The 72,089-nt window shown below is 40.5% G+C and overlaps 1 long non-coding RNA gene across 1 annotated transcript; it reads right to left on the bottom strand.

Moving 5' to 3' along the window:
• Positions 1 to 22,201: 22,201 nt before the first annotated feature.
• LOC122466640 lies at positions 22,202 to 43,491 on the bottom strand. Its single transcript, XR_006292315.1, has 2 exons — positions 43,157 to 43,491; positions 22,202 to 22,899 (listed from the first exon to the last, which is right to left on the bottom strand). It is a non-coding gene; the product is annotated as an uncharacterized LOC122466640 (long non-coding RNA).
• Between the last annotated feature and the right edge of the window lie 28,598 nt (positions 43,492 to 72,089).

The raw sequence follows: 72,089 nt of genomic DNA, 5'->3' as shown, positions 1-72,089 counted from the left end.
ACCCAAATCATGAAATCTTTAAGAACTGTTTGGTTATATACTAACAGCATCATATGCAGTAAAATGAATGCCTAATTCCTTTGGCTAAAAAGTAGTACATGCTTAATCCAACATTTACCCCTAGAATGGGCAACTCTTCATCCAACCTGATTATGAGGTCAATAGGCAGTAAATTAGTATTATATATCTTTCCCTCCCAAAGCGGGAACTCTATATTACTGTCTATCAATTTGCAAAGGAGAACAATGTAATTGTACTTGGAAAGTCTAACCTAAAAAATGCAATCAAATTTACTTGTTGATTTACTTCAAGTAAAATTCTAGCTGTGTGAGAGGTCCTTAAAAATCTACAGAGCTATTCCACGTCAAGCTAAATGTTAACAGAATACACTACATCGATTAGAGCCATTAAATATTAATGCCTGGATTGCCTCACATTGTGAAGATACCAATGGGATGGGTAGAAGTTTGGAAGTTTATTTGAATTATCCAAATTCAGACGGGTCACCCAAGGCTGCTGGGACAGATTTGGTTCTGAAGTGCTCTGTATTTAAGGAACCAGCCTCCCTGGTGTGGCTAGTTGCATAGCTGAAACAACTACAGAAAAAGTGTACTTGGAGTCAAAATAATTTCCCCACCTGACCCTTGTTCTATGTTGCATGGATAATGTCATGTCACTTCCACCACAGATTTTATGCTATGCTACAGTTCATTTTTCAAATCAAAAGCTAGTGAGAGGTGTGTTGGAATCACTTCCCTTGGATGATAAGAATGCCAATGCCAAGGGCTAACTCTCATTTCGGTGTTGCTGGAGGTTAAATTAAATCTTTCCCAAACAACAACAAAATCCACAAGGCATATCTGTGCTGTCCCTTGCATATGAAAGGGAAAGTATTATACATAAATGCTTTAAAATGCCACCTGCTTAATGTTTGGCAAACAAATATGGGCATGCAGTTTGGAATGAAGAACTCATTGAACCAAATTCACCTCTGGGGTAAACCTATTGCATTCAGTGGTGTTACTTCAGGGAGCAGTCTAGCTCCCTGTGGTTAGCTCAGTATGGTACTTAAGTTACCAAGCATGAAACATGCACATTGTATACAGTATAGCGGATGAAATACCAACAGACTGATGCCTATTTTCTGCCTTTCGGATAAAAACACTGTCACAAAGAACAACTTACAAGGCCACTAAAATGGATCTCTTTACTATAGCAACATTTATGCAATTTTGCATAGATGCAACCACTTGTGTCTGCAATGATTCACCATCATAGGCTGCCCCCCTTCATGCAGTTTCAGTCTATTATATTTTCATTTCTGCCATCTCCAGCCCATTTTAATTCAGAGCATAATAATAGACTCTACTCTTGTGGCAATTATAAACCATTAATGCTGTCTACCACAGTGAGGTCTGTTCAACATTAAACACGTCCTGGGGCAGCTCTGTTACAGAGGATGAGGCCAAAGCTGATCTACGTCTGGTTTTTATTGCTAGCAAGTTGAAATAATAAACAAGGACAGGAGAAAAGCAAAGAATAAATTTGTAAATGGTGCTTTTCGGTAATACGGCAGGTCAGTGCCAAACAGATAATGGATACCAGGCCCAGATGAGAACTGTACAAGGAGGTGGAAAAAACCCACACAGCAAAGAATGTGGACTTTGGAACATGTAGTAAGATATAATATTTATATTTAGTATATTATTGTGGCAGGCTATACAATGGTGTGCATGTGAGGAGAGTCAGCTCTGCACAGAGCCTGAAGATTGAGTGCAAGTACTGATCCAGGCAGCAATGCTAGTAGCAAAATATATGCATTATATATTATGGCTAAATTCTGGCTTTAAGCCATGGCCTGCTCTGTTTATGGAGAAGGTGTATGAAGGGGATACGATGCTGATGGAATCTGCAGAGGAACTCTGTCAACTCAGTCATAATTTGTCATATAGGAGAGAAGATGTGAGAGCAACAAACACTGCCATCCTTTGAACAGGTACAGAACATTTCTATTGGCTATGGTGACCCAGCTCCAATGGTTGAGGAAGAGGGGAGGTTACTTTCATCCTTGGGGTAGGTAATATTATTGCTGGGAGAAGTTCTTGCACTCAGATCCTTGGTGTCCCTCCAGAAGGTGAGAACTTCCTCTATCTTGCCCAGCTTTGCAGAGTGAGCCACAATCTCAGGCTTTGTTAATTTTGTCCTTTTTATGTCTCCCTTCACTTCCCCCCACCTTTTAAACATGCCAGTTTCTAAGAAACAATGATGTAAGTTGAATGGGCAGGGATTAGTGACACCCACAAGACTGCCATAAAAAGATTTCATTTAACAGTTGATGGTAATGAATACATATGGTGAGTGATATACCATAAATATGGTTTCAGATCTTCTACTTTATTTTATTACACTGTTTTCAGGAAAGACTACGCTCACTAGGAGTTGGATTTTCCTGATAGGATATTCATTATTAGCAACAGATATACCAGACATCCTGTGGTGTAAATACATGGCAGGAAACACACTATTCTACATATATAACCCTCATATTAGGGGCGCACCTCAGAGAAATTAATGCATGAAGGCTCTCAACAGCCCCATTTTATGGATGGGAAACTAAGGCTAAGAAAGAGTAAGTGATTTATATAACATTAAGTAGGACATTTGCGGCAGAGGCAAGAAGTGGACACAATTCCATGCTTTAACCTCCCTCCCCATTTTCAGGTCACCCACAAACATGCAAATTGAAGGCATGTGTCAGGAAGGATACAGCTGGTGATTTCAGTAACAAATGCCCAGAAACATTTTTAAAAGATGGTTTGTTATTAATATTAGATAATCAGAACAGAGGGAAAGGTATGATTTTATTACTCGCAGATTGGGAAGCTTCCACTTTTTCCACTGGATCAACTGAGGCCTCTACTAGTTAGCAATTGTACAGATGTCACTGTCACTATGACTGCGAACCAGATATTTTGTGATATGTCAGCAGTAGGAAGAATGCCAGTATGCTTAATGTCAACATTATCTACATATGACAGCTTCAACAATGGGATTCTAGCTAGGGAGGAAGGCACTTATATACTTCTGTTCTTCATTCTCACTGAACAAGAGGCCTCCGAATTTGTGACGAAACTCATCAACAATCTGAACTTATGAAACAAACATATCCTGGATTTCCAGACACTGTACCACTAATCATGCCTACCAGATGTAACTTAAGTTCCAGCCTACAGAAACAGAAAAGGTAGAGAAAGCTCCAACAACTTCTAATTAAATACCCATGTCTATGTTTCCATTTTAATTTTTGCCTCACAAATGCAGTATCATATAGTCTAATACTATATGCCTTGGCATACTTTGCCCATATGTCAAGTCTACCAGGAAAAATTTTACTGCTAAAATCAGTTCCCCCCAACCTCAGATATTTTGTTGTTCTTCCCTTTTTCAATATTAAAACCATCCAAATGTACATTGGGACATTTAATCACCACACTCTTATTCTCTTTCTCCAACAACTCTTTCCCCACCAACCTCTGCAGCTAATATTAATGTCCCACTATAATGGAACACTGACATGCACCAAAGTTGGGAAAGATAGTTCAAAGTACAGTATTCCACAGCAATCACAGCTAAGCTCCTTTGTCAATTTTTAGGATCCTCTCTCACCTATGGCAGGCTGTGTATTGCTAGAGGCATCAAAGCCTGGCTTTGGCACTCATTTCAAAACACAGGGAAAACAGATATCTGCTGAACCTGGCTTTTTAGTATCTATAAAGGTAGTTTATTGTCACAACAGGTGGTGTAAGATAAATGTGAGGAGTAGGCAGGTTTGGTGACCAAATTATTTGGCTATTTTATTTGACTGCTGTACTTTTTTGCACCCAGAGGCAGTGTGGTGGACGTGAATTACTGTCGTATTACCTTGTATCAGGAAAGCTAAGGGCATGGCCACACTTGCAGATGTAGCGTGCTTTGAGTTAAACCAGCCTTCGTAGAGTGCTGTAGGGAAAGCGCTGCAATCTGTTCACGCTGACAGCTACAAGCGCACTGGTGTGGCCACGTTAGCAGCTCTTGCAACGGCTACCGAGAGCAGTGCATTGTGGTAGCTATCCCAGCATACAAGTGGCTGCAACATGCTTTTTAAATGGGGGTGGGGTGGGGTGGAGTGTGACAGGGAGTGTGTTGTGTGTATGTGGGGGGAGAGAGAGTGGGTTTTTGGGGGTGCTGAGAGCATGTCAGCCTGCTGTCTTGTAAGTTCAGACAGCAGCAGACTCCCCCTCCCCATGCCTCTCTGTCTCTCTCTCTCTCACACACAGCATTCCACAGTAATGGTTGCTTTATCTCGGAGCAGATAAGCAGCCGGCTGTCAGAAACGGAGCTTTCAAAGGCCATATCCGTATTCCTGCAGCGATTCCTAAACAATGAGAAAAGTGGCCACTTGACTTAAGGAGTTTAATGGGACATTTCCAGAGGCTGATCACAGCACAGTAATGCAACACCTCATTCACACTGACACCCGGGTGTTTCAGCTGAGGCACAACAAGCATTAATTTTCTCGCCGAGGTGGAATACCAGGAGCCACCGTGCCTTGGAGTCAGAGTGCTCTACATGCCTGGCCAGTGTGGACGGATAGTGAGCTAGGGTGTCTGGGGCTGCTTTAATGCTCTCTAACTCGCAAGTGTAGCCAAGCCCTCAGCCACAAGAGTGGATTTGGCACTGAAGACATATATTTAGTCTTAAAACTTTTCTGGTAGCACATTCCAAAATTTTTCCTATTGCTGGGAAAACCCTCTCTTTTGTGCTAAGTCATCTCATTTTGATAGTATTGTCATTCCAAAGGAACTCAGCTGGTGGAGGTAGGGTCATCACAAAGACAGAGGTGCTTTCATTCAAGTATCTTGGGCCTATTCCATGGAGGGCCTGTAATTATAGGACCAAGACTTTAAATCTGTTCAGAGGTCTGGGTAATGTTTGTAGAACTAATGTAGCATGGATCTGCTAATGTCAGCTAAGACATGACAAGCCTGAACAAGTACTACGAAGAAGCCCCACAAATACAAAATGGGCAATAACTGGCTAGGGAGTACTGAAGAAAAGATCTGGGGGTTATAGGGTATCACTATATACAGGTCAATCTTCAACTATTTAAAGAGGATGTTATAAAGAGGAGGGTGATAAATTGTTCTCCTTAGCCACTGAGGACAGGACAAGAAGTAATGCACATAAATGGCAGCAAGAGAGATTTAGGTTAGACATTAGTAAAATCTTCCTAACTGTAAGGGTAGTTAACCACTGGAACAAATTACCTAGGGAGGTAATGGAATCTCTTTCATTGGATGTTTTGAAGAACAAGTTGGACAAACACCTGTCGGGGTGGTCTACCTCAGTGCAGGGGTCTGGACTAGATGGCCTATTTGATTGCTTACAGTCCTATATTTCTATGATTCTGAGTAATTGTTGAAACAGCTAACTCTTGAGAATATGTTTATAATAAACAAAATAGGCAGAAACAACCTGAATTGAAACTTGCCTTATGCTTTCTGCAAAGCGATTGGTCTTTACATGCAAGAATTATAGATGATAGTAGATAGGAGAGATGTATATAACCGTGGGGTGTCTGACATGAATTGGTATCACCCTGTATCAAAAGCCCTGAGTTTGGGCCTGGGTGGAATGGGCAAAGAGCTGTTACAAGCCTAATAAAGTAACCCAAGTGACAAGCTGGAGTCCAACTGAGGCTTCTGCAATCTGGACTGAGTGAAGCTTTCTATATTAAAAAAAAAAAAAAAGGCACAGTTCTTATACCTACATATGGCAAAATGCGGTATTCCAGCCTGGACATCACACAGTCATAGTGTAGTCACAGCCATGTTGGACAAGATGCAGTGCACTCTTCTGCACTATGTGCTATAGTCTGAGCATTCAGCAGTAGAAAGGAATCTAAAAAGACCTAGTGCATTCCCTCAGCACACACCTTCATCAGCCTCCTCTAGCAAAGCTCCTATGGAACCATTCCCAGGCAGCATGAGAAGCTGTGTAGAGCCAGCCAACATCCCAGGAGAGACTGCTGGTGTAAACATCACCTGGAGTATCTAGAGTGTGGACCAAAACTAAGCTGGCACCGTTGCTGTGTCCCAGAATGCCAGTGGGATGAATTTGAATATATTTTTAACATGAAATTTCTAAAGCAGTCTGTGCAGAACTGCAGTCCCATTGAGATTTAATCCCCTTCTGCTTTCCCCCAAACCTCCCCACTGTAGGAATATCACAGCTTGTTAAAGTTATCACAGTAGGCTAGCAGTTTGCCATTATGGTAGTTTTATGGCCTCCGATACGTGGGTTGACACACACAGCAGAACCTCATTCATTCACAATGACCTGGAAACTCATCATGACCTAATGAATTTTGCAAGTTAGCAAGTCAGTGAGTAAACAGACCAAAAAATCAAGTCTAACGCATCCTGAAATGTATTTGCATATTCATTATTACAATTATAGTGAAGTTTTGTATTACTTCATATATGATGGTTAGTTTACTGTAGTTTTTTTTTTTTAGTATTATGATGAATAATAAGCACTCTAACAGCACTTTGAGCCAATTCATTCTAATGAAAAGTGGGGAGAGACCATCTTTTTAATGTGCAGATTGAGATTTTAATGCTACCCTAACATCATGCTACATTCAAGCTACCTTTTCCAGTTGCTGTATCTGTTGGATATACATAGCAAAGGACTCTCTCTTGAAGAGGGAGTGCCAGGTTTGTGCAATCACAGATTGAAAAATCCATCAGGAGATTCCTTGCATACTTTCTGAGGGGTAATGCAGAGCTCTAATTAACAAATCACTTAATGTTCCTATTTTTGTAAAAATTCAACTACACCCTGATTAGTATTTAGAAGAGAATGTATTACATATATTCTCTTAAAATTTAAATTTAAAATCTACTGTAGATAGAAAACATTTAATTTTGATCTCATGTTGGAATTTGCATTAGTGAAAGGAAATATAATGTAGCTGAACTTAATCAGTGAACTGCTAATGAGGAAAATCAAAACTAAACAGCTCTCAGTAGGTATAATAATTTTTTGGCACTCTTTGGACAAAATACATATTTACAAAACTAGAGGTTTATTTTATTTTCAAATGAAAATGTACCAGCTACAAACATCTCTGTGCACTTATGCATCTTCTTATCACCAAACAAAAACTCCAACCCACAGTCAAATAAATACAATTCCCAGACCTTCTGCTCCATTCCCCACCCTCTCAGGCAGAAAGTTAGGGAAAGGAATAGGATTTGCAAATACTCTGAAATTCAACAGACTTGGGACTCGTGTCTGAATCATGACGGAAAGTGAATTCTAGACACAAGTGAACTCTGCTGAAATTGCCCTTGCCCAGCATTCAAAATCTAGGACTAATTTTTGAGTATATCAGCTGATCGAAGCTGTTATAACAATATAAGTAAGAAAGAGAGAGAATCTTTGAAGTCGCTAGATGCAAGCTACGCAGGACTTTGTTGAATTTTTTTTATTTTGATGATTTGGGAATCTATCTGAACATCTTATTAATTCTGTTTGATATGAAGTTATCATGAAATATTATTAAATCTACTGTATCATGATTGCCTCTCTGTATGTTTAACTACCATGTCTTACCAGACTGAAAAGCATGTCTTCGTGTGGCCTGCTCCACACCTAAAAAAGTTAGGTACCTAGCTACATCAGTCAGGAGTATGAAAAATGCACACACCCCAAAGAGAAATAGTTAAGCCCTCAATATAGACATTGCTAGGTTGACAAAAGAATTCTTTCATTGACCTAGCTACTGCCTCTTGAGGGTGTGGAATTATGACTGTGTAGGGAAAAACCCCTTCCATCACTGTAGCAAGTAGCTATGCCGCTCTAGTACTGTGGTGTATCTGCAGCTGTGCTGCTGTAGCAATTGTAGTGTAGACATGGCCTCTGACAAAGGACAATAGGAAGGTACTTAACTTTTAATGACAGTACTTTGGTCACAATAATATAGTAACAAGTAGCTGCATTCATGGAAAACCAATTTTATCTTACCTAGGGAGGTGGGCAGCAGCGTGAAAGTTACCATAAGCAAAACAGAGAAAAGACAGGTGCTGGAAGGGGGAGATAAAATTGCAAACCACACAGGAACAGAGCGGGGAAGACCGGTAAGGATAAAGGAAACAACCTGACATAGGGGAAGACATGTTCCAGCCCACAAGCCATGCACAGAAGCAGGACAATTCAAGGGACTCTGACCCTAGCCCAAAGAATGCCCTGAACTGGTAAGGAAACTGAGGCAGGGAAATGCATGTAGGATTTATTGCATTCTACATGATATATAGTCTTCCATGCTTTATATGGTCAAGTAAAAGAGAAAAACCTGTTAAGCCCTGGACAAAATGAATGAGCATGTTACCAGCTTCATGACTATCATGTGGCTCCAGAAACAGTTAAACTGTAAATCAGAAGCTTCATACTTTTAGGGTGGAGTTCTGGAAAAGGGTGGGCCCAAGAGCTAGGCAACTGGACAGTGGGTTCCAGCACTCAGGAGTAGTTTACCCACAGGTATTTTGGCCCATCTGTACATTAGAATTCTATCAGATAAAAAGGTATTGTTAGGTCCCTGAACAGTGATTACTAAAAATTAGTCTCTATACAATAACCGTTTCTTTTCAGAAACTTTTCTAGGAAACTGCATGTTTACTATACCTTTTGGCTGGTAGCAAATTCTATGTGCTTAGTAGAAGATTTGCCTTTGTGTTCAGTCTGCAGTGCAATGCACATGTATAGCTTTTCCAAGGTTGTCTCTGGAATCTATAAAGGCTATCAGTAATTTCTTTACCTTAAACCATCAAGATAAACTGCGTTCTTCCACAGATGGTGGCTGAGCCCCAACAGATCTGTATCTGCATGTTGTGTAACTATTTTTTAAGTGAACAATGAACCAACAGCAGGAGGACAAAGACAAAATGGTGAAGCAGACATTCTAAGTAGGTGAACAACAGCACAAAATCTCTATTCAGGTTTCAGAGTAGCAGCCGTGTTAGTCTGTATTCGCAAAAAGAAAACGAGTACTTGTGGCACCTTAGAGACTAACAAATTTGAGCATAAGCTTTTGTGAGCATTCAGTGCATCCGATGAAGTGAGCTGTAGCTCACGAAAGCTTATGCTCAAATAAATTGGTTAGTCTCTAAGGTGCCACAAGTACTCCTTTTCTTTTTGCGAATCTCTATTCAGTAATTGTTATTTCGCGAAGAAATGAACCATAAGAGCAGCAGGTGTATATGCTTAATAGAATGACTTTGTGCTTTAGTTAAGCAGTATTTCCCTACAGAGTAGTTACGTATGTTGTTTCCTCAACTTTTTTTAAAAGGCCACTAAAACCTTTGTAAATTCTTTCCATCCCAAGCTACACATAAAAGATCTTAAGAACTCTTTTTTTACATCTTAAAAGGAGTATACCTAGTAAGTACTATGCATATACGACAAATATCTGCTGGGTACAATTTCATTAGTTGATGGAGAAATATGTCTAGAGCCAGACTAATACCTGTACTCAAATTGAGTAGTACCTAGCTTCACAAGAAATGCCAGTGAATCCAATGGGAATACTAATGGCATAAAGAACTATTCAGTGTGACAGGTTTCAGAGTAGCAGCCGTGTTAGTCTGTATTCGCAAAAAGAAAAGGAGTACTTGTGGCACCTTAGAGACTAACCAATTTATTTGAGCATAAGCTTTCGTGAGCTACAGCTCACTTCATCAGATGCGTCCGATGAAGTGAGCTGTAGCTCACGAAAGCTTATGCTCAAATAAATTGGTTAGTCTCTAAGGTGCCACAAGTACTCCTTTTCTTTTTATTCAGTGTGAGTAAGGCTATCACAGTTTTGCCCATAAAAGTAAGCATAAAAATCCAACCCCCTTTTTTAACCTGAGGGAGGGGAGTGGTCTGCTGGCATTACACAGCTCTTTTTACAAATATCTAAAACAGCTCAGACAAAATGCATCAGTTATTTGTTCAACTGTATTCACAGATTTATATGCAAGCTTTACTTATGTATTTAGATGACTAATGGAATTGCATGGGAAATGTTCTAACAGAGTGATAATTCACCCAATAGACTGTAAATCTCTTTACATTTCAATTTATTCTCCTAAAATAAATGGTATCCAACTGAATTTAATCTTCACTTTGGAAATATAGTAATAGAAACCACAGACCATATTCAGACAGGTGGTGACTGTGGGTGCAACTCCATTGACTTCTCTTCTGGATGTTCTATTTGGAAAGCATTACAGGTTCCCCCGTGAAGAACATAAATTGTGCAAGGTTTTTCCTTTCAGAGAAGGAATTTATACCAATCTCTCAAAGAGGCACTGAAGCAAATTCTGGGGCAATGCCTAAAGTAATCCAAACTGGTGAGATTTTTTTTCTTAGTTTTTTTCACCACGTAAGATAATGCCAACAGACTTCCTTAACCATACCCTACCCATCTACCCTAAATCTGGCCCCATTACTTCCTGGGGAAGGGATTGCTCTGAAGACGGCAAGAGTGAAAGAATTTGATATCACACAGTTATTCTGCCTACTGAATAGTGGGACTCATTGGAAAGTTTGAGGACACTTTCTGGAAGTAAGTGTCTCCTTTTCTCTCTTATTTTTATAAGCATCACTCTTACTTATAAAAATTAAACATTTTTTTAAAGTTTGTCTTATTCACTGTTTGAGAGATTTGTAAGTTTCTATAAACTTTAGCATAATTTCCGACCACTTTTCAGAAAAGTAGTTTAGCACCTTTGAGAAACTTGGAGTATGTAAGACTCGAGAACTAAAAAAGAATATCTAACAAATATTGTAATATTCCACATACTGTCTTTTGTTACATTACTCACATCTTATGAAACCAAAATAGATTATTCAAGTTTGTTTCAGTACCAAACATGACAACCAGAAATTAGGACAGAAAACAAATTCATGAAGAAATTTCTTAGAAACAGGCAATTTGATTTTAGAAAATGCAGTTTTAAAAGTCATCTAGTTGGAATCAGCTTTGCATTCCAGCTTGTCCAAGACGTCTAAACAGCCAACAAGAGTAGTCAGCCTAAAACAGAAGAGATATCATTTTGGCAGGAATTGCCTACTAAGAGTCCTTCAGCAGCTACTTGAATGCCAGTCAACTTAAAGACTAACTTTAAGTGTATTACTCAATAGCTATTGTACAGCATGATTGGGAAGTATAAAGTACCTTATACTAATGATTGCCTGTGCTGTATTTCCTCTCTGTGTTAAGGCCCTATTTTTTGCTCCACTGAAGTCAGTGGGGCAGCATAAAACCAAAAAGGAGGATGTCTGTCCCTTGTGTCTCTCAATTAACATGGACGGAAAAATGGATCACTTTGGAGGCTGGTACTTTCAGACAAGCGCTAAGAATCATTGCATATTATTTAAAAGGGAGGATGGGTGGAAAATACCCCACAGCAAGCTTTCGCTAAAACATTTTTGGCCCAAGGGTGTAAGATAGAATATAAGTTAATCAGAAAAAAAATATGTATGACATGATAGTTCATTCCAGTTATTCATGTTATACTACCAACAAATCTATTCTGATGTTTCTCTCTTCTTCTTTTTGACATTTACTTTTATAATCAACTATTGATATTTTTTTTACCAACTATAGTTCGTCTAGACTTAGATTCAGGAGTTTTAAAAGTCCCATAAGTGCATTTATTGTGGATCTTTGAGTGACACTGAGACTAATTAGTTATTGCATGAAAAACCTGATATAATCAATCAACTGGAAGCCACGCAGAGTCTGAGAGCATTGATCATGATTTGTTTCTTATCAGTTCTCATGTAAAATACTAGAACAAGTAATGAATTATGCCTGACACCAATTATTGTTCAGCATATGCCTCATTCTGTCACCATTTTGTGCATCCTCAGGACATTGAGCAAGAGTTCAAAATTCAATAAAAACAGCCAGAGAACAATGCAATATTTTGGATACATTTTTCCCATATCTCTTCTAGCTATTGTGAAAATTCATTCTTTAATGTCCACGCAATATTTGATTTGGGATACTGATCCACACTCGGTAAAATACCACTTTATATTCCAAATCCACATTTTTTTGTTTAAAGATCCAGTTATGGTTTTTAAGCGCCAAACTGTATATTCAATAATGACATTTACAAAACCCCAAAACATTTAAAAAGGAAGGGAGGGGGTGGTTCCTGGTCCTGCTTGCAGATTATGGAGTTCTGTAGCAAAGTGTGTGATCTAGTAGCAGTTACTTTGCAGACAGACAGTCTGGAGTAAGATGGGGTGAGCTGTGCCTCTCTGATTTAGGAAGCCACAGGGGTTTGGGTCCTTGTGTGCTATGAATCTCAATTCAAAGAAATAAAGTACATAAGAACAGCCCTACTGGGTCAGACCAGAGGTCCTTCTAGCCCAGTATCCTGACTTCCGACAGTAGCCAGTGCTGGGTGCCCCAGAGGGAATGAACAGAACAGGGAATCTTCAAGTGATCCATCCCCTGTCGCTCATTCCCAGCTTCTGGCAAACAGAGGCTAGTGTTACATTGCAACCTTCCAGCAAGACTATTATCTTATTATCTAACTTCTCTGCCATAAAACAAACACTGGTGTCTCCAAATCTTTACACACCATGTAATGATGATTAGGGTAGAGGGGGTTTTTGTTCCTGTTAGTATTTTTAGAATCTTCTATTTATATAGAACATAGTGAAGAACTGATTATAGAAATATAAATTTGCTGAGTCCACAGACTCAGTCAAATATGCGACACATACATTTATTTTCATTTCAATTCTAAAAATCAACTCCACACCAAACTCACCTATCTGTGGCTTTAGACCCATTTGATGTGTATTCAAAATCATGATGCTATCGGAGTTACAACCAAACGGTTCAGTGGGACTACTCAAATGCTTAAAATTAAGTATGTGCCGCCAGTCTTCGCAGGAGTGGGGCCTAAATCTTCATTAAAGGAAAAGGTACTAGTATGGAGAAAATTACATACAGGTTGGTTGGATATAATTTTTGCCACATAACCGCGAAGTGTTAATTACGTACAGTCTAAATACGAGGCATGTGTCATTTTTTAGGTTGGGTGATTTTTCTGATTTACAAAATGATCCAGTTTTGAAACTAACCATGTGTCTATTAAATTAGGACTTCTCTATGCCTCTGCTATGATCATACAGGAAACAAGTAATTGCAATAAAGATGATGGCACTTCAGATATAGTCAGTTTTGATAAATAGTCTCCAGGTACAAAACATTTCCCCAAACAATTGAATTGTAGGTCAGCCTCATCTCATGTGATCAAAATTGCTTATGTTATCCTATTTCCTCTGAGAGAGTTGTGTTTTGTATGTGTCTGTGTTGGGCTTGATTAATAAACTGATGATTTTCAACTACCAGGACTGGCTACTGCCATGAATTTTCCTTAAGTGTAAGTCAGAAACATCACAATTAAAAATAATAATAATAATAATTTTGCTCTTTCATTTCTTCCTCACTTTGCACTAAATTTAATCACTTATTGCTTGTTGTCAGACAGCTGTGTCCTGCAGTTCTGACCTTTAGCTGTTGATGTAAATTTACATCTTCTGCATGCCAGTGTCTAAAATATAAGCGGTGGAAAATCTTTTAAAAGTTTTGTTAAACCTCCTGGAAACAAACAGGCAGCTGAGTAATGCCCACGAAGTAAAGAGATTAAAAGGGCAAAAGAGAGACTTGGTATCATATGTTAGGATATAGATATTCAGGCCTGTCTGTAAAGGCCTATACTCTAAGAATGTAGGTATATGTTTATCATTTAGCTAGTAATAGAGGTATACAAGAAAGAATCTGTGTAAGAGCCTTCTCTCACTGTGACAGTCTGAGGCCCTGTTCTTAGGCCAATGCCTTTGGCTGAGCAGCAGAGGCAGCCATAAGCTGGGAAGCGAAGGGTCACATCCTCACATTCCAAACTAGTCAATATGGGGCTGTTAGGAAGGTGATCCGATCTATCACCTCCAGAGAAAGGGAAGAGCCTAGAAGATGTAAAAGGAAATTTAGGTTGATAGTTTTCTGTCTGGTAAGAACTCACTTATCAATAGACACAGCTGGGAAACCCTTATGTCTTTATAGATGTAGTTGTGAAATTCTCACTTCTGTATTGTTTTGTCATTATAGTTCCCACTTTGCTATTGTTTATTGGCATGGTCTCTGTCTGGTTCTGTGATTGTTTCTGTCTGCTGTATAATTAATTTTGCTGGGTGTAAACTACTTAAGGCGCTGGGATATAAATGGTTAGCTAATCATGTTACAATATGTTAGGATTGGTTAGTTAAATTTCAGTAGAATGATTGGTTAAGGTATAGCTAAGAATATTACTATATAAATTAGGGGCAAACAGGAAGTAAGTTGGGATTCGAAAATAAGGAAAAAGGAACTTGGATTTAAGCTTGCTGGAAGTTCACCCCAAAAAACATCGAATTGTTTGCACCTTTGCACTTAGGGTGTTGTTGCTCTCTGTTCATGCGAGAAGGACCAGGGAAGTGGGAGAGTGAAGGAATAAGCTCTCTAACATCTTAGAGAGCAAAGTTGAAAAGAGAGCCAAATCCAACCAATGGAACATACCAGGAAGATCCATCTTATCAACTGAAAAGTGGCCGAGCTCCAGCAAAGCATTTAAACATGTGTGTAACTTTAAATATGTGAGGTGTCCCACTGAAGTCAGATGTTAAGTGCTGTGTGACCCAGATATTAATTCATTTAAAAATAGCTTTTTACTGAACAAAAAACTGTCCTGAAAAACTTTAGATAAATTTTAAATCTTATAAAGATGAATTTTTCCCATTCCTCTTAATAAAAGTTAAGTCAAAAATTACAAAGTGAAATGAAAGAGAGATAAGATCAAAATTATTCATGAAGAGATACTGAGCCTGTAATTTGAATGAAGCATTTCATTATTTTTCTGGAATTGCTTTTATTTCAAGTCAGTTTACATTTGTGTGAAGACTATGGAGTATGGAACTGCTTAGACAATATTTGGTTAATTCTAGGGAGGAAAGCAAATAACTTTTTAAATGTTAAAATACAGGGGAGTTTGGAGACCCATAGGTAGAGATTTGTCTATGTGACCTACAAAGTATATGACAGGAATAGAAGACCAACATTTAGAATGAAAATCATCCCTACAGAGAAGGACTGCAGAAGCCCCTGTGCATTACTGAAAGTCAACACTAGGATTTAAGGTGAATAAGACTTATTGCAGGCCCTCTGTATTGATGTGAATTTCACCTAGAAAGAATTTTAGGAAGCGTTCCAGACTATATCATTACTAAATTGGCAGAATTCATGTTTGCAAGCCCAAAGCACCAAATTTCCTTTCAGCTCTATACTTTAATGAGTTCCTTCTTTAATTTTCAACCCTGTTTTCTGTACAGTATATAATTCTATTCATTTCTCTGTGCTGTGCACAATACACAGTTCAGGATAACAAAGTGTTCATCCTCCAAACATTTCATTAAAAGAATATTAAGATAGTGGCACAAACCAATAAAAGTAATGAAGATCGCAGTTCATAGTGAAACATACCATATGTCCCCTAACATTTATCCGCAATAGGATACATTAAGAGGCTATGGTACTCAGTTATGCCAAGGTACTGAGGAATGTGGATGCATTAGAATAGATTGGAATGAATTCCAGTCTCTCTCTTTGGGGAAGCCTAGAGGTCAAAATACAGATCCTTCATATATTTGGTAGTGAGCTAATAACATGTATTAGGTGTATGAATAATATATGAGAATGTAAAATATTTGAACTAGTATAAAATCAGCCCCTTTTCCTAACATTTACATTTTACATGTTGTTAAGCAATGGATTTTCTAGACAATTCATCGCTCCTTTTATTGTAGAATTGTTTCCTTATTCCCTTCCCACTCACTCTCATTGCCTAGCCTTGATTTGCATCTTTAAACAAAGTATGTGTGCAGATGTTGCCAGTTTATGATTTGTTGAAGCCAAGGGGAGCGGAGGTTGGCATGGTCTCCTCAGAATCTAACTCTCACCTCTGACATGCTCTGCAGCTCTGGAAAATGCAAAAATTCAGGTTGCCTTCTGAATCTTTCATAAAACTGCTGCTGCCTTCATTGGGTTGGCCCAGTTATTGAAAACAACAACTTGTAGCTGTATTTCCTGCACACTTTGAAACCAAATGTTTATAGAACTTGGACTGTAGAGGAGATGACAAGTGTTTATGGTATCCTTAGGACAATAGTTAGCAAACCTGATCAAATTACGTATTGTGAATCAAATATGCAATGAATGTAGACCTCTTTACTGTAGGTTATTTGTGAGCTGATCTCAATTGACTTGAATGTATTTGTTATCCTTATCTTAAAGAACTCAATAAAAAGAGTTTGGATAAATAACATCCAACATATTTGTGTGTGATCCCATGTTATTGTTTCTGCTCCTTACAGAGCAGATTCAACCCCCAATTAAGTCAACAGAAAGAGTCCCATACACTTAAATAGTACAGGATTGGGGCCTAACTGAAAACTTTTTTAGGCAACTGACATTGAGGCCTTGGCAAGTGGAGGGACTGGAGTCACGGAATGGAACAGAACAACTCCAGCTGACTTCAACAAGCTTTGGAGCAGGCCTTAAAAAGGCTCAATCCTGTATACTGCTGATTACTTTCAGAAAAGGTCCTCAGTGAAGTCACGCTCAGCATGAGAATCCCTGGTAGAAAAAACAAGCAACACCATTACACCCAAGTAATCCAGGATCATCACAGTCCTCTCTATAGAAGAAACAGATTTGGAACGAAAGTTTTCAAAGTTAAGGGATATTTCTGATAATATAGACCATCAGTATTTAACTTAAAATAAAACTACAACTTCTGTAGTATATAAAATATGTAGATTAAAAGATTAGTGAGTTGTTACTGTAAATTTTGTAAAATATGATTATATAATAAAACAAGAGAACAATACCACACTCTTGCATAGCACTTTTCACTAGCAAATCTCAAAGCACTTCAGGAAGGAGGTCAGTATCTTTATTCCCCAAGGTCACAGCAGAGCAGTAGCAGAACCAGGAATAAAAATCAAGCTCTCCAGAGGCCCAGTCCAGTGCTCTATTCACAACGCCACACTGCCTCCCCCGTAAGTTATGCAGAGATAAACGTAATGTAAAAAAAGCTATAAGAAATCTCACTATGCTATTTTGTTGATAAAAGATAGAATTAAATCCAGTAAAGGAACATAAAATATTATGAGTATAAACAATATATTATCAATATATTTAACATATATGGATTTACTAAAATATAACTCAGATATGCACTACTTAAATTATACAAATTAAAAAATATATAAAACCTTTCAGTCTTGAACCTTTTATTTCATGTGTTCAGATTTTCCTTACAACACTAAGGGATCTGTATTCTATTCATGTGCTACTGAGACTATACCCTATTTATAATCTCTCAGTCAGTACTGAAAGATTGACACCTACCTCTGATGCCATCCTCCATTACCCATTTGTTAAATTTTCAGACACCTTTGTGCTTTCTCCCATACTGACACTGATGCTTGGGAGAAACTCCCTGTAAACAAACATCCTCCTCCATCATCTCTCTCCTTTGCCATGAAGCTTAAAACAGCCCTTGACAACATTTAAGCTGCTAGTGTGCTGAGGTCACTGCCTATCATGCTGACGAACATTGCCTGCATTGTTTTCTTGCCGTTGGTCTGTCTGTATCCATCTATTGTCTCATCTTATACATAGATTGTAAACTCTTTGGGAAAGGGACTGTCTTCTTGTTTGTGTTTGTACAATGCCTAGCACAGTGGGGTCCTGGCCATCACAGGGGCTCCTGAGTGCAATGGTAATACAAATAAATAATATTGTGATATAGGGCGGAGGGTGGGAAGTGGGGGAAGATGGTCCTGCTTTATGATACTTCTTCCTGTTGATCACGTATCAGCTGCCCACAGCACCACTGAATTGCCTTGGAGTATGGCTATACTACAAGTTGGGGTGTGATTCCCAGATCATATATACACACCAGTTCTCATCTGAACTAGTGTGATGAAGGTAGTAGTGCAGCCGTGGTAACACAGGCGGCGGCGGCAATGCCATGAACTAACCGCTCGAGTAAGTACCGAGGGGGTTCAGGTGGGAAGCCTGTGCCGCTGCTGTGCTGCCTCCTGTGATGGCTGCACGACTATTTTTAGCATACTAGCTCAGATGAGAGTTAGCATGACGATGCATATGAGAGCTGGGAATCACGGCCCTAGCTCGTAGTGTAGATGTGGCTCTAGTGAGCTATTTCCCTTGACAACCCTGTTTTTGATCAACCACAACCATGTTTCCAGATGTAACACACCCTTAGTACCTGTTAGTAACTAGTACACTTTTTCATTCTCTCTATTGGATTCATTTATATAAATTAACTATTCTTTAGAATCTTTATCTTCAACAAAAAGAGTATATCTGAATTCTAATAGGTTTCAGGAATTTATTCATTATGCCGTATTTAATAACTCGTGGACACTTACGTGTCCATAAAACTCCAGATATTTTTGGAAACTCTCTCTTTAACACACACACACACACACACACACACACACAAATGCTTACATAAGCATATATAGACTTGGGAAACTAACGAGATTGTTATAGCAGATGTTTTCTGTTGGGGAAATCAACATGAAAGAATGATTGGGCGGTGAGAAACACCCACTGAGAGAGATTAACTTGAAAAATTGTTAATCATTCCAGCTGTAAATAATCATGCCTTCACACACGAGTCAGGTAAACTGGGAAAGTATAGAAATGACATTACAACATATGTTTCTGGGAGAATATTCTTGACAACTAGGTTTCCTTTGTCTGAAGCCCTCTACGATACTGATATGAAAATTTACATTAGGGGAATGAAAACTGTGCATTCCTTCCAAATTCAGGAAAGACACATATCCAGCTCTTAGTCTGACAACAAAGTGATAATGTATCTATTTCTGTATTTGGTATAGTGCTGCATTCATATGATTAATAATCTTAGATTAAATAATTTCAATTGAGCCTGTTATTTTGACAATCTTGATTCATTAATTCAGACGTGCAATATCATCCTGAGTGACTAAGGCCTCAATATTGCAATCCCTAGTCATGTGGAAAGAAGTGAGATTACTCATGTGAATAAGGGTGGATGAATCAGACCTGAAGAGATGCACAATTTTTAATTTATGTCAGAAAAATTCAGTAACTAATTTCAGAGTAACAGCTGTGTTAGTCTGTATTCACAAAAAGAAAAGGAGTACTTGTGGCACGTTAGAGACTAACCAATTTATTTGAGCTCAGATAAATTGGTTAGTCTCTAAGGTGCCACAAGTACTCCTTTTCTTTTTAGTAACTAATTTGGTATTTAAGCCCACTTGCTATTTAAATGTGTAACCAACATCACTGTAATTTTATCTGTTTTCCTCTGTGGAAAACTGTTTGTGGGTTGAAAAAAAAAATTCACCAGAGTTCACTGTCCAGAAGGCTCAAAAAAATTAGCTACCTTAGTTGAGGAAAATAGTGTTCTGTTTATGCAGAAGGACCAAAAAGAGAAAGGCTAATTTGATAAAATTAACTACAAATTGATTGCATCACATAAACCATTTTTTCCCCCATGGTTTCTTATGTGAATGCTGCACAGATGTATTTAATTAGACTACTAAAGAGTAGTGTAACTCCAGTGAGGTTGGTATTGATTAAAGTAAATCAGATGCTGTTGGAATAGTTACTAAAACTCATTTGACAATTCTAAAATTTTCAACACATATATTAAAATTACATTAAATCAGCTATATACCTAGAAAGGGTACATAACTGAAATGTGAAACCATGACATGATTTAAGTGAATGAGACATACTGCTCATGGCGTTGCAACATTTTCCTGTAAGGAACTGTATGCTCATATAGCTACACCAACTACCAAAGCTCCAATGAAATGAAGAGGAATTCACTTTGCAGTGATTTATTTTTTTAGTCTGCCCTGTGGTGGTCAGAGGTTTGGATAAAACCCAGAATTCCCCCCAATTGTGTGTGGATTCAGGTTCCAGCTTTCAAACTGCTCTGTTTTGTGTCTATAATGGCCCTTAATGAAGAGGAATATTGCTAGTGTATTCCAAACACTACCCTTCCTGTTTCCAGTATGCATCTTATCCCTCAAAGGAGGCTAGGAAGGGCTGATATAGCTTTTATTTTACATAAGCTGGGGGTTCCTTTATGCCAGGAGAATCTATTTTAAGGCAGCTTTACCATGCTTTTCTTTCAGTCTTGTGGTGCAAGAGGTTGTAGCACAGACTGGATCTGCCCCTCTATTATGTTTAGAATTCAACCCCTTTGATTTATTGACTAGGGGTGGGAGGATTGGGAAAGTTATGAAAAGGTTGATAATTTTATGTAGAATTTGTTACATTATTTGTATTTCAGCTCCTTTGAGAAAAAGTGTTGTATTCAAATAAGTTGGCATAATCAACAGTTACATCTTCAGTGTGTATTCTGCTGTTGCAACATCCATGGGTGGAGACTAACACAAAGAAGGTGGACTGTTATCCCACAGTTCTTCCTTTCTCCTATTTCTTCTCCCCCCTCCCAGTCTAATATTTTGGTGCCAAATAGAATGTTTTACATTCAGCTTACAGAATTCTTGTTCAAGCTGTGGGCCTTAGGTTCCCCCCGTTGTACTGTCATTCAATATTTTTCATTTGTTAAAATTGTGTAGTTTTTGCTCTTGCATTACAACAGCAATTCTTCTCAAGGCTATTAATCCCTCAGTGTACACAGAACATGAAAGATGACATAGCCTAACGCATGCTAGGCTATTTCCCATTGCCTTCCACTCACCTGAAAAAGCTTTAGGTAAATATTTCAAAGAATGAACGACGAAGACATCTAATTGTCCACTGCTCCTTATGTCATAAAAAGGTATTTTTCCAACTTTTTTTTAAAATCCAGAGCAAAGGGTTTAAATTTACTAATTCAGTAGCAGTACCTTCAATGTTACCTCTTCTTTTGTTTCTCCTGATTAGTTAAGAACATTAGTGTTGATTAAAAATTCTTACAGAACCAATTAAGCATGCAGCTTATAGCATCAGAATTCCCATTCAGAATTATTTTAATTGCTTGTTAGATCTGAGATGGTCTTAGAAGTTCCATGGCATTACAAATGGGGAAGAAGTAAAACTGTGTTTGGAGTTGCAATTTTTCAAAAATATGTTACTCTGATGTGATGTCCCTTCTTACTTAACGTCAAACTTGTTTTGTTTCTTGCCTCCTTGTTTGTTACCTCCTTATTAATAAAAGGAACAAAGCTAGCCAGTTAAACACGAACATGTTAATTAGATCCTCACTGCACTGAAAATGTATACAGCAAACACACTACAGCATTATGTACACACTGAATATTTTATCTATCTATGGATATGTAAAGCTATACTAATTCTGGCTTTTGTATTTAAGGGTTTTTTTGTTTTGTTTTTAAATCTAATGGATCTGGATGCCTAATTCTTATTCTTTTACAGCATTTTAGTTAATTTACCTGCAACAAGGTGAATCCCAGAATCTAATTAAATACTATTTATGATGGTTCAGTGGTTGGCCTAACTTCAGTAGGGATAGAAATTATCATCTGACTATTACAAGAACCACTACCTTTGCTCAGACAAAAACCTTAATTGAACTAGAACTTCTCTCTGGTTTTACCATTTCCCCCCCTAGGTATGGCTGGGTTAGAAGGAGAGAAATAGAATACCCTGAGAAAGGCTATTGTCACAGAACCTCTGGTCCAAACCACATCAGGAAATACTTGTTTAGTCCCGTTGTTTCATGGGAAAGTCTGCTCTCATAAAATAGGCATACTAATATTTTTAACAAGTAAAATTGTGAGTTGAACTTTTTTATTGTAATGCCATTCGTTTCAATTGACTTACGCCATAGATACATTTTACAATTTTATTTTGATCAAAATTGGAAAATTTATCTATGGGGTATGTGCTATATTCTATATTACACTTAAAATAATCCAATGACCCCCTTGGTCTTCCTTCTGTTAACACTACCTTCACTGAAATTAAACTCTGCTTTAATAAGAGAAGAATCAATAGAAATAACTTCAAATTCATTTTTAATCAAGTTGTTGTGAGACAAGGAACTGAGACGTGGATCCAACTCTAGGAGATAGAGAAAAGTGATCAGTACTACAAAAACTCAGCCCTTCCTGATTCTGCAGAGCGATGTGCAAGATTGCCACAGTTTTTCCATATACATAGAATAGAAGATATTGTGGAAATGGTGTTAAGTGTTGGCAACAACAATAAGGGACTGGGATTCACTAGCTTGGAAACAGTTAAAGAGCAGCATTATTTCAATCCCTATTACCGTTTCATTCATCCACTGCTTCTCTCTCCTCCTGCCCCCTTAGCTCTAGATCTGTGCTCCCTCTTTTTCTTATTTTTCTCCTAGCCCCTCAAGAGTTAAAATTGCCTGAACTTCCCTCCCCCAACTTCCTTCAGCAGCTCATTATTGTTTTTCTAGTTTTTTCTGGTTTATTGCTGTTCATTGACTAGAATCAGTCTCCGTTCTCCCTTAGCAAGTTGTAGCACTGCGTCTCTGTTGAGAATCATATTGAGTGCGTCTCTGTAAATGTCACACACACCCCTTCCCCTCCGGCAGGTGACTCCGAGTCAATTCCGAGGGGGGTGGGGCTTATCCTGGCTGGACCTCCTGAGCAGCAGCCTGAGGGTGCTTGCATGAGTGTCGTGCCAGGGGCCTCTCTTCACCTCTCCACCAGCGCTTGCTGCCGCCCCTGGAGAGAGGGATAGGGAGGTGATTACTCATTGAATAAAGTATCTTAGTATTTTTTATTTTTCAGCCACCATCAGGATGCATTTAGTTTATATGAAGCGACAATGAAGTTGAATACCAAGTTGGAATTTTCACATTTAGTTGTTGTGGGGAACTCCCCTCCATCCCCCAGATTTAGAGTACTTAGGAATTTGAAGACATTTCTTTCCTTGACTTATGTTGGGAAGAAAAAATAGTCTCCTTGTCACCTTTGTTGCAAAAAGCCAAGGTGCCTTCCTAACTATTATCATCAGCATCAATGTTCACCAGTGAGTGCCAATGATTCTGGAATAGAAGTTAGTAGTTTAATTTATGTCCCCTTTTCTGCTTGATTTGCTCTAACAGCAGAACATAGCCATTCTACAAATTACCTTAGGAAAAACTATGTTAACCTTTATCGTGACATTTGCTAAACTATTGAGCATGCTAAGCATTCATTTGGCTAGGTCCACAATCTCCAAAAGGTCTAAAGGATGAGTGACAAGATGGTGAACTTAAATATGAATTCACAGGATTTCCTTCCAGATTATTATGATTAACATTTTTACTGTGCTACTTGTTGAAAGTGTCCCTATAAATATTTCTGCAATATATGGCCATGGTTTTGTAAAATATTACTAATTTTAAAAAAAGTGTTATTTATTTCTAATACACATTTATCAGCAAAGAGAACCATGTAATTGTATTACATGTATTAAATGTATTAAGAACCATGTAATTGCAAAGCAGGAATAGATCATGTCAAAGAGCTCTTGCAATGAAAAAAATATATTCCATAGATGAACTAGAATTTATGAAAACCTTTACTGGAACAACAAGTTGTCTGACTGGCAAAAGGAAGACTGGTGACTTTTCCAGATAGAGATGCTGGGAAACTGACTTCTGTTCAATAAAGAATGTAAGTCAATTGCTGTGCAGCTGATTCTATCATCAGAAACACATCATAAATTGCAGATTACATTCAAACTTTACATAAAGAAGTTTCAAGGCTTATTATAGATTAACATTAAGAATGAATAATGGTTTAGTTTTGCATCTACTATGTGTACATCTCTAATTTGCATATTTCTATGACTACATGTTTTTTCCCTTGGACCAGATGTTCATACCAGTAAGATTATTTCTTTTTGTACTTGATATTAGTTCAGTTTACTACTCATTTTATTTTCCTTTCACTTTTGTTAGTATCAGCAGGTTTTTATTGCCTTGCAGTGTCACCTGCAAGGAAAGATAAGTAAATATTCTCCCAGATCCCGTTTAAAGAATGGATTACGACAAGCATTGGGTTTAGCCTCCAAATCCAGCAGTCCATCTCCCAGGAATATGGCAGCATGGTATGCCTGCTGGTGCTTTTAGAACTTGGATAATGGGGAGCAGTTGAACAGTACAGGGGAGAGCACTTCAGATAATGACCTTGTAAGGTGGTGTACTCACCATTCATAGCACCCTCTTTGTCATGGTGTGATACTGCAAGGGGTACTTGTCTCCACTGCCAACTGACCGTCCCTACGTCTTTCATGGCTCTGCCCAAATCACAAAGTTCAGTCCCCTTCCAAGGGTTAAGAAGATGTAACTAAGTTCATCAAGTGTCAAAAATACAAAAGAGCTTTGGGACCCCTTCTTGGGCTATTCCTCATTCCCATCTTGGGGCGGGGGAGGGGGGAGAGAAAGAAGGAAGTAAGGGTCCATCTTCAGCCCTTAGGGCTCAGTATTCCTTCTGTTGGGCTTGCACGCCCTTTCCTCCGTGGCTGGTATGGGAATGCAGGTCCACCTCTAGGTTCCAGCCCAGGGATCCTGTAGGACGCTGCTAGGTCTGCTTCCTCAGAAGTGCTGCTCTTTCTCTAGGCCACTTCCAACCTGTTTCCCCATAGCTTGGGGTTAATATAGCCCTCCCTTTGCTTCTCAAGCCTCTGGTTTTTCCCTAGATCCTCCCAGCTTCTCCTTTTTCTCATGTAAGAGCCACTCTTCCACCCCTGCTGGGTTCCACTCAAGAGCTTTCACCTGACCCCATCTCAGGGCCTTCTCCATGGCAGCCTAGCCTGCTCCTTGTAGGCCCTCTGACCTGGCTTCTTGCCTGTTTAATCCTTATCACCAGGCTCCCTCCCACCCACAGGTTTCTCTACACAGGAGAGTCCTCCCTTTTTCCTTCTCTTCCTTCCCCCACCGAGGACTGGGTCCTTACAAGGCCCAGATGCCTAATGATCCTTACCTAGCTCCAATCCCTCTAGTCAGGAGGCACTCAACCACAGGGCCCTAATTGGCTCTTAACCCCTTGCCTAACAGGTGATGGGAGAAAGCCATTACTTGAGGCTGAGTGTGCCCCTGGAGGAATGCTGCCTCCCCAGGCTCACAACCACATCCACCTGTCCATCCTCTCTATCTAGCCTCAGAAACATCACTAAGTTTGTCCCTGTGATTAAAGTTAACAAAGATCCTGACACTGGCCCTTTTGAATGTGTACAGTATCCAAAACATGAAGATCCAATATCCAAAACAACAAGCATGACTGAATTGTCTTATCCACTGTTTGATTTTAAACTTTAATAAACTTGTTTAAATAGGCGTTAACTGAAGGACAGATTACATAGGAGGATGACATGTATTCTGTTATCTTTGCTGTTGCATCCTGAAACAGCTGAAGTTCTCTCAAAAATGTATTCTGGAATATCAAGTAATAAGGATCTCTAGGTTTTATTTATCATATGTCACAGATATGAAGTCAGCCCAGGACAAAATTTTGCAAGCAAGAATTGCAATAATAATCAATACATAAAGTAAAGAAAGTCTGAACAGACAGCAGTGCCGATAAGAAAATTTAAATCTGATCATATTTCTTCTGTTGATGAAAAACAATGTTTGGCTCCTGATTCAATTATGCATCAAAAAAGCTGGAAGTTGGAGGACTTCAGTGTGTCCCCCCCCGCCCCAGCACTATGTAATCAGCATCAAATGTAAAGAAAGGAAGGGGAGCAGTTTATTATACTTGTTGCCTAAAGTAAATTTCAGTTTGTGTTAGAGCTGAGTAAGTAGTACATGTCTGAATGCTCATTTGAATGTGTAAGCAAGTTCATTCACTTTGGCTGTATCCCTGCCCTTTGTGTGTTCCCATTCAGTGAAGATTTGTGCAACTGAATTTACTGACATGAATGCTTTTGGAAAGTAAATTTTATGCTCGCACAACTGAATACTTATGGAGAGAAAGTAGTGTGACATTTGTTTCCTGCAAGCATTCACACCTGAAAACTGATTAGAAGAATTCTGCCTATCCAATCAGGAAACAAAAAGATACTATGTGACTTGTGACCAATCATAAAGCAGTGAGTCTTCCATTTTTGGATTTTAAGAAGAAAAGTAAGTGAAACCCAGGGGGAAAAAAAAAATAATTATCTAGTCATTTCAAATAGTGAATAAATAATTGTGAAAACCACTTCTTAGCAGACAGTGAACAAAAAAAGGATCATTTTTTCAGATAAATTATTCATTACAAAATATTCTCAGTTGCAGTTTTAACAGCTTGTCAGATATTAAGTGTTTTGTAGGCACTTAAGTAGCAGTCATCAGCATAAAAACGAACATCCAGGTTGTGGTACTATACTACCTACTTCAACAGAAATCCAGTTGGTTTTCCGCCCTGGAAGGCAGTATATAAGGCCCTAATCTCAAACTGGAGTAGGCAATGATTAGAGTCTAGACCAGTGGTTCCCAAACTAAGGGCGCTGCTTGTTCTGGGAAAGCCCCTGGCAGGCCAGGCCAGTTTGTTTACCTTCCGCGTCCATAGGTTAGGATGATTGCAGCTCCCAGTGGCTGCGGTTCGCTGCTCCAGGCCAATGGGGGCTGCGGGAAGCCGCGGCCAGCATGTCCCTTGGCCAGTGCCACTTCCTGCAGCTCCCATTGACCGAGAGTGGCGAACCACGGCTCCCAGTGGCCGTGATCGGCCGAACCTGCAGACACAGCAGGTAAACAAACCAGCCCAGCCCGCCAGGGGCTTTCCCAGAACAAGCAGTGCCCCTAGTTTGGGAACCACTGGTCTAGACCATGACATGGACGTGTGTATTACAACCCCACTATCCACAGGCAAATTTAAGATTAGGTCCTGGATGTGTTTAGGTTTGCAAGTAAGTATACAGACTATGTTTGAAGCACACTTTGACCGATTACAGTATGTTCAAATCAGGATGATTGGGCATTTCTTTTGAACAAATATCTTTTCATTAATTGATATTTGCTACTTTCAAGCTAGTGGACCCAATTCTGCAAGGTGCTGACTGCCCTTTAATTCTTATAGCAGCAGAGATATTCTTAGGCTGCAGAAGAGGATGTAATATTAACAATTCAGCTAGTAACATAGGGCCTGGTCTTGATCCCACTCAAGTCAATGGGAGTTTTGCCACCGACCTCAATGGGAGTAGGTTTGAGTACTTAGTTATTAATTGCAATAAGCAGCAGTTTAGATTAGCAACAACAACCTTCTGATAAAACCAGATATTTTGTTTTAAAAAGTTGGGAAGGGTACATAAATGTTCTAACATTTAACCAGCTTTGTGCTTAAAACAATGCATACTTATAAATGGAATCCCTTTTTGAACACAACACCCCTCAAAACAGCATTTGAGTTGTGAAGTTATTTAAATGATTGATAAATCACATGGGAGAAAAATGATTACCACACTTTAAACTAGGCAAGCTCCTTAAGTACTGTTTTTATTCACTAAAGAAACACAAGTGGGTTTGTTCAATAATGAATGATTAATTCTGGATTCCTAGAATAGCAAACAAAACGTGCTTTTTTTAAAAAAGCAAACTTATAATACAATTCATTTTTTGTTGTGAACTAACATTCAAGAAGTACGCTTTAGTATAGCTATAGACATGATTCAACAAGTTCAAGTGAAGGATATAAAATTCCATATGTGGGAGTGGGTTCCATATAGCAGAATCTATTTGATAGAGAAGTAGAAACGTATACACTCCATTGCTGGTAGCTCGGGAGATTGTCTTTGGGCTGACGTGGCCCATTTAGTCTCTACTTTCCTAAATATAACTAACAGTTTGAGTCTCCCATAATGTCATTTACAAATATTTTATTGTCCTTTTGTTTCAATTACAATATATTCCACAGTTTGTCATCATTCTTGATGAGAATATTTGCCGCAAACAAATGATATTGCATTGGCTTGTAATTAAAAAAGTGCGAGAGGCTAAGTGGTAATAATTAAGATTGGTATTATGATGGAAGGCATGGAAATGAACAAATAGGAAATATACTTGCATGTGCTGGTTACATTATTAAACACAGAAATTTAACTTGGAAAATATTGACTCTAATACATGGTCCTATTTTAAAATTTCAGCTGTAATTACGGTATTTATCCAGTTTTGTACACCGCCTCAGAGCCAAACCATAAGTTAAGCTAAGCGTCAAGTGCATTTATTTTCACTATAGCTTTCATGTAAACTTGCCAAAAATATGAGTGTGTATGGAATGAGACAATATTTCAGATTTTGAATATGCCCTTCAGTTTATTCACAAATATAGTGTGGATATACCTTCATATTGTCAGACACTTTCCTGACATTCATTTGATAATCAGGTGACTAGGCCATTCATGTGTAATCATTCAAGTGGATCTCCCTCTAGAAATAAACTTATAGTTGCAATGAAACTCAAAATTTGGATTTCTTGAAACTAAAGCTAGGTTTATTCTTCAGTGTCTAGTCAAAACAAAGAAAACATAAAAGTTAGGTAACACAATATACAGTAAATTTAGTTCTTAATGTAGTAATTCTAATTTGTTAGCATTTTGACAAGGAAAATATGGCTACTGTCAATCTTTGTAAACTGTGGTATTAATTTGTATTCATATCCTACTGTATGAATCTTCTAAGCTGCCTTAAGCTTCAGAGAATCAAAATACAATAGGAATTTTAAAATCCTAATAAAAATCCTGTACAGTGGGAATTGCAATTTCCCAGTGGTAGGGTTGAACATGTTGAACCATGTTGTTCAGGGAGTAAAATTTCCCACATGTTGTATTAAGAAAAAGGATGTGGGCACACCCAAATTACACTGAATAGCTCCACCAGTGTTTTTTGCTTATCTGCATTTTGTCTTGATACTTTAATGGTATATAGAAGAGGAGGTGAAGAGGTGTATAATGTCATCACTGGCCGTTTTGAATAGAACAACCGCTTTTCTCAAGTCAGCAGCCAGCACATTCACTAAAGCTGCTTCTCTTTTGATACACAGCAGTACATAAAAACCTAGTGACCCTGGGCAGGGCATCAGTTACATAAGTGGTACTAACTTTGCCTGCCCCTCTCATTAAAATTTGTTTTATGAGCTGTAAGCATCGACAGATCCTATAAGACTGCACCGTCTAGCTCTGCTTGTGTTCAATTTCTGTTGGGACTTTCTGCTTTTCATTCAATCAGAAATAGTTGAGGTTCAGCTTTGCTGCATATTAGCAGCTCATAGCAGGGGGACTGCTAGATAAGACTTCAAATACCTATAACCCACAAAATTAAAGCATATTAGCCTCTTGAGGCATAAGAATTGAACTCAAATAGTTTCAGTGAACGATGTAGTGATTAATTGTTCCCAGCATTATAAACAGTCTCTCAAAACACTTTAAATACCCACAAGAACTGGGTACAGTTATGGATTACATCCATATACAAGCTCACAGCACCTTTAGTAGAGTCTTTTGTCTTGTACTTCATCATAAGCCTTTATAAGCATACATGGACTCACATTTAGAACGTCAGCTTTGTAGGTGTTTCCCCCCCCGCCCCCCCCCCACACCCCGGGTAGATTGGCCACTGAATGGGCAAGTAAGAGCTACGTGACAGCTGCTTAGATGGTGGCTCCAGGTACAGGGATGGAGAAGGGGGAGCTCTGAGCAGGGAGGTGAAGGAGAATTGTGGAAATGGGAAGAATCCTTATGCTGCATTCACCTACTCTGGCTGAAAAATTGTTGGCTGGGACATAGGTGGAGTGAGCTGATCCACAAAAAAGTATAAAAACATTCCCTGCCCCCAAGCAAAGAGGGAGCAGCAAGAAACTTTAACTCTCTCCTTCCATGTTCTGCTCCTGGGGAGCTGTAGCTACTCACCCCTTACGCCAGGGAGATTGTAGAGACACAGAACTAGCCTTTGTAAAGTGTCCATTTTTTCCAGTAATAAGTAGTCTTTGATTAAGGCAATTCATAAATGAAGTTACCATGGTGATTGGGAGCATCCCTCCCAGATATTGAATGAAGATCACCGAATAATGAGATTTTTAGATAAATTTGTTAAGCAACATATTGTTCTTGTTTGGTCCAGGTTTAGGATTACCCTGGAAATATGTGGAATGGTATTCCCAGGAATAGAGTTTTATTTGGGAAAGTTAATCCCCATCCCTTTGACCCCAGTTATGTCATACTGTAATGTCTTATAAGGATATTGCTCGTCTCTGGAGGTATCCCTTCTCTACCGATTACTGGTATGAGAGGATGTTAATGGGAAGGTGATCTTTGAGGTTGCATGGCCTCTTCTCAGGTTAGTGTCCTATAGTTCTATTTCAGAGCTCATCCAGGGATGGAATTCTTTGGGCTGTGGCCCATTAAATTTCCTTGCCTTACTCAACTAAAATTTCACTGTTATGTACCTGCCATGTATTGTGTATTAGGAAGGTTCAAGGAGTGCGTTTACATTTTGGCTCTAAAGAATCCAACTGAAAATTGTTTAAAAGTTGCCTGAATAGTTCAAAGGCAGGAAGGAATTACTCACTTTTAAGTGTCATTCAGGTGCTGGTAACCAGTGTTTGTGGGAGTGCTTCTCAGACTTGATTACAACATGACTGAGCTACCCTGGCAGTCAAATGTTTAGCAGAAGTTGCTGTAGTGTTCCAATCTGGACCAAATTCTGCTCTCAGTTAACGGTATAAATATGGAATAACTGTTATTCACATTTACACCAGTGGTGTCAGATTTTGGTCCTTCACTTCTGCAGTCATCCCATACAAAACTCAGCCACATAAGGTGCATTTGGATAAAGTGACCAAAACGGGGAGAAGTTATAAAGTTTATTACAACAGAACAGCAATGATGTAGTGGGGGAGGTGATGTAGTGGGGGAGGAAATACATAATATGACATCTCTAAAAACTTTTGGATATTTTATAACTGTTTCGTGTTATAATATTATAAACACACCTAAAATGGGTTATGGATCTAATTAAAGAAATAACAAGGAACCTTTTATAAGTATAATTGATTGCACAAATCTCATCTGAAAGGTTAACAAGCTCTTGAAAGCTGTTGAATCAAGCACAGAGTGAGATTTTTTAAATAAAATTATATACAGCTAGCAGATGGCAGTCATTTATTATATTACAATGTATTTGAATTCCATTTTTTAAAACAAATCCCAAATTTAAGTATATTTTCTTTTGAAGAGAATCAGTTTTAGAAAACCAGTTTATTTTTACTATATGTAGAAATGTTTTGAATGTGTTATTGGCAAACAAGTTTAACATTACAATTTAGAGTATTATAGTGCCTTATTTTAAATCTGCTTCATTTTCATGTGTACTGCTTAAAAAGTTGTGTTCTCTTCTTGCAGTGCAAGGAGTAAGGCATGAAATTCCCTGCTCAGCCCAGCTTTGTGGCAGAAAGAATAAGTTTACAATACCTTGCAGAAAAAACAAAACAGCCTGTTCTTTAGGCAAATATTGATTAGTAGTAGTACTCAAAGAGCAACAGGCAAATTAAATGCAGATAGGAGGTCCCTGTGAAATCAAACAGCTCAGAAAGATAAAAGTGGGGCAAAACTACACAAAAAAATTCTGCATTCTACTAGGCCAAACAAAGATGGATTGATTTTAAACCCAAGTGATTGATTTTTAAATCAAGACTTGCTGCTTGGTGACAAACTGATTTTAATCTTAATTTCAATTTTAATCTCATTTTGCATTTGTAACTTTAGTTATTTTCCTAAAGAAAGGCAGTTTCTTATTGGTTGATAGCCATTAACATGTTGATTTGCAACAAAATATTGCCTTTACACTACATTTAGTGATTCCTTTTGCTAAGCCGGAGGATAAATAATCTGCATGTATATTGTGTAAGTAATTATAGAGCTTAATTTACATTTATTCAGATTTTGAATTTTTACACTCGTACAAATCTTCTACCACCACATTTGCTATTTTTAACATGTGCTTTGTATCAAGCAGTATTTGAATGGAAATTCAAATTCATTCAATTAGAAATGTACAACCACCATTTTTGAATTAATAAAACGGTCTTAAGTGTTCTGGATTCAAACGAAATCAAATTTAATCAAAACTTGTTTTATACACAAAAACTGAGTTATTAAACAGAAGTATTGCCTGCAGTTAATGAATTAAACTGATTGTATCTGATTAGCAGGTCTTCCAGTCTTTTAGAACATCCTCACCCCTACATTTTATTCAGAGAATAGGGGAACACAAAAGCTTTCCTGCTTTTTCCAACTCCCAATTGATTTTTTCACTTTTTGAATAAACTAGTCATTGAACTGAAGTAGCAAAATATTCTCCCTGCACCTGGAGATGAGGCCACTGTTGCCAAAGGCTGGTTTAACGCTGCAGCAAACTCGGGTTCCTGGAAGAACCTCCAGCAATTCAGTGGTTTAACTTACTTTATAACTTGGCAAACATGTATTGCTTAAAGTTTAAATTAAATACAAAAATATTAATAGACAAGAAGCTTAGGCCTTAACAACTGATTGTTTTTTTTAAAATAACTGCATTTAAGTTTGTTTTTTTTACTTAAATTTTAAGAAGTCTGAATTTGCTGGTTTTTTCTTTAAACAAACAAAACAAAAACTATTACATACCCTGTGCCAAACTGAGCAAAAAAAGTTCTGAGTTAGAGTTGTTCAGAGTATAATAAGGTACGGTTTGCCTCATACAATACGAATATATTGTGAAAAGAAGCCCTAGAGTCCATTCTCTAGGATACCATCTCTGGATTGTAAAGAGTGATTTTGGTTCCAATCTAAATGCCATTTCAGTCAATAGGAAGCCTCCTATTTAGTTACGCAGGAATGGGAGCAGGCCCTTGGTGATTATAATTCAACTTCAACTTTCTGCAGGTTCACCCATCCCTAACAGCCAGAATTAAAATCTGAGAGAGCATAAATGCTGAAGAGTCCACAGGTGGTTAGAATCTAGGAACTGCTTTATTTGAAAAGCAGTAACAACCAACAATTTATGTTCATTGGTTTGGGAAGTAAGCACGGCATGAAGATGAATTTACACTGTTTGAGCAGCCAGCCTAGTTAGGTACAGGAGTAAGTATTTGAACTAACCAATCAAACCTCAAATTTCAGCTTATTAAAACCACTAGAGTTCTTGACTGTAGAAAAAATAAAAACGTACACATAAGAAAAATCTAATTCTTCACTTGGCAGTTGCCTTGAAATAGCACTCCCCCTTTCTCTCCCCCCACCCAAACGCTCAGTTTTGGAGCTGTTCACTTGAAGGAAACAAAGACATCCAACATTATAGATGTTAACCACAAGATTGAAATCTTAAAGTTGTTACAAGAATGAATTAAGTTTGTACTATTTCCTGCTCTTGTTACAGTCATTGCCACAAGACCAGATTTATATTGTGCTATTTTTCTGTGCTTGTTACAATCTTTGTCAGAAGAATGATGTATTGGAATTTTACAGCTTCATATGCTCTCTGAAAGAGAACTGTACTACTCTGACCTTTTCAATGTTCTATAATTTCACTGAATGGTCATTCTTATTCTTACTTTTATATTTTCAGCAACATACACACATACAAAAAAGATGGAATGGCCATCAAAATAAAAAAAATACAGGCTGGTTAAGAAGTTAAAATAGTGATCCCGACTACTGTCTCTCATAATATGCAGTACAGAAAGATTTATGTTTCATTCTTGTCAGAATCAGGCCAAACTGTCTTAAAAGCCAGTCCAGGATTGTGGAATGAGCTCCCATAGGAACTAAGGGCCATCACAAACCTTGCCGCCTTCTGCTTTAAGCACAAGGCAATTTCTTTGAACTTGCCTTCTCTAACAGAGATATAGAAGTGTGCATGTAGGTATGCATGCATTAAAAATATCCCAAGGGGGGAGGGGCAGGAAAAGTCCATGCAAACACCTCTCCTAGAGAGAATTAAAAACACACATGTCCATGCAGTAAGCAGGGTTAGTCTCACTGCTTACTGCAGTACTAGAAGGTGCTCAGATACTACAGTAATGAATGTGGTATAAAAGCTTCACACAACAGGATGAATAGAAATCTATGGATTTAACAAGAACAGAGAATGCCATGACATTTACAGATTCGCAGTAAGAAATTACTGATTAGAGTGGATAGTGCTACAGTTACCATTACAGGCAAACCTCTCTACCTACAGAGTTTACCTCTAGAACAAACTCCCTAACTGATCTGCAATCTGGTTCACCTGATGCCTTAACCTGGAGAAAACATGGCCTCAGGGAAAGGCAAAGTCTATAGTAGCTGTGAAATGTTATTAGCAGAAATAGGAACTGCTGAATTACTAGAAGATAATTGGTCCTGGAATGGTTCTCTCTCAATTTGGTTTCTGCTGTTTACAGTATAACTAAGCCCTGGTCTACACTATGAGTTTAGGTTGAATTTAGCAGCATTAGATCGATTTAACCCTGCGCCGATCCACACGACGAAGCCATTTTTGTTGACTTAAAGGGTTATTAAAATCGATTTCCGCACTCCTTCCCGACGAAGGGACTAGCACTGAAATAGACATCGCCGGGTCGAATTTGGGGTAGTGTGGATGCAATTCAACGGTACTGGCCTCCGGGAGCTATCTTTCATTGTGACTGCTCTGGACAACACTTTCAACTCAGATGCACTAGCCAGGTACACAGGAAAAGCACTAGGAACTTTTGAATTTAATTTCCTGTTTGGCCAGCGTGGCGAGCTCATCAGCAGAGGTGACCATGCAGAGCGCTGTATGGGGAGATGAATCTGTGCTAGCAGAACTCCATTCCAAAAGATGAAATGCCAATATATTTGGAAAAAAAAAAAAAAAAAAAAATCTCCAAGGGCATGATGGACAGAGGCTATAACAGGGACCCGCAGAAGTGCCGCGTGAAAATTAAGGCTCTCAGGCAAGTCTACCAAAGAGGCAAATGGCCACTCCGGGTCAGAGCCCCAGACATGCCGCTTCTAGGATGAGCTGCATGCAATTCTAGGGGGTGCCCCTACCACTACCCCATCCCTGTCCGTGGACACCTGCAAGAGGGGAGTCTCATGCAACAGGGATGAGGATTTTGGGGATGAGGAAAGCACACAACAGGCAAGCAGAGAAATTGTTCTCCCCAACAGCCAGGAACTGTTTATCACCCTGGAGCCAATACCCTCCCCAAGGCGAGCTCCCGGACCATGAAGCAGGAGAAGGCACCTCTGGTGAGTGTACCTTTGCAAATATAATACATGGTTTAAAAGCAAGCGTGTTCAATGATTAATTTGCCCTGAAGACTTGGGATGCATTTGCAGCCAGTACAGCTACAGGAAAAGTCTGTTAACGTGTCTGGGGATGGAGCGGAAATCCTCCAGGGACATTATTAAGGGGGACATTCAGAGGTGGCTGTTCCTGCTGGGCTGTTTGCCTGTGGCTGAAAAGAAATCATCCCCATTTTTAGCCACGTGGTGGCGGGGGGGGCTGTTCACGCTGAGCTGTTTGCGTTTGGCTGGCAGGGATCTTCCCTGATACTAGTCACATGGTGGGAGGAGAGGTGAAGCAATCATCCCAGAGAATTTGGTGGTGGTTGGGGGAGGGAGGGGGGTGGAGAAGAGGGGTTACTGCATGTTAACCCGAAAACCACAGCCCTCCTTTTAAATGGCCAACCCAATTGGTGCTTGGTATGGGAAAGGCGGGCACTGCTGTTTGAAACTATTCCCACATGTTATGAAGGTTGAAGAAGCCAAAAGACTGTAGCTTACCATGGCTGCCTGCAAGCTGAATTCTGTTGCCTCTGTGTGTGTGTGTGTGTGTGTGTGTGTGTGTGAGTGAGATGTCTCACATGCAACCAGCAGACCCTCAATATAAGAGGCAAAATGCGACCTTGTACCGAAAGCACATGTGCTATGTAATGTTAACAGCTTGGTTCACCCTGAAAGAGTCTACCCATTGTTCTCTAAAATGTGTCTTTTTAAATACTATTCACCTTTTGCAGCTGTGGGAGGAAAAAAAAAATGTTTCAACACTCCCCCTATCAGCTCTGTCCCAGAGGCTAGCGCAGATAAGGCGGCAAAAAAAAGCACTTGTGATGAAATGTTCCGTGAGCTCATGCAGTCCTCCCGCACTGAAAGAGCTCAGCAGAATGCATGGAGGTAAACAATGGCAGAGTCCAGGAAAGCAGAAAACAAAAGCAAGGAGAGGAGGGACGAGCAAGAGGAGAGGTGGCGGCAGAGTGATGAGAGGAGACAGGATGCAATGCTGAAGCTACTGGAGGATCAAACTGATATGCTCTGGCATCTGGTGGAGCTGCAGGAAAGGCAGCAGGAGCACAGACCGCCGCAGCAGTCCCTGTGTAAGTTCCATAGCCTCCTCACCCAGATGCCCAAGAACGTGGTGCGGGGGGTGGAGGGAGGGTGTGCTCCAGGCACCCAGCCACTCCACCCCAGAGGACTGCCCAAGCAACAGAAGGCTGGCATTCAATAAGTTTTGAGTCCCTTCCTGTAGCTGTTCAAACAGACCAGAGTTCCTGAAGATGTGAGCATCATGTACCTTTCCTGGCCATCCCATGTTGATGTTGGTGAAATGTCCCTGTGATCCACCAGTGCTTGCAGCACCATTGAAAAGTACCCCTTGCAGTTTATGTACTGGCTGCCAAGATGGTCCCAAGATAGGGATATGCATCCTTTATCGCCCCACCACAGTTAGGGACTCTCATTGCAGCAAAGCCATCCACTATGACCTGCACATTTCCCAGAATCACTACCCTTGATAGCAGCAGCTCAGTCATTACGTTGGCTACTTGGATCACAGTAGCCCCCACAGTAGATTTGCCCACTCCAAATTGATTCCCAACTGACTGGTAACTGTCTGGCATTGCAAGCTTCCACAGGGCTATTGCCACTTGCTTCTCAACTGTGAGAGCTGCTCTCATCTTGGTATTATTGTGCCTCAGGGCAGGGGAAAGCAAGTCAAAGTTCCATGAAAGTGCCCTTACGCATGTGAAAGTTTCGCAGCCACTGGGAATCATCCCAGACCTGCAACTGTACGTGGTCCCACCAGTCTGTGCTGGTTTCCCGGGCCCAGAATCAGCCTTCCACGGCAGGAGCCTGCCCCATTGCCACCAGGATGTCCAAATTGCTGGGGCTCATACTTTGAGAGAAGTCTGTGTCTATGTCCTCATCACTCTCGTCACCACACTGCCGTTGCCTCCTTTTGCAGGTTCTGGTTCTGCACATTCTGCAAGATAATGTGAGGTGTTTACAATGTTTATAACTGCCGTGGTGATCTGAGCGGGCTCCATGCTTGCCGTGGTATGGCATCTGCAGGAGAGCAGAGTTGCAGCGGAAGCGGTGGCTGATGATGGATGCCACGAGACTAGATATCTATACAGTACGACGAGAGGACCTGCAAGGTGGATTCATGAGAGCAGAGTTGCAGTGGAGGACGACAGTTAGCACTGCGCACATTTCCCGAGGAAGAACACACGTACCCGGGAGCCCATGACAAACAACATTGAGAAAATAGCAGCAGAGCAGAGTTGCAGCGGAAGTGGTGGATGATGACGGTTAGCAGTCCTACTGCACTGTCTGCTGAAAGCAGTATGGTGTCCGCTTGGAAGAAAGGCGCGAAACAATTGTCTGCCATTGCTCTCAGAGAGGGAGGGGCGACTGATGACATGTACCCAAAACCACCCGCGACAATGTTTTTGCCCCATTGGGCATTGGGAGCTTAACCCAGAATTCCAATGGGTGACAGAGACTGCGGGAACTGTGGGATAGCTACCCACAGTGCATTGCTCTGTAAGTCAATGCTAGCCACGGTAGCGAGGACGCACTCTGCTGACTTAATGCGCTTAGTGTGGACATACACAATCGACTATATAAAATCGATTTCTAAAAATCAACTTCTATAATATCGACCTAATTTCATAGTGTAGACGTACCCTAAGCATAGCATTGTTTAAAAGAGGGAAAAACTAGCTTTCATAATCTGAGGAAACAAAACTGATTTAAATAACTAGTTTACACAAGAACAGCTATAATGGCATCAATCTCCATTTTATTGCTTTGCCATAAGCTTGTATGTTGAACATTTTTTGGAAAAATTCAACTGGTGAAGTAAATAGAGCTATGCTGACATACGATGGTCCTATATGAATTACACCAGCTGAAGGTCTGATCCATTGGGAAGATTTGAGGTTTTCTTTTGAACTGTGCAACACTGTGCAGAGTACTCACTACTTCTCAGTAACCCCCCAAACATGGTACTGTGATGGACAGTTCCCAGAAATCATTTCTCTTCTGTATGGGGGCATTTGTGTAAACTTTAACACAATTCAAACAATGTTCTCAGTGATGCAAATAAAGTCTCCTGACCTTTGTTAAAGTGTCAAACAGCTTTGCATTGAACAAGATCTACATTTTCCTGCAATTATTTGGAATCAGATCATGTCCTTTCCACATAACCATTTCCTTCCTTCACTGCAGAAGGATAGCTGAGTCACCATTCCTCCTCATGTCTGAACAGGATATAGTTCTATGTGGTCAGGGTTCCTACAGAGGAGGATGAGGACACTGGGCAGGAAAGAAAAGAATTACAACCAGGGGCTAAGCTATCTTTTATGCCAAGATCCCCTGGAGAAGTTTAGGGCAGTCAGAAGAAGGGAATCCCTATTAGCATGGCTTCAGTGGGCATCACTGCCAAGGAGTCAGGAAGCCATGAAGGGCCTGAGCCAGTACAGAAGCATAGGGCTTCTATGCTGACTGTCCTTGCCTCATATGGATCCCCAGGGATCTACTAAGTATGGAAATAGTCCTGCTACTTTTTCTTGTGTGGGTGGCAGAGCCTGAGGGCATGATAAAGGGATTCCTTATGGAGATTTCTACCCCAAACTTCCCTGCCATGTGGTCATTACTCTCAGGGGCTTCCATAGACATTTTGTCCGTAAGTAGAAGAAACTTAGACTTTAATGCCCCAATCCAGCAAAGCATTTAAGCACAGGTATAGCTTTAAACACACAAGCTTAAGTGCTTTGCTGGATCATGATCCAATACAGTAAAAAGCACTCTGGATTAGAGGGTAGGAAAACATTTATCCTGTAATTACATATGTCCAACTTTATTACTTTGTTGAAAGAGGAAATTCCTATGGAATAAAAGGATTAATACTTAAAGTAACCGAAGTGTACTCATGCAAAATGTGTGCAGTTTTCTTTATTCTGAGTTTATCCCAGTAACTTTTGCCTTCACCTCCTCTGCCAATGGCACAAATGTTGACTTTTTGGCAAGTCAGTTAGTAAGTTCTGGTGTAACTTTTCAAACATACATACAAGAGGCTATGGATATAGAGTTGACTATTCTTTGTCCTCGCACCCTACCCACTGCTGATGTATAAGGCACAAAAGCAGATATACACCACTTACTACAGAATAAGAGACATTATCCTAGCATTATATTTAATGCTATCACATTGGAATGATTAACTTGATAGATTTATCAGACTGTACTTGTGAGTTTGGCAAGCAGAGCATACATTACACTATAAGAATAGGTTTCCACATATTGTATGAGACATTTTTAGTTTTATACCTCTATATACTTAGGGGAGAAAAGCTCAGCTGAGACATTCAAATAAGAGCCTGTGAAAATGAGTTTAGCTGAGAGCAATATAAGTAATTACACAAATATTGCAGTTGCCTCGGGGAGATTTATCAAAATATTTCAGTGTTTATTATTTGATTTTTCAAGAACTGTATAGTTATAGAAGCTCTGTTCAGTTCCAATGTCTCCATAGTTTTCAACTACAAGCACAGAGACCAACTGGAGCTTTTACCAGCCAGGAGGGGAAGTGGTACAGTGAGCGAGATGGCAGTAGGAGCAGTGGCTGGTGGCATCTGGCCTTCAAAGAAAACAGGTGTGAAGAATGCATCCAACTATAGCACACACAGAGCAGTAATTGCTGCACAGCATAAGGGGGTCATTGTACACTTCACAACGTGGATTCTGGGCAGTCAACCAATGTGGAAGACTGTGGAACCATGATGTGACCCTAAGAACCCCTCAATGCCAGCTAGCAAAGGGTTCACTGATGTGTAACAACAACTCACTACACCTGGCACAACGATTTTCCTAGCATTATCCATAAAGAATACCAAGCCAGCCTCACACTGATTATGAATATTATTGTAAGGAGTTATGTATATGTACTGAAGATGTTTTAAAGTCTCATCAACCAAAACAGATTTCTTCCAGACTGGGGGTAAGATGTATCTATCAAATGTAAGTCAAACATTGTAAAATTGGCCATGATCACCTGGCCACACACACAGAGAACTTGGGGGATGGGGGGTGTAATATGTAGGAGGCAAAGATGACAACCTTTTATCCTGCACCTGATGAATCACAGTGCATTTGCATTCATGAAAACAGGATCCCAACGTGTCCCAGTTGGAAGCCATGCAAAAGGTATTTGAATAAGATAACCTGCTGTCTAGGAAAGTCTAACCCGTTGAGTTTAAATTTAATCTCTAGAAAGCATGTTAGGATTGTGTTTTCTGTTTCCAATATCCTTACCTACCATCTCTTAAAACTTAGCCTTGGATAATAAACTTGATTGCTTTCACTATAAAGCTACCACAATACTGTGATGTTACATAGGAGCTGAGCCTCAATTGAATTATTCCAGCTGGTGTGTACACTGTCTCCTTTGGGACAGCAAACCTGGTATTTCCGTAAGTATTCAGTATCTATGGAGCTGAATACTACAGGGGAACACCTCAAAGAAATTCAGGGACTCATATGCACCTATTAACTTGCAAGGCAAAGCAGGGGCTGGGATGTTCCAGAGGAGACTGTTTGGGTGAGAACAGACTGGAGGTGTCAGGGAGCTGAAACCCAGCAATACACAAACAACTCTTTCTTGTTGGAGGCAACGGGGGTAACAGGGTGACACTCAGTCCTAGGCACCCTGAGAACCATCACATCCTCATACCACTTTTGGGGTATCTCCTGATACTGGTGGAACAATTACTCCATTCCACCCAACAGCTCTCTGCATCTTGTCTTACTACAGGAGTATGGTAGCCCATGTTTTGAGAGCAGAGAGAATTGAAACTATGTGCTTCAACAGAGACCTAGAGAATGCACGCCTACCATGAAGTCCCAACCTCCCACACACAGTTTATCTTAGTCTTCTCTAGGAAGTGATTGGACATTAAATCTGAGTTTAACTTTACTCCATCATGCCAAAAACTCAAGAGTCTGTGTTCTGAACAGTTGATAATCTAAGGGCAGGCAGAAGTAAACACAGATCGGAGGAGGGAGAACAGACAATTAGTATGCAAGTTAGCTCAAGTCACTGTAGGCAGCATGGCAGAAGTGAATATGTAAGAGGATCTTAAATGTGGATGGGGCTTTGCAGAAGACTTCATGGGTCCCACCCAGAATTCTGAGATTCTCTGGGAGCACTTAACTGGTAAGGTATAAGCACTAATTCCCCACTTTCAAACAGAGTCCTGTATATGAAACAAGGACAACTGTATTAGGGGAGAATAGAACAGCATCAATGTAGGAGAACATATAATTGTTGCTAAGTAACACCCGCCCCCCCACCACCAACCCATAGCTTTGGCAGTAGTCAGTTAGCTTGGTTCCCTGCTGGCTGGTCTGAAAATCCAATGTACAAATGTCCCTGTGTCACATCGCTTCCCCCTTCCCTATCTGCTAAGCATCACTCATGGCGTGGTGTCAGCAGTAGTATAGTCCCAGAGTCCTGTGCTGCACTCAAGCAGGCCTGTCACCCCTCTCTCAAAAAGTGCAGCTTAGTTCTGTCCTGAGATTTCCCACCACCCAACTGAGATATGGTGATTTCAGGTTTTATTTAGTGGTGGTGTGTGTGTCTCTCAGCCAAGTTCACTCAGCTTTGCTGCTGTACTCTGCAGCTTCAGCCAAGAGCCTTCTCTGGATTGCACCCTTTTGAGGAAATAGTTTAGTATCATCTCTTAGCAAAGGATTCTCCCAATGGCTCAGAATGGTCAGTGGAGAGGAACAAGTAGCATGTAGGACCACTGAACAAATTCCTTACCAGTATCACTAGAGCAATTCTACATGGAAATCTTATGCAAATAAAATCTATCCATAATCATACACCCTCTGTTCACCAATATATTGGCCAAAGAGCTCTATAACTGCTAAAACTTCAGGCCACAGGGCTTACAATTATGATGAGAAAGAAGACTAGTTGGGTAGCTGAAGGACACCTGCTGGTAAAATTGTCACATACTGTAGCATTTCATTAAAAAAAAAAAAAATCCATGAAGAAACATTTAAATTGTCAATTGGCCCAAAGATGTGATTTATCAGAGTAGGCCAGCTACCCAGATGAAGAGCTCTTTTGGGATAAGGAACTGGTCTTCTTACCTGTCTGCAGAGCACATTACTGTGTTAACTAGTGTTAACACTCTAAAAACTAACAACAATGGCTAAACCAAGAGGAGTTGGGCACCTGAGACCTTTAGGTGGCTTTGCAAAATCTCAAAGGTATTAGTAGGGCTGTTCACTTATATTTAATCAACCAATGAGCTTTGTGATTTTTCACTATGTTAGTTGACTATTTTTGTATGTTTTATAGCTTGCTCAATACTATTAATCAAATTCGCAGAAGATTAAACATTCAATAGACTTGGTGATTTTTCTGCTCTTATTAATAGTAGCATGATAGATTACTTACATAAAGTAGCAAAACTTTGAACAGCAGATTTTTTTCTTCTTGAGAAACAAATGTAATAAACTATTCCATGACTAATCTATCAACATTTATTAGCTAACATCAGAATGCATTTAATGAATACACAAGTTGTTGGCCCCAACACATTTTAATGTCATATTTTAATGTCATGCAGTATTTACAATGAGAAGTGAATATGTTTACTGCTATTGCAAGAAGTCAAAATAAAACTTAATTCATATAAATAGCTTAGATAACATTTTACTTTATACCTTTTTCCCATGATGTGCCAGTCCTGTAGAAGTGGTCAACATTTTCTTCTAGTTTTAATGGGGCCTGTAAATAGGCCCCCCCACTTCAGCTCCTGGAAACCCTGGCTAGTAAGCCCTCTTTGTTAATTAAGAAGCAACAGAGTCCAGCAGGATACCACCACAGAGTATCTTTATTGCTGTTTATGCTCCAGGTGCATTGCACCATAACAGCAATTATGTAGATCCCCCTTCCAGCTCCCTGGCTCAGGCTTTTATACTGCTTGCTTTCTTCTCAGAGCTATCCAGCTGGCAAGCTAATTAGCTCATTAGCTCATCAGTCTCCCTACCTGTGCAAGTGATCCTTCTTCCCTTCCAGACCCAAACTACCTATGTCCTTCCTATTCTAACTACAGCCAGTGCCCTGCTGGCTTTCAAAGGGTCCAATTTATAGCCCCCCACCAGTACCGTGTTATTCAAACATTTATTTTATGAGTATTGTAGCTGTTACATGTTCTCATTGTACTCCCTTAAACCTACTTTGCTGTTCATCATAACATAAAAAAGTCTTAAAAAGTGCTATTGTTTTTGTCTATTCTCTTTTAGGCTTTTTAATGTATTTATTTACTTCATCTGAATTTATCTTTTGTATATCCCTCTATTCTTTCAAGTTTTGATGAAGAACACAGACAAAAACAAGTAGAAACCCTCCTCCTCTACCACAGAACCCCTTCCTCCTGTCCTGAGCACAGAAGTAGCACTTCATTTTCTGTTATGAGCAGTTTTTTAATTTATTTTTTTAGGCACCGTAACAGTAGTATAATTTAATACTGGTAGAGAAAATAAAGGTACTCTCTTGGCCAGCACTGTCTTCACAAGATCACCCTACACTGAGCATGGTCTGGGACTGTACTGGTCCACAAGTAGCTTCAGCAGGAATCCTACCTCAGGAAGACAGTCTTCTTCCTAACCTCCATGTCACATAGGGGAGCCCTCCATTGCTACAGGGTGGAGAACAACAAACAACACTCAGGGCACTCGGGCTGCTCTACTAGCTGGTGAAGAGAGCGGGTGTTAGCACAGCCCCTGCTGCTCTCTACTGCCTTTGGTGGATACATGGAAGGATCAGTCCATGTGCTCCCCAGCACGAATACTGAAACTGTGACAGCCTTGCATAGTCCCTCCCAGTACAACTCCCATAGAGGCTAGCAGCAGCAGGATGGATGAAGTGCAGCTTTTATTATAAAGCTAAAGTTTACATGGGTTGCTTGAGATGGCGGCTATTTTAATATGCTATTGAATAGACCATTTGCTGCATTCCAAAAATACTAATGCCCATTTTTCTTATGTAGTACAGCAAATGGAATGTTTAATTTCTCTTGCTCCTATACCCTAGTGATATCACACACACTGCTGAAGTATTAGCTAACTGAGCAGTTTTCTTCCTCAAAGTGAGTAGGTTTGGCCATTCATTCCTTTTTATTATTTATTAGCAATTTCTTCCATAGCTTTTGACACTTACACTTGTTAAAATGACTCATTTATACTGGGTGGCACTAACAGAATTGTTGAAGAGGTTAGAGACTTGATATTTCAGACTTCTAAAACATCTAGTTAAAATTCTCCACCTCCATCCTTAAGGATCTATGATCAGTCCCTGACCTCTCATCCACAATTGAAGGATGTGAGGGTGATGAGTCAGACACTAGGTTTGCAAGTACCTAGGCTACAACTGAAGATGAGTAAGAGTAGAAGAATAGAGCCCTCAATGTATAGCTTGTGGCTTGAGAATTTCAAACCAATTGCTTGTGCACCTTAAGAAAAGAGGCTTAGATATGAAAGACATATATAGTAAATTATGATTTATGTAGTTTACATCTGTTTACTCTATGTTGATCCTGACCAATACACTATACTGAAGCTCCTAACGCAAAACCCACCTCACCTTAAAGTATATAGTAGAGGACAATGTTGAAATAAAGAAGTTCACAGATCTATTTAGTTTTTCCCAGTGACCTTTCCACTGACTGAAACAGCAGTGGTATATTTGCTTGGCTGTTCAACTACAGTTGATCAATTACATTTTTTATCTTTTTATGTGCAACATTAGGCTCTCTTTGGTGCCATCTGAGGTTGTATATGTGGTTTTACCTTACTAACTTTATCCTGTAGCTCATTCATAAACCCTGGGCAATCTAGAGTTATGTGAAATTTGTGTAATAAAACCTAGGTAAGTTCTCAATCATGCTCCAGATTTGCCAAATCATTTAATTGTCAGGATTTTAAACAAGGAATTTCCTGGGATATTGATGAGTGGACCAGATCCTGGCCCCTGCTCCAGCCCATTTGTGCTATTGTGGTGTTCAAAGGGGCCAAAAAGCTGGTCTGTTGGTGCATAGCTGAGAATATCGCCAAACTCCCTTGGTTTAGGGCTGTTATGTGTGCACCAAAGGTATAGCTGGAGTGTTCTGTGTTCCAGCAATCCCTAACTGGCATAACATTGCCAGCAATGCATTACGAACTGCAGAACTGAAAGTGGCACTGAAACTCTATCAAATATCATACCAAACTGTCTCATCTACTCTGCTCCTGCCATAAACTGCACAAACACAGGAAAGCATATTTAGAGCTCTTGCATTTGCATCTAGTTTTCCTTTAGCTTGTGCATTAGTCCAAATCCTTCCCTTATTGAAGTCATTGGAAGTTTAGCTATTGACGTCAAAGTGACAAGGATTTACCCCACTTGATGAATTAGTGTTGCTAACCAGTATTAAGAAATGGGTAGCTGTAGCTATGCAATAGTCAGAAGAGTCACACTGGAAATCCCAGCCTCCCACCTGCACAGACTGGTTATACTTGATCTGCCCACTAAAGCATTAAGGTGAAAGTGACACTCTCAAAAGACAACTGGATTTTTTTTCCTTTTAAAAATATATGGTCACGTATTTCTTATATCTTTAATTGCACACAATCTTCCTCCTCCTGTTGTCATATCATGTAAGATGCATTTTACCTTCTTTCAAAGAAGTTGCCTTATCCAGCCCCTGTGGAGTCAAGCCTCTCTCTCTCCAAAGACATCTTAGGCTTTTCGTACTGCATAAATATATTGTGCTTATCTGTTTGTACTTAACTATTCTTGTCTCAGTGTATTATGGCTGACCGGTTTGTGCAAAACTAAATAGAAACCTTAGTATATTTGCAACAGAATCAGACCTTTATACAAACACAATGACTTTTATAATAATTGAATTATAGTAAGCATTAATAACAGTTTAGTCTGATATTTACCAGTCTTGTATCATCATTTCAAACACTTGTTTTCATCCTAGGAAAGGACCATATATTACTACTCCACTATAATATGCAAATGTTGTTATTTTGTCCTTATTCTGTTAGGTGGTTCTGGAACAGAAATAGCTCCACTTTTTCCTCCCACATGTAGGGAAGCTACAGATTGTGTGTATGTGTGTGTGTGTGTGTGTAGACAGCAATAGACAGGCCTTACCATGAGGTGAATTGAGGCGGCCGCCTCAGGTGCCAGACTGTGGCGGGGGAGAGAGGGGGTCCACTAGGACCCAGAGTTTCAAAGTTTTGCCCCAAGCAAGGGGGCATGGGGCCGTCATTTGAGCTCCCCACCTCAGGTGCCAAAATGTTGTGGGCCAGCCCTGGCTATAGACAAAGGTATGTGCATGTATAAACCCAGCACACAAAGGAGCCTGAAATAAGGTGCTTCATTCCAACAAGAAAAACACAGGAAGCAAGTCTTTGCAACTACACATGTGGGGCCTGTCTACAATGCTCCACAGTTCCGACTATGAGTGTGTGAATAGGAGTGTGTACAAGAGTGCTACACTGTAACTCAGCTGTGTTGACGCTACAGGTGTGAACTAAAAGGTTCCAAATTCACATTAATGTAGTCCTATTTGAAAAGGATTAAGTAAACGCAAAATAGGAGCTTTTCATTTCACACCTGCAGCATCCACAGAGAGGACATACGGCACAGTACTTTGGTACGCACTGCTATTCATACCCCCACGGTACAAACTGCTGGGCAGTAATAGACAAGCCCTAAAAGTTGTGGTTTCATTCTATCTATTGAACCTGGCTGGGGAGGACCCAGATTCAGCTGCAAGTCGGGCAGAGCAGGGACTTCAATGTGGGTGTCCTACACTGCATGTGAGTGCCCTAACCACCAGGCAAGAGAGTCTGTCCCTGTCTTTCTTTCTCAATATTTCCTGCTGGATCTGTTTCACTTTTTATTAATAAATATTCATTGTGCCAAAAAGAGAAGCTGACTCTATAGCCCTATAGTTAGGGCACTCACCTGCAATGTAGGAGAGCTGGATTCAAATCTCTGCCTTGAATCAAGTAGAGCAGGGACCTGAACCTGCATCTTCCATGTCTCTTACATTCTTAGCCACCAAGTTATTAAGTATTCTGGGTTGGGTGGGCAGTCAGTATCTCGCTCTTTTTTTTTTTTTTTTTAAATTTCTCAACTTTTTCTTGATGTGGAAAGAGAAATTTTTTGACATTTTAAAAGTTCTAATGGGAGGGGAACACCGGTTTCCCAACAATTTCTTGTTAAAATGGCATTTAGGAAGAGATTGTATCTCAGATTGGAGAAGGCCTGGACAAAGAAGTTGGCAGGCCAAGTGACTGAAACTACCTGTGAGAAAGAGAGGGTACATTCAAAGTTGATAGTTCTTTTGAGTTAAATAGTTAGTCCTCTTAGCCAGACTCATTCCAAATGTCATCGTCATATATTCCTGAGAATTTTGGCATTTTGCAGACTACCAATCAATCTGAAACTTCTGAAGGGTTAAAATATAGGAAAACAGCATCAAATTCTGCTGAAACAACATCACTAAAGGGTTATGATGACAACCTCTAATGGAGGCCATAAAAAAAAAAACATATAAACCTTGAATCACCCAGCTGTTTGTGAAAAGAACATTGCAGGCCTGACATTTGGTCTGTTGTTCCCTTTGCTGTGATTTCCAGCAAGCCTTCTACTAAATTATTTGCTATAACTAGCCCACACTTCTATGGACTTTTTTCTTTGCAATGTAATTCCATAGTTTTATGAAGCCCAGCATCCAAAAGTAATCCACGATTTCAAGGAAGATAAAAGGCATCATATACACATTACCAAAATTATGTGGAACAGCTGTCAAATGGTTAGTTATGTGCCTACTGAAGCACATTAGGGAACCTATCAGGCAGCCAGCTCTGACCTATCCAACTGAAATTAATGGGAGTGATCTTGTAGTCCTTACTACAGACTGCGACCAAAAGTATAATTAGAAAATGTGTTCCATTATTATTAATTTGTTGACTTTTCTGTGGTAGGAGTCTTTCAGAACAGCAGGTTCTTTCCTCCCTTATTTAATATCAGCTACTGTTGCCTTTCACATGAAAAGACATTGCAAACTACCCAAAAGTGCTTTCCTTAAGTGACGTGTTTTTCTATGCTTTAAATTGTAATTTGCTTTCTGTAAATCACAAAAAGAGTAACAAAGGTAAAATATTTCTTTTTAACTTCTGATTAATGTATTATTTCTAATCCTTATTTCAGAGAAATCTCTTTTATCATAACAATTATTCTACAGTTCTACCCTTGCCTCCACTCAATGTTAAAAAACACAGCACCTATCACTGTGAGGAATGGTCTTTTCTCATTACAAAGAAAATCATCCATATCTGAAATGCTTCACTGAGAAAAAGAAGTTAAAAGCAGCACATAATATCCTCCTTCCAAGAATTTGAACTGCTTCACAGAAACATTACTCATGGAAACACTGATGGTAATCAGGGTTATAGCCTATAACTTTGACCCCTTCCATTCTAGGCGGAGAACACCTGGAATCCCTATTAGCAGAGATTGTCAACAACTCACTTGATGAGGGAGATCTGCTGTCTACACTAAAACATGGCACAATCTGACCAGCATGAAAGGAATAATTATAGTGTTTGCGATCTTGCAGAGAGTCTGCCTTCTGCTGCATCCCCAGCATGCTGCAGTCCCATTGTACAGAGGCTGTAAGATCCCTGCAGTTAACTGGAGGACAATACCCCTGCCCAGTCACTGTATAGGCCTGCCTTTCAGGCTCTGGTGCAGTGTCAGGATGGGGGCAGAAGTGGTGGGTCATGGTCAGCAGTCCCTGTAGTGCATGCTTCTTTGGGGATTCTGGTCTGTTCTAATTTAAGATGGGAGCTACCCAGAACCCTGGGGGTACAAAGCTTGACAGCTTACAGCTACCTTTACCCCATCTCCCCAGGCTGCGCCTTCTGTGTTACATCTCCTGGAATTCTAGCCCCAATGTCTAACATTCCTTTTCTAAGCAAACCAATTCAAAAATGCCAGCCAAACGCAATCTCCAGTGCCACTTGACAGCTGCTAGTATCCTGGATCCCTTTCAGTCAGGCTTCATGCCAGGAAATAGTAAAAACACAGTCTTTTTTCTTTGGTGGATAACCTCCACTAGTCCATGGACAAGAGATACCCAACCACACTAATCCTTCTGAATTCTATACCATTGATCACTATATCTGACAGCGTCTTCACCAAAATGAAGTTACTGGAATAAAGATATACCCTGCATAAAGAAGAAGAGGCTTTATTTGATATAAAGCTATAATGTCTCAAAAGCTGTACAATCTTATGTACAAAAAAAACCCTTGAATCAATTTCACAGCAAAGCTGCAGAGAATTTGTTACACTAAGTTGGTGCACACACATGCATGCACAAACACACAACATTTTGTTGAAAACAGTCACTCTGAATTTGTGATTGGAGGTATTCATTTTTATTGGTGCAGGGATATAATCTGAAATTGAGAAAACATAGATAGACTGAAATCTATGATTAATATGCTTTTTTAAAAAAAAGCTGAAAAAAATCAGTAGATCAGGAAATATTAAAATTATACTGAAGTTTATCTCACTGTATAGTAGCAGTAGCTAGATTTAACAATTTCAAGACTATTCACTTTAAATCAAACACTATAGAAGTCACTGTTCAGTCTAAAAATGAGGTATTTGGAATAACAAGCTTCAGTGCATTGTATTATGAATATGTGACCCATTGGATCCTTTTCTTCTGAACTGATTAATCACCATTCTTGTGCTACCATTATCTTTTAAAAAAAAACCTGATTAAGTAACATTATATCCTTTTTCTCATACAAAGTATTTTTAAAATAATATCTTTATGATTTCTCTTTACCATATTTACAAACACCATAGTGGAACTATTTATATATTTGCTAAGGGGGAAGTGTGTGCAACAAATTCCAGTTCAATAAAAGTTTATCATTTGAACTTTACACACATTTGAAGATTAGATGAAGGCTCTAGGTGAGATCTATGCTAAGGTTCTTTGTCAAATTGTGACCAATTGGTTGAACGCTCAAATCAACTGAATGATCACTGATTTCCATGCCAAAACTATAACTCACATGAACACAAACATTGAACTTCTTGAGAACTGAAGTGTTCTTAATAATTGTATTAATTTTTGGTTCCTTTGAAGTTCCTGGAGCATAACAACTGACATCAATAGGAGCAAGATTAGACCTTACTGAACATTTTGCCACTATTAACTCTTTTCCCATTAAGTTCATCTTTGCTTCACATAGATCTAAATACTTCAAGAGACAATGAATGAATTAGCTGGCATACTAATCATAGAAATGCAGGACTAGAAGGGACTTCAATGGGTCCTCTAGTCCAGTCCCCTGCACTGAGGCAGGATTAAAGTATTAGCTAGACCATCCTTGACAGTCTAAACTATTCTTAAAAAAACCTCTAATGACAGAGATTCAACAAACCCCCTAAGTAATTTATTCCAGTGCTTAACTACCCTGACAGTCAGGAAGTTTTTCCTAATGTCTAACCTAAATGTCCCTTGTTGCAAGTTATGTCTGTCACTGCTTGTACCGTCCTCAGTAGTTAAGGAGAACAATTTATCACCCTCCTCTTTATGACAATATTTTTATGTACTTGAGGACTTATATCCCCCCCTCCTCAGTCTTCTCTGCCCCCGACTAAACAAACCCAATTTTTCATATTTCCTTATATATCATGTTTTCTAGACTTTTAATCATTTGTGTTGCTCTCCTCTGGACTGTCTCCATTTTGGCCACATCTTTCCTGAAGTGTGGTGTCCAGTTCTGCGCACCAAATACTCCAGTGAAGGCCTTAGCAGTGCTGAGGAGAGTGGAAGAATTACTTCTTGTGTCTTGCTTACCACACTTATGCTAATATACCTCAGAATTACGTTCACTTTTTTTGCAACAGTGTTACACTGTTGACTCATTTATTTTGTGATCCAATGTAATCCCCAGATCCTTTTCTGTAGTACGCCTTCCTAGGCAGTCATTTCCCATTTTGTATGTGTACAATTGATTATTTCTTCCGAAGTGTAGTACTTTATATTTGTCCTTATTGAATGTCATCCTATTTACTTCAGATCATTTCTCCAGTTTGTCCAAATAATTTTGAATTCTAATTCTGTCCTCCAGGTTCTTACAATACCTTCCAGCTTGATATCATATGTAAACTTTATATGTGTACTCTCTCTGCCATTATCCAAACCATTGATGAAGATATAAAATAGAACCAGACCCAGGACAGATCCCTGTGGAACCCCACTGAAGATGCCCCTTGAGCTAGACTGTGAACTAATAATTACTCTGAGTATGGTTTTCTAACCAGTTGTGCACACACCTTATAGTACTTAATAGCACAGAGATCTTTTCAGCCACTTTCTTAAGCATTCTAGAATATATTTTGTCAGGCCCTTTTGACTTGGAGTACAGCCTAGAATACATGTACCCATGTAATGAATCCACCTTGCGGTGCTCTCATGGTGTTACACCTGTGATGTAAAAATGAAACAAAGATACCTCAAAAGGGTATACACCACTAAATCCCTGACTATTGTGTAATATTTCCCTAAAACCAGACAGATACATTACAGTCAGCTAATTTGTCTACTAGCCTTTTATTCAATTAACTTATCAATTTACAGTTTAAATGCTGATAATAACTTTCCTGAAAGTAATAAATTGGTATGTCTCTTTTGCACAACCATAGAAAGATTGAGAGAAAATTCCAATTACACATATCACATTAGATCAAGCTTCTGAGCACATGGCATAAATGGTTACAAAGTTAAATCCACTTTCCTGAAATGTCTCATTGGAAGAGTTAACTTTTAAAAGTGTATTTATGGCCAGATAAATGATTCCAAAGAAATGTAGTATTAGTATTCCTTCCATGTCTGTACTTGCGTAATGACCTCCATATCACATTTGCCCAATGTGTAAGCCAAAACAAGATTGTTCTAACTAATTGCACTGCAAGCTCAACCTTCTCTCTGAAAAGCATGTAAAAACCATCACCCCCCCCCCGCCCCTCAATCATTACCTCAATAAAGTTGCCGGAATCGGAAAACGGCCAATTATTTTAATGATGTATGAAGCTGAATAAAATACAGCTTGTTTTTCCATAGCTATATTGATTCTATAGTCCACACCTTAGTAAAAACCTGGTTCCTTAGTAAAAACTAAAAAAGTTATGAGATAAAGGTAACAATGGATATATTTTGCAGATTATGAAATGTCACTTTATTACACAGTGATGCTCTTCTGATTTCGACAACATGCTAAAACAAGATTAAAACTGTGGACATTAGCATCATGCGGGATAAGCAAAATTTCATTACTGGTCCTAAAACCAAGTTAATCGGTGATCTCCATCAACTTCAGAGGAGCTACATGGTGCCAATTGTGCATTTGGCCCCTGGTCTCTCTTGCTATAAACCAGTAAGAGCCAAGAGGAGTGAAAAAGTACCTGTCTCTGTTCCAGAGAGGAAGGAATGCCTCATGCTGCTCAACAACAGGCAATGCTGAAAGACTTTAAAGGGAGTCCTCTTCAATTCTTCTGGTCTGCTAGGCTGGTGGTTGTGATGCAGTGCTGGTTCTGTGTGTGTCTCAGTAATAGAGGAAAAGTTGCAGCAGATCCCAATAATAAACATTCTGTCACTGGGAGTTTCAGAAGTTAGTACAGATTTTGGCCTGAATCTGGTCCATCCTCCACGTAGCATTATTACTATATCCCCCAAGGCATGTGAGACAGCTGCCCTCTTGGTCTAAACACCAGGAACTGAGAACTGGGGACCTAAAATTATGAACTGCTACAGCTTGAGCTAAAGAGTTAAGACCCTCGAGCTGCAGGTTGTAACAAAACACATCCTCTGTTAATCAGGCACAGGGATGACAGGAAGACCTATAATATACCCACCAGCACATTACATATATACACACACATACATCTAGCATTCAGAAAGGGCCTTGATGTTTCCACGTGCAATTATTTTGCATACAAACTACATTTTTGTGAAAGTCTGCATCTGAATTTCCGAAAAGGGTAATGGTGCATCTAACTAGCCCATATATAGCATACACACCACACAAATGTGGGCACATACAAGTTTATAGGCTGTTCAGAAAAAAATGGCCCTGTGTTTTATATAGGAAAAAAACAGTGGTCATACAGGGTTTTTTTTAGCTTGTAAAATCTAAACTCTTATATGTTTACTTGTCAAATACTTAAACCAGAAAAACAAATTCCAGATCCTCACTCTTGCTGCTTTCCTATTTATCATTATCATCATCACTCCCATAACCGCATTGGTCATTAGGGCACCATCACTGATGAGCACTCAACCAATTGTCTCCACCACTGACAATTGTGTGTCAGTGCTTGAGTCTCCATGAAGTCCATTCCTGTCCACTCTTTTATGATGTCAATCCATCTCTTCTTCTGTCTAGCTCTTCTTCTCTTCCCCTGTACTGTCCCTTGGACGATGATCTTGGATAGGCCAGATGATCTTGTTACATGGCCGTACCACTTCACCTTGCACTTCTTCACGGTCGTCAGGAGGTCTTCATATGACACAGCGCATTGGGTGATGATGTTGAGGACCTCTTCATTAGTGACGTGGTTGAAGTAGGAGATGCCCAGGATTTTATGGGAGCATCTCATCTCTACTACCTGTATTTTCCATTCAAGTTCTGCCGTAAGGGTCCAAGTCTTGCATGCATACAGAAAAATGGAGATGACCAATGCATGCAGCAGTTTCAGTTTGGATTCCAGGGAGATGTTCTTATTCCTCCAAATTGGCTTTAGCTTTGCCATGGCTACTGTTGTTTGTGCAGATCTTGCCCGAATTTCTGCCTTTGCTCCTTCATCAGTGATGATTGCCCCCAAATACTTGAACTGTTTAACTGTCTCCAGCTCTTGTCCACGGACAGTGATATGTGAGCTGATCCCATCACATCTGTCTGTCATCAGTTTGGTCTTCTCTGCACTGATTTCCATGCCATATTTTGCGGAGGTTTCATACAATCGTTTCAGAAGATTGGCAAGTTCATCTTCGCTGCCTGCCAGGCCATCAATGTCATCAGCAAACAGAAGGTTTGAGATTGTTCGCCCCCCCAGTGCTGACTGTGCATATATGATCTTCTAGGGCTTCAGTCATTATGCACTCCAAGTAGATGTTGAACAGCGTGGGCGAAAGAAGACAGCCTTGCCGGACTCCAACAGTGGTGTGAAACCACTCTCCTATTGTGCCATTGACGAGAACTGCACTGCTGGCCTTGGCATACAGTTGTTTAATGGTAAGAATAAGCTTACAATCAACATTGTACTTCTTCATGGTTGTCCAGAGAGCTTTGTGCCATAATCTGTCAAATGCCTTCTTGAAGTCAACAAAGACGTGGTAGATGTCCTGCTGGTGTTGTAAGTACTGCTCACATAGAACACAAAGGTTGAAAATCTGTTCTGTGGTACTTCTTTCAGCATGAAAGCCAGCCTTTTCTTCAGTGATGATATTGACTTTCAGCATATGATATAGGACTTTCAACAATGATATATGACTTTCAACATCACTTTGCTGGGATGGCTAATTAAGCTTATGGTTCAGTAATTTTGACACAATTGCAGATTGCCTTTCTTTGGCAGAGTGGTGATTAGTGACTGTGTCCATGTGAAAGGCCGCTCACCAGTCTGCCAGATCTTGTTGCAGATCTTGCTGAGAACATCTATTACTATTTCTCCTCTGAATTTTATCAATTTGGCTGGGATGTTGTCAATACCTGTAGCCTTTCCATTCTTAAGTGATTTCAAAGCTGCCTCCACTTCTTCACATAGTATTGGAAAGTCATCCCCCTTTGTCCTTTGTTGAATCTGGGCTGTCTAAGACACTAGGATCTCCATTTGTCTGGTGGTTGTACAGGTCAGAGCAGTAGTTTGTCCACCTATTAATGATGTCCCTTTCTTCTGTAAGACTGTTCCCTTCTTTTTCTTGAATTATGTTAGCTTTGGTCCATCTTTCCTTTGTCAGATCTTTTACAACCTGGAAGGCCCGTTTGCTATTTTTATTATTGATACACTCTTCAATTTTAGAGCATTATTTTTCAGTCCATACCTCCTTGGCCACCTTCATTCCTTTCTTGATCTTTCTGCCAGACACACTGTATTTATCAGCTCCCTCAGTGCTGATCTTGTCTCTCAAGTTCTCTTCTAATGTCACACATTTGTAGTATTTCATTTGTGACCCATGCTTTTGTCTTCTTATGATGTTTCCCAAAGATGTCCATTGCTGCCTCATTCATTACAGTGTTGAAATTGTTGGTCATTGTTTCTACGTCTTCCTCTAGAGCAAGCAGCATGGCAAGTTTTCTGCCGATCATTTCTTGGAATGACTCTGCAATATTTTGGTCTCTGAGTCTTTCTAAGTCAAACTTGGTTCTAGTGAACTTTGGCCTGACGATTTTCCTTAGCTGCAGCAAAAAATTTAGCATCACAAGGTCATGATCACTTCCAATACCAGGGAAGCTCCTTGTTTTAGCTCTGTTAATCCCAGAACTAAACTGGTTTTGCACAATTATGTAGTCAATCTGGCTCTGATATAGACCATTAGGCATGTGCCATGTTGATAGTCTGGATGCTTTATGTGCTCCTAATGTGTTTGCAAGAACCAGATTGTTATAGCTGGCAAACTCCAAAAGTCTCAATCCTCTCTCATTGGTTACCGCATTACAGAAAGGGTCACAATAATCTCGCCAATCTGCCTGTGCATCAGTACCCACTTCAGCATTCCAATCTCCTTGTAGAATCAGGATCTCTTTCTTGTGCACCTTACCAATGATGTCTTGGAACTGATTGTAAAAATCTTCAATTTGCTCATCGTCATAGTCTGTTGTAGGGGCGTAGACTTGTACCACTTGGATATTAAATGGTACTGCATTTAGATGGATAGAAATAAGCCTGCTCGACATTGGGCGGCATCCTAATACTGAATTCTTGATATCTTTGTGCACAAGAAATCCTTCACCATTGACATGTTTGTCCTCTCCACTGTAATAGAGTACATGGTCTTTTTCTATTAGTACCTCTCCAAAGTTCTTCCATCTGACCTCAGAGATTGCTAGGAAGTGCCAGGTGTATTTCCAATTTCTTTCCTACTTAGTAAAATATTTTTCAAGTAATTTTCCTCACTAGTGCAGATACAATGACTACAGAGAGCAACATGATAAACAATACTGATTTTGATAGGCAAGGGATAATAAATGGTCTATTGCTGACATCAGTATGCATCTGTAGACTTGCTGTCAAGATTGGTGTCAATTATTGTTGAATATGGAAAGGAATTAATTCAAAATATAAGGATGTGATAATCTGGTAACGGGTGTGTAAATGTGATGACAGATTGAATACAATTAAAGTAAGTAAAGCATTCTTAAAGAGATTCTTATGCAACTATTATGGATTTAATAAACTGTACTGATTCTTTTTTGACCAAAATAATGTAAGTATCCATATAGAAGAATGGTCAAAACTATTGAGTCTGAACAATTTATGTACCAGATTTGGCCTTTTTTGTCGAAATTGTATAAACAAACATTTTTTTCTAACTGTTCAACAGTTACGTTTCATGAAAATATTTGGTACTATGAATTGTTTGTGCACTGGTCATAGAAAGTACTCTGAGTACTTGATATTTGGAATTCACCATTTTTGGTGGTGTCATGGGAAAAGGTGTAGTTCAAGTTCCCTGACTAGACAAAGCTTTTTATCCAGGAACTCCTCCCATTGGGACAGTCCATCAATTGGGCAGAGGCTGGAGAACACTGGTGGGCTGTGCAGAGGAGGGAGGAAAAGACTTAGTAGGAGGAGATAAGCAGTAACAGAAAGTTTGGGGACCTTTTGAATCTTTTCTAATTTTATTTTGCATAAGAAAGATGTTTGGCAACATTCTTCCTGAGTAAATGAGAAAGATACAAATCACATTTATTCGTTGTCCTGTAGATTCTATACTCAATTTTCTTTTGCTACATTCATGCAATTAACTGTGGATGTCAGAACATTTCAGAACAATGTCTAGTTGTGACATTTGCAGCCAGACATTTGTCAGAATAATTTAAATATTCTGAATAATGGAGGGGAGAAGAGGATTGCTGGATATTCTGCCATCTTTGATACAGCTACTGTTACCCAATTACAGGTTTCAGAGTAACAGCCGTGTTAGTCTGTATTCGCAAAAAGAAAAGGAGTACTTGTGGCACCTTAGAGACTAACCAATTTATCTGAGTATAAGCTTTCGTGAGCTACAGCTCACTTCATCGGATGCATACTGGGAAAACTGCAGAAGACATTATATACACAGAGACCATGAAACAATACCTCCTCCCATCCCACTCTCCTGCTGGTAATAGCTTATCTAAAGTGATCACTCTCCTTACAATGTGTATGATAATCAAGTTGAGCCGTTTCCAGCACCAATCCAGGTTTTCTCACCCTCCGCCCCCCCCACCCCTCCACAAACTCACTCTCCTGCTGGTAATAACCCATCCAAAGTGACCACTCTCTTTACAATGTGTATGATAATCAAGGTGGGCCATTTCCAGCACAAATCCAGGTTTTCTCACCCCCCCACCCCCCCCTCCAAAAACCACACACACAAACTCACTCTCCTGCTGGTAATAGCTTATCCAAAGTGACCACTCTCCTTACAATGTGTATGAAAATCAAGGTGGGCCATTTCCAGCACAAATCCAGGTCCCCCCCCCCCCAAAAAAAACCACACACACACACACAAACTCACTCTCCTGCTGGTAATAGCTTATCCAAGGTGACCACTCTCCCTACAATGTGCATGATAATCAAGGTGGGCCATTTCCAGCACAAATCCAGGTTTTCTCACCCCCCACTCCCCCACAAACTCACTCTCCTGCTGGTAATAGCTCATCCAAACTGACCACTCTCCTTACAATGTGTATGATAATCAAGGTGGGCCATTTCCAGCATAAATCCAAGTTCAATTCTCTGGTCACGCAATTACAGACATGAAGGTCGTTATCTTACAACAAAAAAACTTCAAATCCAGACTCCAGCGAGAAACTGCTGAATTGGAATTCATTTGCAAATTGGATACTATTAATTTAGGCTTAAATAGAGACTGGGAGTGGCTAAGTCATTATGCAAGGTAGCCTATTTCCCCTTGTTTTTTCCTACCCCCCACCCCCTCAGACGTTCTGGTTAAACTTGGATTTATGCTGGAAATGGCCCACCTTGATTATCATACACATTGTAAGGAGAGTGATCAGTTTGGATGAGCTATTACCGGCAGGAGAGTGAGTCTGTGTGTGTGTGGGGGTGAGAAAACCTGGATTTGTGCTGGAAATGGCCCACCTTGATTATCATGCACGTTGTAGGGAGAGTGGTCACTTTGGATGAGCTATTACCAGCAGGAGAGTGAGTTTGTGTGTGTGTGTGTGTGTTTTTTTTTTGGGGGGGGGGAACCTGGATTTGTGCTGGAACTGGCCCACCTTGATTTTCATACACATTTTAAGGAGAGTGGTCACTTTGGATAAGCTATTACCAGCAGGAGAGTGAGTTTGTGTGTGTGGTTTTTGGAGGGGGGGGTGGGGGATGAGAAAACCTGGATTTGTGCTGGAAATGGCCCACCTTGATTATCATACACATTGTAAAGAGAGTGGTCACTTTGGATGGGCTATTACCAGCAGGAGAGTGAGTTTGTGTGGGGGGGGGCGGAGGGTGAAAAAACCTGGATTTGTGCTGGAAATGGCCCAACTTGATTATCATACACATTGTAAGGAGAGTAATCACTTTAGATAAGCTATTACCAGCAGGAGAGTGGGATGGGAGGAGGTATTGTTTCATGGTCTCTGTGTATATAATGTCTTCTGCAGTTTCCACAGTATGCATCCGATGAAGTGAGCTGTAGCTCACGAAAGCTTATGCTCAAATAAATTGGTTAGTCTCTAAGGTGCCACAAGTACTCCTTTTCTTGTTACCCAATTCACTTGAAACCCACAGTGAAGATGTTTCGCCTTGGATTTCTTGTTAATGTCCCCCCTCACTGCATCTTCATTCAGTCTTCCCCTTATTTCCTTTTTTGAAAACTGCTATAAAGGGGGGAGGAAAAAAGTTTAGCAGAAGACTGCAAGGATTCCATGCTTCCCAAAAGGAGATAGCAAAGAAGACTTCAGCTAGATGGGCAAAGGTTGGATTTCTCTCTCTCGTGGGAGCAATTTTTTATCTCCTTGTTCCCACTCGATGCTTTCTCTGGGCCTGGTCAAATGCCTATTGAAGGCATTGGAAAGACTCCTATTGACTTCAGTGTCAATAGGAGCAGATTGTCTAATTCTTACAGCTGTGATGAGGAAGGAAAATAGGCCAAGTTTTGTTTCTGAATAAATAATTCTGCACATGTCAAAGACCAACTGTCATAAATATAAAGGGAAGGGTAAACCCCTTTAAAATCCCTCCTGGCCAGAGGAAAAATCCTCTCACCTGTAAAGGGTTAAGAAGCTAAAGGTAACCTCGCTGGCACCTGACCAAAATGACCAATGAGGAGGCAAGATACTTTCAAAAGCTGGGAGGAGGGAGAGAAACAAAGGGTCTATGTCTTGTTGTATGCTGCTTTTGCCAGAGACAGAACAGGAATGGAGTCTTAGAACTTTTAGTAAGTAATCTAGCTAGGTATGTGTTAGATTATGATTTCTTTAAATGGCTGAGAAAATAGCTGTGCTGAATAGAATGTATATTCTTGTCTGTGTGTCTTTTTTGTAACTTAAGGTTTTGCCTAGAGGGATTCTCTATGTTTTGAATCTAATTACCCTGTAAGGTATTTACCATCCTGATTTTACAGAGATGATTCTTTGTACTTCTATTAAAAGTCTTCTTGTAAGGAAACTGAATGCTTTTTCATTGTTCTAAGAGCCAAGAGTTTGGGTCTGTGGTCACCTATGCAAATTGATGAGGATTTTTACCAAACCTTCCCCAGGAAGTGGGGTGCAAGGGTTGGGAGGATTTTGGGGGGGAAAGATGTGTCCAAACTACGTTTCCCAGTAAACCCAGTTAAAGTTTGGTGGTGGCAATGGAAATTCCAAGGGCAAAGGGTAAAATAATTTGCACCTTGGGGAAATTTTAACCTAAGCTGGTAAAAGTAAGCTTAGGAGGTTTTCATGCAGGTCCCCACATCTGTACCCTAGAGTTCAGAGTGGGGGAGGAACCTTGACACCAACTTTTTGCAGTGCTATTTTATAGTAAAAAGAGCAGCAGAGATCAATACTACATGTTAAAGCCATTTTACCCCACACAGCTTTTTGATTGATCTTTCATATGTTAAGTTCCTTGACAACTGCTCAATTTTTTTCTGGTTTGTGAATCAGATTTTCAGTGGAGAGAAATCTTCAGTAGCCTGACCTCCACATCTTATTTAGAAATGGTATTTCCTAAGGTGATGCCATGCATGATAGAGTGACACACCAATTTGAAGGTTAGGTCAAATAGCTAAATCCCACAGATAAGCAGATAGTACTGTGTTTGGTGATACACAGACTTCTCTGAAGAGCTAGGCACATCTCCCACTAAGTGGAGAGTTGTGAGCACTGGTATGCATGGTCCCAATGTGCCCAAGATTCGTAGTAATATGGAGCAACCTTCACCCATCTTGAGTTTTGGGGAGCCCACGATGTAGAATCAGGCCCATGTTTTGCAAAGATTTGTGGGGGGGGGGGGGGGGGAAGTGCTTCATTAGTGACCTTTCCTGATACTTGCATGGCCTTTGTCAATTTGAAGGTGGTTTTCACATGACCTTTACATAGGTTTTTTTTTTCCCAATTAGTATGTAGAACGAATCATTGTCAATGGATTTAGCACAAATATGGTGCATCAAAGAAATCTGACACTTAAAAAGTTACACCAGTAGTTTGGCAAGGGATAGTATATAAGTACTTCATTGTTTTAGAAAAGTCCCAGTTATATCACCACTGAAGCAAAGGGGAAATAATTTCTTATATCATGTTGTTATCATCAAACCAAAAGGTGGTGTGGGAGCTCCCCCTGCTGGTCGTCAGCAGCAGGAGCTACCTAGCAAGACTGTTGTCAGAACTGTGCACATTCTTGCTGACGACCTTGATGATGTTGGTTTACAGATAGAGAAGCAAACAAACAGGCAGTAATGTGGGCTTCTGCTGCACTAGAAACAAAGCCAGTTATGATGTCTACAAAACTATAAAGGACAAAAATAGGTTAAAAAAACCAACAGTTCTTCTTGCCTCACCCTAATGCTTGTACAGTCAACACTAAAAAAAAAAAAAAAAAAATGAAATAACTAAATGACATTCCCTTGGGATTCGCAGTTTTTCCATGGTATTCTTTACACAGAGATTTTGACTCATCTCATAAAAGAAACAGACAAGAATCTAATATCTTACAGTTTCATTTTCAGTCTCTTTGTTTTCCTGTACCTTTGTATTTTGGGGCATAGTCAATATGTATATACAATCCTGGAAGTGTGAGAGATTAGATATGTGTGTTACTGGTTCTAGTTAGAAACATTTTTATTTTCCTCCCTATATGAAAATTTAATTAAAAAAAAACTTTATGATGGAGCTGCTGGAAAACTCTCCATCCTCCACATGGATGGATGCCACTGTAAGTAAATCCATTGTGTCCAACTGCCACCATCACCTAACTGTGCTTTCAGGAGAGGAGGAGGATACTCATTTAATATGTCAGCTTGAGAAATACACAGATTACATGTGAGTTCTGTACCAGCTGAATTTTTCTTGTCTCATACCATTCTCTCTCTGGCAGGAATTTTATTTATTTCATGTCTATGTCAAAAATCTCAATAATAGTTGCAAGTCTTGTGGCTAACACTTAAAGGTATAGCAGATATCTGAAATGAAAAACATGTAAATCAAGTGGCTGCCAATTTATATCAGATTGTTAAAACATTAAGCCTGATACTTCCCTTCTGCCATACATGGTAAAGCAACACAACCATTGCACATCAAAGACAGACACGTTACAAAAAAGTTAATTTGCATTAATCAATGTGCTTGAAAAATGTGTTATTTAGCATAGGTTAGTGATTTTGTGTTCAAGACTGCATAGCAGTATGGAAGCCAAGAAAGAAGACACAAGCCTTTTTTTCAAAACCACCAGCTCCACCAGAGCATCTTTAATAAATGATCATATTTGGATATGCAACCCCTATTTCTTACAGCTTTCAGACTCCTGCTGCCTTTAAGTAATCCTAACAGAAACTTGACTTCATTTAGGCAGTATGGTGCAAACAAAATAGAGAATCTCTTCTGGTACTGGCTGTTCAAGAATAAAGAAGTTGAAGTGAAATATGATTTTCCTAGACATTTTGTGGATTTATTTACTTCTTCTAGAACTATGGACAAACTAGAAAGAAAATAGAAAAGAAATAACTGATCCCAACCTTAACCCAAAACATGACCCATGTGTTAATTTAGGAGTTCAGTTACACTTATTTATTGATTTTAATTTAACCCTTCTTGGTTCTAGTCAGGAAAAGAAGCAGAAGAGCTAAACTACCATTAAAAAGAGTGTTTGTTCCAACTGGAAGAATGACTTAGGGATTGTCTACATGGTATGTTAGTGTGCACAACTGGGGTGTAAATTTTAGTGCACATCAATGTGTGTTGCACACTAACTACCTGTGTGGGCCCTGCTGCTCTGCATTAAAAGTTCCCTACAGAGTGTGAATGTAGTCCCATTACATCCCAGCTTGTGCAGTTCATATAAACTTGCCTTGCTTTTTTTATTCCCATCTACAATAGTGATCGGCTCTTCCCACACATCTGATTCACAAAAAGGGGACTCCTCACTTTCGAATACTTATGATAGTCACACCCAAAATGTATTGGAAAGTGATGAAAGCTCACAGGCTTCTGATGACGTGACCACTATTTCAACTGAATATAGTGGCTCACCCATCGGTTTAGACTGGGAGTGGGGAGGGAGGGAGGGAAGACTGCTCCATTCCTCGAAACACATGGAAGCCTTTTCTACAGGAGCTCTATGGGGTTCAAGCTTCATAGCTGATGAGTGTGTGGCCATAGAGTAGGGACACAGCAGGGGGCCAGCAAAGTGCCATTGGATTTTCCCTTCCTCCAACCCACTAGTACAAGTTTCAGCAGACAATATAAGAGACTGTTAATTAACACCTTTGCAGTCCTGATCGCCCCTGGCAGCATCGGTTTAGAATGATTGGTCTGTTCAGGGGCTGGAGAGAGTTAGATGATAGGGGGGAGGCAAGAGGTTTCTCCTTATCGCCAGTGGATCTGTGTACTAATGGGATAGCACCTCAAACTTCTTATAGTGAAAAGCTAGAAGAAAAACTGATTTGAAAAAATGTATGCTGTTTTCATTCCCTTAGATGAAAATAATTCATGTGAGGGAGAATTTAGGCTTGAAAGTATAAAACAATCTCTTATTGAGTGTTCAGACCTCCTGCACTGGTGAGATTATTACTGAATCTACAACACACAAGAAATCTTCATTGCCCAGTCAGATTGACAACTTCAACCTTAGTACTTAGGACGTCAGAAGAATTCTAAGTGACTGTGTCAAAAGCCACCCCCACGTTAATGGTAAAAGTCTTTGGGCTAAACTATTCAGTAAACATTACTCAAACCTAGAAATCAGAGTAGTAAATTCCCAGAAACCTAACTGGAGGGGAAACCATTTTTACAATCTGCTAAAAACAGAAAAATTTTAGACGTAATTAGAAGTAAAATGGAACTATTTAGCCTGTATCAGCAGATTGTCCACATTCCAGATATATACCATGTCACACAATTTAGCAGCCTTTTAAAAACTTAAAAATATCAATGAAAACCTTGCTATTTGCTACCCTTGCAAAGCTGAGGTTTATTTGACTTAGCAATAAAGTATGTTTTATTATCCTGCTGACAAAGATTCTCTTAAGATGCCCATAAATTGCAGGATGACATCCTAAAGGCCAATAGTGGATGTGAAGGTGAATCAAAATCCCAAAGGGCCTGAAAGCCATAACGTATTAGGCTGTTATGCTGTCATTTCTTACACGCTCAGCAGCATTAGTCTGCGCCTATACATAGTGGGGTATGCAAGTGTTTCAGGAATGATGTTGACAATTCAGATGTTGCCCTTTCCCTTACTGAGTCAGTACAGAACAAATGCCTTACCAAAGCGATGTTTTATAATATGCTGTCTTCTACATGAGACTTTAATTGAGATCCTTATAATCTGTGATGAAGATATCTAGGCTTTTGCAATAGTAGTGTAAGCGGGGGAATAGTCCTGCTATTGTGAGGAACTTTCCTGGCTTCTGCACTACCCCAGTGAAGTGGGCTAGCGAAAGGATCTGAGTCCTCACTCCCACTTCCTTTACCCAATGGCCTCCCTTCCCCTTGAGGACTCCACTTCCGCTCTCCTGTCTGGCAGAGTCCTCGTAACCCCAACAAGGCTGGGCCCAGGATTCCTGGGGGGCTCGATCCTCAACCCTGCTGTGGTCACCTAGGACAGGGGCTAGGGTGTCCCCACTCCAGGGTACTCTCTCTGCACTGGGCACTTCTCTGACCAACTGACCATTACATACAATTTAAAGCAAATGCATGTGTCATAAATATAAAGGGAAGGGTAAACCCCTTTAAAATCCCTCCTGGCCAGAGGAAAAATCCTCTCACCTGTAAAAGGTTAAGGAGCTAAAGGTAACCTCGCTGGCACCTGACCAAAATGACCAATGAGGAGACAAGATACTTTCAAAAGCTGGGAGGAGGGAGAAAAACAAAGGGTCTGTGTCTGTCTGTATGATGCTTTTGCCGGGGACAGAACAGGAATGGAGTCTTAGAACTTAGTAAGTAATCTAGCTAGGTATGTGTTAGATTATGATTTCTTTAAATGGCTGAGAAAATAGCTGTGGTGAATAGAATGACTATTCCTGTCTGTGTGTCTTTTTTGTAACTTAAGATTTTGCCTAGAGGGATTCTCTATGTTTTGAATCTAATTACCCTGTAAGGTATCTACCATCCTGATTTTACAGAGGTGATTCCTTTTTACTTCTATTAAAAGTCTTCTTGTAAGAAAACTGAATGCTTTTTCATTGTTCTCAGATCCAAGGGTTTGGGTCTGTGGTCACCTATGAAAATTAGTGAGGATTTTTACCAAATCTTCCCCAGGAAGTGGGGTGCAAGGGTTGGGAGGATTTTGGGGGGAAAGACGTGTCCAAACTATGTTTTCTCAGGAACCCAGATAAAGTTTGGTGGTGGCAGTGGAAATCCAAGGGAAAGGGTAAAATAATTTGTACCTTGGGGAAGTTTTAACCTAAGCTGGTAAAAGTAAGCTTAGGAGGTTTTCATGCAGGTCCCCACATCTGTACCCTAGAGTTCAGAGCGGGGAAGGAACCTTTACAGCATGTTATTTAATCAATTAATTTTAAAAAGAATAAGGAAAAATGGAAAAGGTTAAAGGAAACACATCAACCCGCTCTGTACAGGGAACATCACAAACAGTGTCTCTGGAATGTCAGGGCAGTTTACTGTCTGTTCCTTGTAAGTTCTCAGGCTCTGGCTGTGCTGCAGGGATGCTTGTGGGTTGGACACTCGCTCTGGTGGTGGCCACATGCTCTCAGGCTCCAGGTGGCAGGGCCCTTCTTCTTAGCATTGCCCCCGCCCTGTCAGGGTTACCAATCCCCCTCCGAGTCAGGCCTGCAGAGCCTCCTGGCTGAGGCGTCTCACTGTGCTGGGCCCACTGCCCAGGGTCCCCCCTCGCTCTTCCCAGCTGCTCACGACACCCGGCTCCAGACTGCTCCAGCCCCAGCCCCAGCCCACTCTGTCTCAGCTCCAGCCCTGCTCTGCCTCCAGCTCCCTGGGCTGCTTCTCTGGCCCCTTTGGCTCTGGTTGCTACAGGTCTGCTCTCTCTGGGCTGCGCCTCTGGCTTTGGGGCTGCAGCTCTGCTCCCAGGACAGGGTCTGCGCTCTCTGGGCTGCTTTTCTGGTCCCTCTGGATCTGGCACAGCTCTGCTCCCCAGCTCAGCTCGGCCCCACTCTGTCTGACCCAGGCAATTCCAACTCATACGGAGAACAGGACCTCCCTGGCCTCCTGACTCCCTGATTAGCCTGCACGCCCTGTCGTTCAGGCTCACCTGGAGCATTGGCCTCTCCCCATTGCTCCTAGGGACTGGCAGTCTCAGGGTCCTGATTCCCCATCCACCCTTCCCCCTTTTAGTAGTGGAAGCTAGCAACTAAAACGCCCCCACTGAATGTTAGTAAGGGGGCAACAGTCCCCTTACAATAGGAATGTTAACAACTCTGGTGCCCTGTCCAAATTCCAACATAGTTAGATTTTGCCTACCTAAAGTCTGCATGCAGTTGCAACTAGATAAGTTTCTTTTGTTCCTCAGTTCCTTTCCAAAATTCTGGTGTAACATTGCTATGCTGTTAAACAACAAGACTGTCATCTCACATAAAGCTGTACTTCAGTGCTGGATTAAGTTCATTTTACATAAATTAGGTTGAACTTCATAAATTGCTCTCAGAAGAGTTAATATCTTAGATTTATATAAAGACAAAAGTTTGCCTTTTAGGCATGGCATTGCATCAGTGGTGGTACAAAGGTTGCCAGCACAGAGGGGGGAAGAGCATGCCTGCTGCACAGTGCACGCTTCTCCATGACCAGTCACCAAACTGCCCCTTTCTGGGGTGGCTTGCAACACAAAGGGGACAGCAGACAAGTCCCTACACTTGGGGTTTTCAAGGAGTAGGCAACACTTCTTGCACCTGTACAGAGACCAGTGACAATCTGACCCTGTCCGCAGGTATCTCCTGGAAAAGATGGTAAGGTATCCCACACATAATGGAATCAGAACACTCTGCAGTTTGCAGTCATACCCAGGTGTCACAGGGTGCACCACTCACAACCAGACTGGTGCTTCTTTGTGATACCTGGGGATTAGCTTGAGACCAGCAACCCCTGATCCACAGTTTACACACCATCACTCTGTCTGCCTGCCAGCAACTCCTCCTGCAGCGTCAGGAACCACAGTGTTCTCTTCCTGGTTCAGTCCTCGGACTGTATCACTATCCATAGCTGCCCCTGCTGGGGGAAGGTTTTATCTCCTCAGTAGTCTTAGGCAATCCTCTTGCTCACTACCTTGGTGCTACTCACCTACTGGCTGGAAAGGGAACCCAGGCCCGTGCTTATCTCCAACTTCCAAACCAGGGACCCTTACCTCTGGGCCTTCTCTCTCTAGCCTCACGACTCTATCCCTGGGCTTCTTCCTACTGCTGGTTCCTCTTTAATTCCTGCACTAGTGCCCTAAAGACTCCTCCCTGTTCCCAGGGAGTGACTGCAGTCTCTAGTCACTCCTCCCTTTCTCCTAGGAGTAGCTGCCTTTTCCTAGCCACCTCTTCTCTTTTCAGCTCTTGGGTTTTATAGACCACGCCTATTCCTGGCCAACTGAGCCTCCCTAATCAGCTGCCTAATGGGTTAATTAGCCCATCTGGCCTGTATTAAACGCTGCAGGGTAAGCATGGGGTAGCTACATTATCACACCAGGCTTTCACCAGCACAGCAGCCTGCACTGATTTCTAGTAATGGTGTCTTGTTCTGCTCACTCTCCATTTTAATGTTGATCATAGAATCATAGAATATCAGGGTTGGAAGGGAACTCAGGAGGTCATCTAGTCCAACCCCCTGTTCAAAGCAGGACCAATCCCCAGCTAAATCATCCCAGCCAGGGCTTTGTCAAGCCTGACCTTAAAAACTTCAAAGGAAGGAGATTCCATCACCTCCCTAGGTAACGCATTCCAGTGTTTCACCACCCTCCGAGTAAAAAAGTTTTTCCTAATATCCAAACTAAACCTCCCCCACTGCAACTTGAGACCATTACTCCTTGTTCTGTCATCTGCTACAACTGAGAACAGTCTAGATCCATCCTCTTTGGAACCCCTTTCAGGTAGTTGAAAGCAGCTATCAAATCCCCCCTCATTCTTCTCTTCTGCAGACTAAACAATCCCAGTTCCCTCAGCCTCTCCTCATAAGTCACGTGTTCCAGTCCCCTAATCATTTTTGTTGCCCTCCGCTGGACGTTTTCCAATTTTTCCACATCCTTCTTGTAGTGTGGGGCCCAAAACTGGACACGGTACTCCAGATGAGGCCTCACCAATGTCGAATAGAGGGGAACTATCACATCCCTCGATCTGCTGGCAATGCCCCTACTTATACATCCCAAAATGCCATTGGCCTTCTTGGCAACAAGGGCACACTGTTGACTCATATCCAGCTTCTTGTCCACTGTAACCCCTAGGTCCTTTTTCTGCAGAACTGCTTCCTAGCCACTTGTCCTTGTTGAACCTCATCAGATTTCTTTTGGCCCAATCCTCTAATTTGTCTAGGTCCCTCTATATCCTATCCCTACCCTCCAGCGTATCTACCTCTCCTCCCAGTTTAGTGTCATCTGCAAACTTGCTGAGGGTGCAATCCACACCATCCTCCAGATCATTTATGAAGATATTGAACAAAACCGGCCCCAGGACCGACCCTTGGGGCACTCCACTTGATACCGTCTGCACACTAGACATGGAGCCATTGATCACTACCCGTTGAGCCCAACAATCTAGCCAACTTTTTATCCACCTTATAGTCCATTCATCCAGCCCATACTTCTTTAACTTGCTGGCAAGAATACTGTGGGAGACCGTGTCAAAAGCTTTGCTAAAGTCAAGGAACAACATGCCCACTGCTTTCCCCTCATCCACAGAGCCAGTTATCTCATCATAGAAGGCAATTAGATTAGTTAGGCATGACTTGCCCTTGGTGAATCCATGCTGACTGTTCCTTACCACTTTCCTCTCCTCTAAGTGCTTCAGAATTGATTCCTTGAGGACCTGCTCCATGATATTTCCAGGGACTGAGGTGAGGCTGACTGGCCTGTAGTTCCCAGGATCCTCCTTCCCTTTTTTAAAGATGGGCACTACATTAGCCCTTTTCCAGTCATCTGGGACTTCCCCCGATCGCCATGAATTTTCAAAGATAATGGCCAATGGCTATGCAATCACATCCGCCAACTCCTTTAGCACTCTTGGATGCAGCGCATCCAGCCCCAAGGACTTGTGCTCATCCAGGTTTTCTAAAGAGTCCCGAACCACTTCTTTCTCCACAGAGGGCTGGTCACCTCCTCCCCATGCTGTGCTGCCCAGTGCAGTAGTCTGGGTGCTGACTTTGTTCGTGAAGACAGAGACAAAAAAAGCATTGAGTACATTAGCTTTTTCCACATCCTCTGTCACTAGGTTGCCTCCCTCATTCAGTAAGGGGCCCACACTTTCCTTGACCTTCTTCTTGTTGCTAACATACCTGAAGAAACCCTTCTTGTTACTCTTAACATCTCTTGCTAGCTGCAACTCCAGGTGTGATTTGGCCTTCCTGATTTCACTCCTGCATGCCCGAGCAATATATTTATACTCTTCCCTGGTCATTTGTCCAATCTTCCACTTCTTGTAAGCTTCTTTTTCGTGTGTAAGATTAGCAAGGATTTCACTGTTAAGCCAAGCTGGTCCCCGGCCATATTTACTATTCTTTCTACACATCGGGATGGTTTGTCCCTGTAACCTCAATAAGGATTCTTTAAAATACACCCAGCTCTCCTGGACTCCTTTCCCCCTCATGTTATTTTCCCAGGGGATCCTGCCCATCAGTTCCCTGAGGGATTCAAAGTCTGCTTTTCTGAAGTCCAGGGTCCATATTCTGCTGCTCTCCTTTCTAAGCTGCATCAGGATCCTGAACTCGACCATCTCATGGTCACTGCCTCCCAGGTTCCCATCCACTTTTGCTTCCCCTACTAATTCTTCCCAGTTTGTGAGCAGCAGGTCAAGAAGAGCTCTGCCCCTAGTTGGTTCCTCCAGCACCTGCACCAGGAAATTGTCCCCTACACTTTCCAAAAACTTCCTGGATTGTCTGTGCACCTCTGTATTGCTCTCCCAGCAGATATCAGGGTGATTGAAGTCTCCCAGGAGAACTAGGGCCTGGGATCTAGTAACTTCCATGAGTTGCCGGAAGAAAGCCTTGTCCACCTCATCTCCCTAGTCCGGTGGTCTATAGCAGACTCCCACCACGACATCACCCTTGTTGCTCACACTTCTAAACTTAATCAGAGACTCTCAGGTTTTTCTGCAGTTTCATACTTGAGCTCTGAGCAGTCATACTACTCCCTTACGTACAATGCAACTCCCCCACCTTTTCTGCCCTGCCTGTCCTTCCTGAACAGTTTATATCCATCCATGACAGTACTCCAGTCATGTGAGTTATTCCACCAAGTCTCCGTTATTCCAATCACATCATAATTCCTTGACTGTGCCAGGACTTACAGTTCTCCCTGCTTGTTTCCCAGGCTTCTTGCATTTGTGTATAGGCACTTGAGATAACTCGCTGATTGTTGTTCTTTCTCAGTATGAGGCAGAAGCCTTCCCCTCTCGCGCGCTCCTGCTCATGCTTCCTCCCGGTATCCCACTTCCCCACTTACCTCAGGGCTTTGGTCTCCTTCCCCCGGTGAACCTAGTTGAAAGCTATTTATCTAACCTTGCTACTAACATAGATTCCTCAAGGAATAAGGTTAGTTCAGTAACCTAAACACATGCATTTTCAGTTTTCATTTACCCCACAATAAGTTAAGTATGGAAAAAACATGCTATTCTTATTCACAAATTTCTTAACTTGGTAAGATTCATCCAGTTCACACACACACCAGCTGTTAATACTTAGAAGGGAGTGTCATTCTTCAGGAGTGGATATTCCAGCAGCAGTTCCAGTCAATGTTCACATACATCTTAATGGATAAAATTGTAATGATACTGTCCAATTTCTGAAGACACAATCCTGCCCATCTTCTCCAGCTGTGCAGCTGATAATGGACATTTCAGAAACTCTATCTTGTCTAATTCTCATGGTATGTTGTCTTTCCCTCTGAATTTCTGTTTCCCCCCCTTTAATATTAAAACACATAAAAATAACTGTATCTGTATGGCCATATGAGACTATGGTAGCATCCATTACATTTAATTTATAAAACATGGTCATTTCTGTGTGTGCAGTAGTCATTTGATATCCATAGAATACAAAAATATTATAGTGCGGTGGTTCTCAAACTTTTTTTTTCGCCGACCACTTCAAAATTGCTGGGGGTCTTGGCGGGCCACTTAATGATCTTTCCAAATGTTGTTTGTACCATTAGCTAACTATTGTAAAGCGCTTTGGATAAAAGTGCTATGTTAAAAAAAAATTTTTTTGTTCTACAAATAAAAGCACCCAACTCATATTTTAATATCAGTAGTCTTAACTTTCTAATGCGATGGACGTGCCCTCTCTTCCCCACCGTGGCAGCCCCCGAGTTGGGGCTGGGAAGAAGAGGAGGTCTCTCCCTCTCTCCCACGCCACAGTAGCCCCTGAGTTGGAGCTGGGAAGGAGGGGTCTCTCCCCAACAGCCACAGCTCTGGAGCTGGGGAAAGTCGCCTCTTTCTCGGGCTGCCGCAGCCATGCACATCCTAAATTCCCCCCACCCCCTCTTCTC

This window comes from Chelonia mydas, chromosome 7 (assembly GCF_015237465.2).
Source record: "Chelonia mydas isolate rCheMyd1 chromosome 7, rCheMyd1.pri.v2, whole genome shotgun sequence".
In the NCBI taxonomy this organism is placed as follows: Eukaryota; Metazoa; Chordata; order Testudines; family Cheloniidae; genus Chelonia; species Chelonia mydas.
This window is presented reverse-complemented; position numbering and strand designations above follow the sequence as displayed.